Consider the following 62,611-nt stretch of genomic DNA (forward strand, 5'->3'; position numbering starts at 1 on the left):
TGAGAAATATGGGATTCGATGAAAATTTGATTGGGCCTATCATGGTGTGTGTGAAGACTATCATCTACTCTATTCTTGTTAATGGCTAGCCAAAAGGAATGATTCTACCAACAAGGGGGATTAGGCAAGGAGATCCTCTCTCGACTTTTCTCTTTTTGTTATGTACGAAAGGGCAGCATGGGATAATAAACCAAGTTGTGAGAAGGGGAAAGATTACTAGTTTTCTATCTACAAAAGAGGGCCAAAATTAACCCACCTCTTATTTGCAAATGATAGCATGCTATTCTATAAAGCAACATCTGATGAATGTGAGAAGGTAATGAACATCCTTTCTACTTATGAGGAAGCATCAGGCCAAAAAATAAACAAAAACAAGACAGCCTTTTTTTTTTTTTTTCCAGTAAATCAACAAAGGATAAGACAAGAGAGATGATTAAAGGAGTTTTGGGGGTGCAGGAAATTAAACAGTATGACAAATATTCGGGGATACCATCTTTTGTTGGAAGGGAAAAAAAGTAAAGCTTTAGTTATATTAAGGAGAGAGTCTGACGGAAATTACAAGGATAGGAAAGCAAGTTGTTATCACAAGCTGGCAGAGAAGTGTTGCTTAAATTAGTAATCCGAGCAATTCCAAAAGATTTTGAAGGCCTAATCAAAAGATTTTGGTTGGGACAACGTGGTGACCGAAGAAAAATACATTGGGTGAAGTGGGATGATCTAACAAAGGCTAAGGCAATTGGAGAGATGGGCTTTCGTGATCTAGCAATTTTTAATGATTCTCTATTGGCCAAATAGGTTTGGAGGTTTCTGCAAAATAAAAATTCACTCTTCTATCAAGTTTTCAAAGCTAAGTTCTTCCCTGATTGCACAATTATGGAAGCTAAAGATTCAAGATCTGGTTCCTATGCGTGGAGGAGTATACTCAAAGGAAGAGATGTAATTCAGAGGGGCTTAAGGTGGCGGGTTGGAGATGGGAGGAAAATAAAAATCTGGCATTATCATCGGCTACCGATTAAGCACCCACCATTGGCCCCAATTGTTGAGACTATGGAAGATGCTAAAGTGGATGTGCCAATTGATCCACATACTCAGCAGTGGGATGAGTCCATCATTGATGGGATTTTTATCCCACATGAGGCAGAAATAATTATTAAAAAAAAAAAAAAAAAAAAAAAAAACACTCCTTTGGCTCAGATGAGGTCAGATGACGTTCTTTGCTGGCTTTTTTCTCAAGATGGAAATTATAACTACAACTTAGAGTACCAGTTTCAAAAGGAAGAGGAAAATTCTGACTTTAATGTGGATTTTGCAAACCATGACAGAGTTTTGGAAAGGTGTTTCGTCTTTACTTTCTCCAAATAAAGTTAAGAACCAGATGTGGCGAGCTTGCAAATGTAGGAAAAACATAGTTTGTATCTCATACAAAATATATGTAGCGGAAAATTAACGGATCTACTTCATTTGCAATTGATAACATGTACTATGTAAATTTCAGAATTTAAGAACAAGAGAGTGTACCTTGATGCGGTGAAATTCAAAACCAAAGATTAAAAGTACTTGGGAATACTTTTAATCTTCACTCCAATTTCACTTATGCCCAAGAAGTGTGGTCTCTCAATCAGTTTATATGTATGTGTTCAAGGGATAATAAGAGAGTGGCTTACGCTCACATACACACCATTTTCATACATTACTAAATTATGTATGTTTCTTTCCTTATATATAATTGATTATCTAATTAGGCTAGCCTTTTGGGCCATTCCAATTGGGCTTTAGTATGTGGTTTGGAGTGGGACCAAAAGGGACAAATAAAACACTAGCTCCAATGGGTTTTAGGCCTTTCTATCAACTCTTGACAAGTCCAAAATTACCATTAATTATATTTAATACCACTATATAGATATAATTGCACTCTAGGTCTTATTAATAAATTATATCCCAAGACATTATTATACAAACAACTCCTTCATTAAAATATTCTGTAAGGTTGAATTTATTCAACCATCTAATTGGCTTTATTCCGTGCCAAATTTGCTTGTAATTCAGCATTTAGTAACCCTGTATTTAGGTGGGATTGTTGTAAGGGTAGTGAGTGAGATAGTGTGAAGATTGCTCAAAAGTGTGCAAGAAAACAGAGAGTCGCGGCTGGGACTCGCGACTGGACTCGCGGCTTCAACCCGCCAGAATCTGCACACGTGCCAAGCATGCTGGAAGATGAACAGTCATGCTAGCTGGAGCACTACAGGACAAAACAGGACAACTGGCCATACGGTTAACTCGCGACTGGAACTCGCGACTTAGTCAAGCCGCGAGGTCAAGCCGCGAGCCACCCCTGTTTTGGAAAAACCTGACGTTTCGCATTCCACTCCTCTTCAGTATAAATACCCTTTTAACCCACGATTGAAAGAGAGCTTCCAGAGAGAATTTTGAGAGAGAAACCCTAAAGAAAAACCAGATTGTTTTACCCACAATCTCTACCTTAAAGTCTCATCAAAATCCCTCACTCTCTTCCTCTCCATTGTCAAATCCTTGAGAGGCCTTTATACCAAACCTGGTTCTCACCATTATCATCTCTGTGAGACAGTCGTTTGGAGTTCTGGGAAGCAGTTAGGAAGGAGCCAATATTCATTGGTTGATGCTACGGTGTAGTAGCGGAATCCGGAAAGCTAGAAAAGAAAAAGGTTCGGCGCAACCTCGTTGGAGCAAGAAGCTTGGAGGGCTTAGGTGCATTGGGTAGATTAGGCTTGGAGGGTCTATTGCTGTCCTTGTATCCCAACTGTATTTTCTAGTGGATTGATTACCGCTTGGAGGGCGGCGGAGAGGTTTTTCGCCGAGGTCTTCGGTTTCCTCTTCGATAACATATCTGGTGTTATCGCTGTGTTTGCATCTTCCTTCCTCTCTATCTCTGCCTTTACATTATCTGCTGTGGTTTATTTTTGTTGTGGCTTAGATAGTTGTTTAGTCAATACCATGTTATAGCATATGTTAAGTTTCCGCACACTATTGTTTAACATATTACGTGTGTTGATTAAATTGGTTTTTGGGGGTCTAAACGTTCAAAAGTGTTTTTGTACACGTTTTTTGAACTTTCATATTCGTACTAATACAAAATCATGAATGTTGACTGTCACTTTGAAGATTACTACATCTTGATCCTTGAATACTCGATTTAATCCTTCAAGTTATTCATCATATATTTATGAAATTCAATTTCATAAATATATACTTTAGGCCTAACACTCTGAATAACCAAACTCATTAAACTTATCTCAGGGGAATATTTTGAGTGGGTCTTTCATAATCAAAGCATTATTCTTGAGTAAAGCACTTTAGAAAAAGGCAAGCCTTATAGTGTTCTACATATCCATCTATCTTAGTTTTGATCTTGCATTCCACTTGCATCCCTCTACAGATTTGCTAGGAGGTATATCAACCATTTCCTACATATTAAGTCTTATGGAGAGCATCAAGTTCAGTAGTTACTATAGGTGTGAGGCTCACACAGAGTAGCAAATGCAGAAGAATAGTAGTAGTCCTAAAGATGTAGAGAAGGAACTTTCATCCGATTAGAGCAACGAAGTGTAGGGTCAGGTGAAGGCTCTGAAGGAAGGTTCGATGCATGTAAGGATGATGTATATGGTGATGATATGGCTGGATTTAGAACAAATGGACCTGCTTCTTGAGATAAGGCCAAGGGCTAGACATCTGAAAGAGCTAGAGGTCGAATTAGAATCCCTCATTTGGTCAAGATGGAGATCAATAGAAGAACGGCTAAAGATTGGAAGCAGTGAGTAGATATAGAAGAAAACTGCTGAACACTGGAGAATGGACGATGCTCCCAAAATTTCATAAGGTAAGAGATACGCAAACAAGTTGTGGGATTGCAGTAGCCTTTTTAGTTGACATCGTCACCAAGGAAGCAATAGAGTTGAGAGTGAGATTAAAGTTTGGATCGTTAATAAGAAGGAAGGGAAACGAAGCAAGCATAGTGAAAGACGAGACGGAGGAGTAGTCAAAAGGTTGGTCGTGTAATAGCTTAAATGCTGATTTGTTTTGAGTTGCGGTGAGAGAAGAAGATTGGTAATGTAGACAGTAGTGAGTGCAGCTTCACTCCAAAAGTGTTCAAGAATAGATTAGGATATAAGCAGGATAAGGAAGCGTGACCAAGACGATAGCGACTAATTGTACTATACATACACATAAATCAATATGTAAAGTGTATCATTCTATGGAAGACAAGTAATATGCAACAATACAATATGCAACAATACTTTCAAAATCCAACACCTATAGCCAATGTAGGAAATATAAAATCTGAATAGCAGGGGATATATTTTACTTTTAAAAAAATTGAAAAAATGATTAGCTGTACTATTTTATTGTCGAGTAAGCTCCTATCATTAGACAACAGTAAGTAATCACTACTGTCTTTCTAGATCTACTGCACCCACTTCATCTATACAACTCTGAATCCTCGTCGAACTCTGCCTACTAAGCATCCTCTGAAAAGAGCTTAATCGTGTACCAATACCATGTGGCATACTATCTTCTATGGGTGAAACTATGGGTTGAACCCCACTGCATAAATTACCATCCGCTGGCCTGACCCGAGGCTCAGCCAGGGTTCGGCATATGGGGCAAGTTGTGTTTGAGCTAAGCCACATATCAATGCACTCTACATGAAACCTGTGAGTACAATTTGGTAGAAGCTTAACCATGGTCTCTTCCACAATAGTGCTCAAGCAAACTGAGCACTCTGTGACTTCTTCACCATGATCAAGCTCGGCACTTGGATTGTATATGAACTTTGGTAATGAGGCCATGACCAATGGATCGAGACCTGCCATTGGTGACTCAATAGAATGTATTTCATCCAGTGCTTCTTGATTGTTCTCCTATCTAGGGAAGCTTGTTGTCTTAAAAGGTACCTAGGATAGATTTGGAGAATGATGAAGATCATCACAATAGCAAATAGACAATAGAAGAACTATGTGGCAGCAAATAAAGAAGCTGAAGCTATTATTGGTAGACAACTCACATGCTGGCTGTCATTCAAGGAGTATGTCGTTGAATTCTAAAACTTACTAGTGTAAATTTGTATAATATATTATTATGTTAGTCGGTTTAGTAACCGACCTAAGGCCTCTATCTAAGCAATGCATATGTACAAAGACAAAATAAGAGAAGTGAAATGAAATAGATACAGAGCATTAGAAATTTAGAATACTCTGTTAGCTGTGGAAATTTCAAGAAAGGCCATGGCCATAAATTGTCTTAAGTGGTCATGTGCAAGTCTAAGAATATTTGTCTCTTTATGTCTTCAAAACAATGTCCTGATTATTGTTTTATAAAGGCTTGTATCTTATTGGTCTATCCATGCTTACCATAGGTATGCTTGCAAAAGATTATCTTTGATTAATTTTAATTGGTTTGTGATAAACCCTATTTGTTATATTAATAAATATATAAAAGATTTAAAGTTTTTTTTTTTTCTATTCTTTTGCATTCTAGTCTAGAATTATTGCTTAAATTACGTTTTGTGGAAGAATTGTACATGATTACTGTGAGTTACAAATTCTACTTAAGCAAACTTATGCTACATCATATATAAATAAGCTTAATCTTATTCAGCAAGAACGTAAACCATGCTTGAAAGCGTATTCTACTTTGTTAACTAAATTGAACTTATATTCAAAGTAAAATTAATGAAATAATCCTTAACTTTTTTACTCCTTTCAACTCAATTGCAAGTTTACAGCCTTACTACATATGTATATTCATAGTTGGAGATCCATAAAGCACTAGTAAACTCGCTTCTGTATATAATTGATCACTAGATATGTAAAACTTGATAAAAAATAATTATGAAAAAAAATAAAAGCAGTAATTCAGCATGCATCTACATTTCGAAATCAGTGAGACAATTTCATTTTGGTACGAAACTTAACTTCATAATCTGATTGCGGTGAAATCTTTTTAAGAAAGTAAATCTTTTTATTGCAAATTCAATCAATATTTAATGTGTATCACTCTACGGTAGAAAACTAAATGCAACAATACATACTTTCAATGTAATCACTACTGTCTTTCTAGATCTTCTGGACCTCCTTCATCTCCACAACTCTGAATCCCCCTCGACGATCTCTCCCTACTAAGCATCCTCTGAAAAGAGCTTAATCTTGTACCATGTGCCGTACTATCTTCAATAGGTGGATCTAAGGGTTGAACCACAGTGCACAAAGTACTATCCTCTGGCTTGACCATAGGCTCAGCCAGGGTGCGGCATATTGGGCAAGTTGTGTTTGAGTTAAGCCACATATCAATGCACTCCACATGAAACGTGTGTTTACAATTTGGTAGAAGCTTAACCATGGCTTCCTCCACAATGGTGCTCAAGCAAACTGAGCACTCTATGACATCACCATGATCAAGCTGGTCAGTTGGTTTGTACATGAACTTTGGTAATGAGGCCACCACCAATGGATCGAGAGCTTTCATTGGTGTTGGCTCAATGGAAAGTATTTCATCCTCTGCAACTGGAGTTGTTCTCCCATGTGGGGAAGCCTGGCGTCTTCTTTCTTGGTTCCTAAAATGGATTTGGAGAATCGTGAATAGCATCACCAGAGCGATTAGGGAGAACACAGCGACAAGTATGAGATTGCCGACAGAACTCATGGTTACTCCTAAGTTGATCTAGAAAAGGTGCTTCCTTCCTTAATTGACTCTCAAATTCTGAATTTGTACAAGAGAGGTTTTCATTTGATTCACCTTGTTATTTCGTTGAAAAATCTCTGATGGGGTTTGTAATATATTTTCTGGGATTTCCTTGGTGATGGTTTTCATTACCAAATTGAAATTTTACTAATCTCTTGGTGATTTCCTTGTTTTAGGCAGATTGTAGATTGACTTGGCTTTTGAAACATCAACAAATTAAGGATAAAGTTGAAATACTAGTCTCCTTTCTCCACCCTGTCGGCTTTTCTTCAAGAAAGGAAGAAATGATAATGATGTAAAATATTTGTTATTATCATTTTGATAAGTTGAAATGCAAATTAAGGATAAAGCTTTTTTTTGGGATAGGAATTAAGGATAAAGTTGAAATACTAATCTCTAAGTATTTTTATTTGTGATTATCATTTTGAAAAGTTATACTAACATATTGCTAATGGTAAAAAATATTCATCTCGAGACATAAATAAAACGTCTCAAACACGCACCTTCAATAGCTTCCCAAAACAGGTAGTTAGAAAAATTCAGAGCAATTGAAGCTTATTCTTCGTCCTCAAGGGCGGCTTGAAGAATTTGGAGACCTATAGCGAAATTTTTTTTTTTTTTTTAAATAATATTACTTAAACTATGTTATTTTATTTTAGATGCAAAATTACTAATTAATATGAACCCCATAGAATTTTTTTTCGAGAAAGTCTATAGATACTAAAAATTTGACAAAACCTTTCGCACCTATTGATGTGGTATATTGATAGTAACAAGTAAAAAAAAAAAAAAAATGATGTTATTTGTGGACCTAGATAAGAACTAGTAAAAGTTTTCCTACTCAATTGTGAAAAATGTTATGAAATTTTGTATGTATTTCTCTTTCCTTTTTTTTTTTTTTCTTTTTTTAGAAGTCCTACATTCATAACATTTTCACAACAAATCCTAGATGTTAAGTTGATACTGGTTCTAATTTGAACCCACCACTTACATTGCTTTTTTGTCCATCAATAACAGCTAGTAACAACCAATCACTTAAGATTTGTTGTGAAAAATATTGTGGATATAGCATTTTTACTCTTTTTTTTATTGTTTTTCATTTGATAAAAAAAAAAATTACTTCAATTATTAGCTAATATTTGAAGAGGATGAAAGTTGGTCGGCTGACCATCTCTTTCGGCGAGGAAGACTTGGAGGGGACGACCTAACCTCATGATGATGCGTTGGTAGTAACAGCTCAGATAAGCGGGTTCTTGGTGAAAAGAGTGATGATAGACCAAGGAAGCGGAGCTGACATAATGTACTCGGATCTGTTCGAAGGGCTCGAACTGAAGAGTCAGGATTTGGCGAAGTATGATATGCCATTGGTCTCGTTTGACGGAAGAGTCGTGATTCCCGAAGGACAGATTTCTCTCTCGGTGGACATGGAAGGCAAGGAAGTAATAGTGACCTTTATAGTAGTTCGATCATTCTCACCGTACACTGCAATCTTGGGAAGGCCGTGGATTCACGCAATGAAGGCCGTTCCGTCCACCCTGCACGTGAAAGTCAAATTTCCCTCCAAGTATGGAGTCGCCATGGTACGAGGGAACCAATGAGTGGCTAGGCAGTGTCTTGTCACCGCGGTCAGATGGAAGAGCGAACAGATTGGACAAGCGGAGGCCACCGAAAAAGAAACTTTATAGCAATTACAGAAGCCCCGAGGGGAAACGGGGGCGAACGTTGCCGAGGAGGTTTTGAAGGTTAGAATTTTTCTAAACACTGACAGATATTTCCAGATAAGCACAAGCATGAATGACCGAGAAAAGGTAGAGATGTTGTTGTTCCTTTTGCAAAATGTGGATGTTTTTGCCTAGAATCTGTAAGAAGTGCCTGGCGTAGATCCCGAGTTCATTGTCCACAAGCTTAACGTGGACCCATCATTCCCCCCAAAAAAGCAAAAACCGAGAAGAGAATCGAAGGAGCATGTTGACATGGTAAACTTGGAAGTCCAGAGGCTGAAGGAGGCAGGAGTGATAAGAGAAATATTCTTCCCGAAATGGTTAGCAAATACGGTGGTAGTAAAGAAAAAGAATGGTAAATTGAGAGTTTGTGTGGATTTCACAGACTTAAATCGGGCATGTCCCAAGGATCCATTCCCAATGCCCAAGATTGATCAATTAGTAGACGCCATGTATGGGCACCCGAGGATGAGCTTCTTGGTTGCTTTCCAGGGGTATCACTAGATTGCCTTAGCGCCCGAGGACCGAGAAAAGACAGCATTTATCTCCCCGAGTGCAAACTATCACTATGAAGTCATGCGGTTTGGATTGAAAAACGCCGGAGCCACGTACCAGCGGATGATGACAAGGATGTTCCGAGAGAAAATTGAGTGCACGGTGGAAGTATACATTAACGACATGGTGGTAAAGAGCAGAAAGGAGTCGCAACATACGGAAGACCTCCGGGGAGTGTTTGAGATACTCCGGCAGCAAATGTTGTGCCTGAATGCCAAGAAGTGTACTTTCGGTGTGGGGGCTGGCAAGTTCTTGGGTTATCTGATTTCTACTTGGGGGATAGAGGCCAACCCCGACCAGATAGAGGTCGTGAATCGCCTCAGACCACCGAGTAATCCCAAGGAAGTACAAGTGCTAACCGGGATGTTAGCCGCCCTAAACCAATTCATCTCCAAATTTGCTGATCGCTACAGACCGTTTTATCAACTTCTGAAGAAGTGGAAGGAGTTTTAGTGGGACGAGGAATGTGACAAGGCTTTTCGAGATTTGAAGGAATATTTGGCAAAAGCGCCCATGTTAATGGCCCCTGAGTCCGAGGAGGATTTGTTTATGTACCTCTCGGTGTCCGACCACGTCGTGAGTGCTGTGTTACTAAGAGACCAAGGAGTACAGCAGCCAGTGTATTACATAAACAAAACCTTAGTAGATGCCGAGACGAAATACCTGCCCCTGGAGAAGTTAGTATTGGCACTGGTGCACGCCACGAGGAAGTTGCCGCATTACTTTCAGGCTCATACGGTGTTTGTCCTCACCGAGTATCCCCTGCAGTCATTGTTAAAAAGATCGGACTTCACGGGCCGAATAGCCAAGGAGGGAACTCGGTTAGGTTCGTTCGACATAAGGTACCGACCGCGAAGCTCGGTGAAGGGACAGGTTCTTGCTGATTTCATTGCAGAATTTACCCCTAAAAACAACGAGAAGATAATCTGTAATGCAGAAAGTCGTCCATGGAAGGTGTTTGTAGACGGCGCATCAAATGCTATGGGGGCCGGAGCCAGTATTGTCATAATCACCCCAGAGGGCATACGACTAGAACACTCCTTCAAATTAGGATTCAAAGCCTCAAATAATGAAGCCGAATACAAGGCCTTTCTAGCCGGATTGAGGGCCGTATTGCATCTAGGCGTGTATGATGTGGAGATTTATTCGGACTCTCGGCTGGTAGTTTATCAAATCATAGGAAGCTTTAAAGCTCAGGACTCTCGGATGAAAGCCTATCTGAGTACAGCTAAGCAAATCATTAGCCAGTTTGGGACAATGAAGGTGGCCCAGGTAGGTCGGGCACAAAACAGATATGCCGACTCGCTAGCCACGTTGGCCTCATTCGCTACCGAGGATACTCATTGACTCGTCAAAATAGAGCTTATAAGGGAGCCAAGTATCGATGTGAAAAATAATTATGACCCGGCCAGAGTTGAGGTGGCCATGGTATCAGTAGTCAATCCGTGCTGGATGAACCCAATCATAGATTTCTTAGCCGAGGATAAAGTTCCGGACGATGAAAAGGAGGCTAAAAAGATTCGTCGGATGGCTCCCCGGTACTGGCTATCGGTAGATCGCAAATTGTACCAGAGGTCTTTCGTAGGCCCTTACCTTTTATGCCTACATCCCGAGAAAGTAAACGAACTTCTGTCCGAGCTGCATGACGGAGTGTGTGGTGGCCATGTTGGGGAGCGTTCTTTAGCACATAAGGCGATGACCCAGGGGATTTGGTGGCCACAGATGCAGAAGGATGCCGTGGAATATGTCCGGAGGTGTGAACAATGCCAAAAACATGCCCCTCTGATCCACCAGCCAGCAGGTCGTCTAAACCCCGTCAGCAGCCCATGGTCGTTTGCACAATGGGGGCTGGACATCCTCAGCCCTTTTCCCCAAGCAACAGGTAACCGCCGTTTTGTATTGGTGGCAGTTGATTATTTCACGAAGTGGGCGGAAGCCGAGGCCTTGGCCAATATCCGGGATATCAACGTGAAAAAGTTTGTATGGAAAAATATAGTCACAAGGTTTGGGGTGCCGAACTCACTGGTATAAGACAATGGGCTACAGTTCGATAGCAAAGTTTTCCGGGCCTTCTGCAGCGATCTCGGCATTAAGAACAAGTATTCAACTCCGGCATACCCTCAAAGCAACGGCCAAGCTGAGGTAGTGAACAAGACGATTTTGAACGGGTTGAAGAGGAGGCTGGACAGGGCAAAGGGGAGGTGGGTTGAAGAGCTACCTAATGTTTTATGGGCTTACCGTACGACTCCCAGAAGATCCACGAGTGAGACCCCTTTCTCTTTGACATATGGGGTGGAGGCCGTGATACCAACCGAAGTAAGCTTGTGCAGTGCACGGGCCGCAGGATTTGACCTCGTCTAGAACGCCGACCTGATGATGGAGCGCTTAGACTGGTTAGAAGAATGCCGAGAGGCAGCAACCATATGGTTCGTGGAGTATTAGCAGAAACTTGTCCAGAGATACAACCAAGATATAAAGAGTAAGGAATTCAGCGCCAGGGAATTGGTGCTAAGGAAGGTCGTGGGAAACATGCGAGACGCAGCTACAGGGAAGTTTGCTCAAACGTGGGAAGGATCGTACAGAATCACTACCATTGCCGGCACGGGGGCTTACTACCTGGAAGACCTTGACGAGAGGCTGCTCCCCCGGCCATGGAATGTCCACAACCTGAAGAAGTTTTATCCGTGACCATCCATACACTGAAATGTACGTCGAAACTTTGTACTTTGCTAAAATCGAGTTAATGATGAAGTTACTTGTCTACGCTGTTTTTGATTCTATCATTGCACTTTAAGAAAATTGCATGTTTTGTACCCAAAAAAAAAAAAACTCTAAGGACAGAAGCCTCATCCTCGGTTCGATCAAAATCGCTGAGCAGGTGGAAACCTTATCGTTACAAAAAGAAAAAAAACTCTAAGGACAAAAGCCTCATCCTCGGTTCGATCAAAATCGCCGAGCAGGTGGAAACCTTATCGTTACACAAAAAAAAAAAAAAAAAAAAAAAAAAAAAAAAAAAAAAAACTCTAAGGACAGAAGCCTCATCCTCGGTTTGATCAAAATCGCCGAATAAGTGGAAACCTTATCGTTACAAATAAAAATAAAAAAAACCTCTAAGGACAGAAGCCTTATCCTCGGTTCGATTAAAATCGCCGAGCAGGTGGAAACCTTATCGTTACAAAAAAAAAAAAAAAAAAAAAAAAAAAAAAAAAAAAAAAAAAAAAAACTCTAAGGACAGAAGCCTCATCCTCGGTTCGATCAAAATCGCCGAGCAGGTGGAAACCTTAACACCCTTACAAACACTAAGGACTGCAATTTCATTCTCGGATCACCCAAAATCGCCAAGCAAGAGAGAACCGTGCACCAGGTTTCAAGGCATCATGCCTTTTACAATCAGGGAAACTAACCCACCGAGCAGGCAGCTCCCGGCCCAATTTACTAAAGAAGAAGTAACCACAAAAATAGATAAAGAAAGGCGGCATAGAGGGTCAAAATGAAACGCTCGCAGACATAATCCAAGAAAACACGCAACGAACAGAAATTCATTCAAAAAGTTAAAAGCAGAATTGAAAACCAGGATTAATATCTCATCGCCAAAACTCGGCAACCGTTTACGGGTCATCCCCGCGAAATAAGGAAATTGTTCAGCCACCACAACCCGGTGACATAGGCAAATAAACCAATAACAAAATAAAATAAAAAATGTTGTAAAAAGAAGTAAAAGCATGAAATGAGCTGGACGGCAAGTAACTTAATCAAAAGGAGGGCCTATCTGGATCTGTCGCTTCATGCTGCCGCTGGTCGGTCATGGGAAAATGCAGGTCCTCACCGAGTAAGTCTTGTACAGTCGAGATGCTGGTGGCTTCCATCTCATCCGGCTCTGCATGAGCATCAATCTGTTCCACCAACTCCCTCATGCTTGCTGTTTCTTCTTCCTCAGCGGGCACAGTTGGCTCCTACACGACAAAAACGGGGCTCGGAAAGGGAATATAGCTGGGGTCTCTCAAGGGGGAATCCTCGGGAACGCCTAGAGCTTGCAGGGCGGCAAACCACCTAGCCTCAAAACCCAACCTTTGAGCTTGGGCCACCACCGATTCCGCAGATCTCTCGGCATCGGCAAACCCTTCGTTATACCATTTCTGCTCACAGGCCTCCAAAGCTGCCCTTAGGTCAGTGAGTTCCTCGGCTTGGGAGGTTTTCAGGCTAATCACTTCAGCCAGCTTCACATCTGTTTCGTTCTGCTTAGATAAGAGCTCCGAGCACCTCTTCTTCGCCAACACTCTATTCTTTTCCGCGGCAGCAGCCTTCTTCTCGGCAGATTCAGCTACCTTCAGTTTTTCCTTCGCCGTTTTGGCAGCTAACTCTATTCTCCGCCAACACTCTATTCTTTTCCGAACTCCCTCGCCTCTCCGGTCGTGAGCTTCAGCGGCATAAAATTCGCGTACCAAACATCGATGTACGACAAAAGTGGACTGTCAACCAATAGCGCCTGTTTAAAGGACTGCCAGGTGGAATAAACGGGCTCTACTCCGAGAATCAGGTGCAAGGGTCGGAGTTGTCCGTCCCAGTGCACGAATACCTCGGAACGGAGGATAAAGTTTAAGTCCTTGACGTGGACTGTTCTGATGTCCGGAACGAACACTTTGCCGTCTGCAAAAGAACAAATGTTATATCAATATCCGATAACGAAAATCTACTTTAGTAAAGAGGAAATAAAAGGAAAAAGGAAGGCGGGGGAAAATAGTTAAGTCAAGAGATTGGTACGAACCCACTTCATGCTGTGAAAGAGGGCAGGGGACCTCCCCGGCAAACCAGTTGTCGGGCACCCAAACAAACTCCCCAGCCGAGTTCCTATTCGAATCAGGTAGGCATGATATTAGCCGTATCCAATTATCTCTAGTTTTTAGGTAAAAGTTAGAGGCTTTGTTCCCACAGAGACTATACATGTGGTTAATATCATGGTAATCTAACTGTAAATCAAAGGTGTGGTTCAACCTACTAACGCAGCTAACTACCCGGTAAAAGTTGGGGGGGAAGCTGGTCGGGACACAGCCCATAGTACCTCAGTGTGTTTATCAAGGGGGATCCACGGGGAACCTAACCCCGCCCTCTAGAATTGCCATTAAAGGAAAAAAGGTTGTACCATGCCCTCAGTGGAGAGCAATTTCGCTCTCATGGCAGTAAGCCACTTCCACGTCATCGGGAACATTAAACTTTTGCCTAAAGGTGGCCAAGGCAGCTGAGGCCTCCAGGAGATAAGAATAACCCATTTTTGAAACTTAATACTATGAAAGGGAACTCAAAGAAAAAAGCTGAAGGAATAGGAAAGGGAAGAGAACTTACTTTGGGTTCTAAGGGAGAAAGGAACTCTAGGCTGGTGAGTAAGTGCATAAAGAAGTGATCGGCAAAGAGTATGCTCAAGAAATCAGAGGTGAAAAAAGTGAAAGAATGTTCTGAAGAGAGCTATTTATAGGAGCAGAAGAGGGCATGGAAACGTTTAATCAAGCAATAAATGGGCACGATTCACGAAAGACCCTGCGAATGCCAAAGATAATCAACACGCGCGCCGTTTCGGTTCATGAACCGTCAAGCAATAATGACAACTGAACCTAGCGCCCCGGAATAGCGCGTCTTTTGAGAAGAGCATTAATGAGAAGCCATAACTGCATGAGTCCCTAGCCGTAGGACTTTCGAAACCAAAAGGCTCGGTCGGCTCCTTAATTCTTCCCAACAGTCGGGTATGAATCAAGGGAGGCTAATGTACGTCACCGAGGTCCCAAGACCCAGATGGGCCCTGGGCTCAGGCCCAATGGCACGGCCCCATCACTTTAAGTTCTGCTTGAAACTACCTTCACGAAATACGAGTTTTGAGCCTTGGCCCTAACCTATGCTTGGCATAAATTTCCCGAACAATCAATGAAACCTTGTCCGGACGTACCATAGGATGCTCGGCAGTTCGAGAAACATCACTACCGAGCATATTCACCTAAGTTGGAACCAAGTTCCAAAGCCATAATCGCTGCATTCCACTCTCACTTAAACATCCACTTACAACAGATAATATTGGACCTTCAATTGCACTAACAATGGCAGTAATCATGATCTCCCCACTAACTTAGAACTATAAATAGGAGAAGTTGGGGAAGAAAAAGGGGTTCAGAAAAAAGGAAGCAAAAACAGTATGTGAGGAAGGAAGGAGGGATATTACTTTGAGTTTCTGTGCCGAGAACGACCCAAAGTAGGAAATCCTAAAGCCCACCCTATAAATAAGTTGTGAGCCCAAGTGAGGTTAAGCCCAACAGTCTCATTTCCGGCCAGCACATCTATGATATATTCCTTGTTGAATATGCTTGAATAGATGCGAAAGATAGAAGCATAAAATAAGAACACAAGAACACTGGGGTTACGTGATTCAGCCTTATGGTCTACGTTCACAAAGGAAACCCTTAAGAGTTCCATTTTTACTATATAAGAGTGTAGTACAAAACCTGTATTACAATTAATCATAACATGGTTATATATAATAGACTAAACCCTAGACTAATAGACTTTTAGTAAAAGTAGAAGACTTGGTGTTGGTGCAAACACAATAATAATGGAAATAACACACAAAGAGAAACTGAATAGTACTTCTAAATATTATTAATTCAATGAGAAAAATTACACAACACTATTTGGACTGAGGCGCGGCACTCGCTCTCTTTAAGGAGATTCAAGCCCTTGGTGGGGTTGATTCATTTCCATTTTTGATACCTTCACTCTTCACCTCCCCCTTGCGCACGTATCTAGCCCAATATCTGAGACAATTCATGTTAGCCCATTAATCACCACAATAAAAAGAATAAAATAATCTCTCTCCTTTTCAATGTGGGATTAAACATTTTCACAACTCCTCATCTTCCATATTCACTCCCACATTTTACATTTATGTTGTAACATTTATTCATTTTAATTATTTAATATTAAAATGCCCCAACACTTGACTTGCACACAAAGTAGAATTAAACTTGGACTTATACTAATAGACTAATATATCTCTAACAAGTAGAAAGTGGTTCTCAAGGAAAGCTTTTTTGGAGTATTTGTATTGCATCTGTTGCTTCTAACAGGTTTACTTAGTAATTATGCTAAATTTTTTTCCCCGTCTTCTTTTTCGTTTTATTTACCTTTGTTTATTTCTATTATTATCATTATGTTGTTTTTCTTTTTAGCTGCTTATAGGAAGATTATTTGTAGTGAGTAAACTTGATTTTACCATTATGCAACCAAATAAAATAATTTATTTGAGCTATTACTACTTTTTGTTAATGTGTTTTCTACAGCAATTTGAATGGACCCATTTTGATTTTTCTATGGCAGTTTAATGAATTGATTTTATACTACGTTTGTGTTGCGTTTAATAACATTGTGTTTTAACATTTATAAAATTTATATGTGGTTAGTTTGAATTGTTGGCACATTTAATCAGCTATATGATTTTGTGGTTTTAGAATCAATGAGATCGTGTATTCTTAGGTTTATAATTTAACAGATTATATTTTTATGGTTTTCTAAATTAATTATCTCTATTTTTTCCCTTTGTTTTCCCGATTTCCCACAAAGTGTTCAAAGAAATGCTTGAACTAAAAATATTGTTCTCTTTGTGCCGACCATCATTGGCTGCTGCAAGTTTAGAATCAAGTATGTTCTCTTTCCTTCAATTTTTTGCTATAACTAAGTGGAATGAATTGGGAATTAGAAAACTAATATTAAATAAACTTAAATTCTCATCAAGAGGGAATTTTAATTACCATGAGCCGCCAAGTGAAGCTTGGTCTTCCCTAGCAACTATGTAAGGGCAGAGAAGAATTCAGCTATGGCTTATAAAGGCAATAAGCAATCTGTCAAAATGAACAATATGGTAGAAACCAAAGGCAAGGTTTTTATTGAAAAGATTAAATGAATCATAATTACCAGTTACTTTTTTTGTTTAATTTCTTCAGAAAAAGGGAATAGTATAGGTATTCAAAGATATTGGATTGGATGACTGTAAATATTTATGCTTTTGTAGATTTAGTTTTTGTAGATCAGGCGTCAACATCAACAAGAGGCTTGACATTAGAGTTTTGAGACTTGAGATTGATGCTTAAGAGAGAATTTTTATGCTCTCTTGCACTTTAGCTCAATGAAATTTTGCAATATAATGCCAACGGTATTTTGAAATTTATTTATTTATTTTTAAATGAGGTGTAGAATATGGGGATATGATGAACTTGAAACAATGCCAATTTTAGAGTATAAATCTTTTACCTTTTCTGCTACCGATAAGTTGTAATGCTAATTAAATTCTTGTAAATTTAAGCAAAAAGGTACCTTTAGCTTTATAAATTTCACATGGAATATGGATTGAATAAATAAAACATTATTTCTGCTTCGTTTGGCTATAAAAATTTCTATTTAAATATTAATTTGGTACCTTAAATGTTGGAATTCTTTTATATGACTTTTGGAATGCATTAGTCATGTAATTGAAACATGAGCCTATAAAATTTTTCTGTGTATCACACGGGCTAATTACTAGGATGTACAAAAAGTTCATGATTTTCTGTCTTTACATTTATAGCCAGAGAAATAAACATATATAGCGAGAGAAATATTAAGGTGAGTTTTGGAAAAGCAATGTGGCCAAATAGCTAATAATAATGCCAATTATGCTCATTGAGGTCTTGAATCCAATAATATTGTTAATATTGGTATTAAAATAGGTGGGTGGGCTTTTAAGATGGCTCATAATTAATATTGTGAAAGCCACTGTTGGTCAAATTGGTTGGTATATCAAACACGGTTTCTTTAATGAAATAGATGCGTGTGTTGAGGATCCCCCAACAAATTCCTCTTGATGTGTTTTAAGTGGTTAAGCTAGCTGACTTCTTTTTATGGCTAATTAGAAGCATCATGCTAACTTGATTTTTTAATTTAAACTAAAGTTGGTGGGACATCATGGGTCTAATGCACGATGATCTATGAGAGAAGAAGAGCGGTCAGTCATGAAAGGAACACAATTTGGAATCATGTTATACATATGGAAGATAATATCCAACTTTCAAGTATTTTTTTAATGAAATTAAAAAAACCATTGATGCTTTATTTTTTATTTTTCATAAATAATGGTAAAGTTGTAATTTACAACTATTTGTTTTGTTGGCTTTAATTCCGTGCCAAATTTGATTGTAATTTTATTCAATCTTTTATACCCTGTATTTATTGTGGGATTTAATTGTAAGGGTTGTGTGTGAGAGAGAGAAAGAGAGAGTAAATACTCAAGCAAATTGAAGACTAAAGAGTTTTCGCGGGTAGCCCGCGATTAAGCATCCTGCGAAATGATGCATGTGCCCTGCACATGACTAGAATGCGAAGAGTTAGGACAGGATGGAGACAGCTGTGTTTCACAAGTAGCTCGCGGGTAAGGTCTTCCCGCGAGACAATCCACAAATGTTGAGGAGTGCTTCTGAGAGAAAACCCTAGTCACAAACCTTGAGAGTTAGAAATTGTTATGCTCACATATCTCTACACAATTGCTTGTGGATTTTCCTCAACTCCTACCTCTCCATTTCTATACCATTGAGAGGTTGATAAAAATAATAAATAAATAAAACTCGATGTTTATAAGATAGGTGCCTCAGAGCATTCACATCAAAGATCTTAAAATTTTTAACATTTAGCAACTCAAAACACTACTTTACCTATTTAATAACTCACTTTACAATTCATCCAACATTAAATTTTCTTTTTTTTTTTTTTTTGAACACTTCATTTAAATTTTTTTTTTATTCTCTCTCTTCCTATCTATGTCTTTCTCATAGGAAGTAGTCCAAATAGTTCACATTCTTCTCAACCCCATCCAAGCAAACCCACAGCCAACCACCACCACCTAAAAAAAAAAAAAACTGCCACCAACCTCACCACTTCATGAGATAGAAATGGTTCTTTCATATCATTCACTCTTCCATGAAAAGGAACCAAGAAAAGTGAAAATGACCACAAATATTGGTCACCAACTCTTCACACACATTCGTTTGGCCACTCCATTGGATGTTCCAAACATCCACAAGCTCAAATGGGTGATAGTGTACTCTTGATGAGATCTTTACCAGACACTCGAAGATCAAATGGGTACTAGAAAACAAAACCGCACAAACGCAACAATCCCACACCGAAAAAAAACCCCACAAACACAAGAAACACACAATGATCGAAACCAAAAAAAATAAAAAATAAAATAAAAAAACCACCAACACAACAAACCCACACCAATTAAAACGCAACAAACCTACACCGAAAAAACAAAACCCATAAACTGAAACCACCATAACCCACAGCACAATCGAGAGAATGAAAGAATAGAGAAAATTTAAAAATCTAAGAGTGAGAAATGGATTAGATGGTTCACAGAAGCTTGGTTCGGTGGTTCAAGGCAGGGGCAAGATGGCTGGGGTGAGAGGGCTAGTGGCATGGGTGATAGCAGGGGAGAAGCAACAAAAGAGAGAAACAAAGAATACACGCATGAAAAAGAAAGAGAGAAAAAGGAGAGGCACACGTGTGAAAGGGATTAGAAGATAGTATTTTGCTTATAACATTCAGCTACAGTGAACTGCTATGGATGGCAACTCACTCAGGGACAACCCAACATAATTTAGGATCTAAGGCGAAAAATTTATAAGGGTCCTTTAATATGTAAATATTAATTAAACAAAATTATTTACTATTAATCAAATCATGGTTAATTTGATATATTAAATACATAATTTGATAAATAATACCAACTAAACTAATGTTAATTTCATATAGAGAATTGAATATCATAGTTGAATCATAAATATTAATATATAAAAAATAGAAATATATTACGATTAAAAAAGATACTTTATTTTGGATATATGGTAATGCATTGTTAAGTAAAGTTGTAATCTAATTTTTAATTTTATATCTTGTTTTTAAGAGAAAGAGATACATATTATTTGGTGTGTAACTTTGTAGGATATCAATTTACAAAAATTAAAATCTCAAATCATTAGGAGAGATTAATCTTTAATTAATGATTTAATACATTTGCAACCTTTTTTGAAACATTTTAGGGTTTCAATTGGGTTAAGATTTTATTAGTTTCGTACTTTGAGAGTCTTAATAGAAACGAAAAGGAAAAATGCACTAAAAGCATTATAAAATATTCAAAATATAAAGTGATATTGACTCTGTAAGGACCAGATTTGGCTCCCTAACCCAAAAGATGGATGGGCTTAGGCCCAAAAAGCCCAAAACAATGAATTTGTAAAGAGTAGGTTGGAAAACTTGGCTAAAATGAGTTGGACAACAAATAAAGTGGGCTCAAATGATTAGAACATAAAGATAGATTGATTTAATCCAAAGAAAATCGACTTCAGCATAGTCTGAGGAGATCGGTTCTTATATATTCCTACTAAGTTACAATTTGGTTCCTGATTGCTATAGTGTTTCTCTCTTGATTTCTCGATCCCCTATTCCTCAGGGGTCTCTTACATTATATATCTCCCTTTTAATGATCTTGGTCCTCCATTTGTTGATCATCCAGGCCATTACTTAAGTGCTTGTCCTATCGGACACCCCTTCTGACCCTCTGTGAGTTGGGGTAGCCAAAGCAGCACTGTTCAGGGGTTTTCTCCACATAAATACGGCCAAAAAGATAGTTGCAGAGCATTCAATGCGGTGGCAGCAAATTTTCCTTAGATATTGCCTAGCTCCTATTCTTCCAGTACGTTCGTAGCGCATGTCTTTATCAATAGAACCCCTTGGAACGTTGCCCTGGATGATAGGAGGCACATCTTGATCTTCGTTGCGTTTATCCGAGGGGATATTCCTCCTCGAACAACCTCTCTCAGCCATTACGGTCATAATTTGCTCATGAAGTTCGAAGTATTACGTCTCTCTTGCTATCTATCTATTCTCGGACCATTGTGCCTTTTCGGACAAGGCCCAAGGCCGAATATATATATATATATATATATATATATATATATTTGGGCCTGTGTTCCACAATAGCCCCTCAAAACTCCAGTTTTCCCTTCCTATCCGAGGAGAAAAGTGGGGTTTTGATGTTGAAAAAACAAATCTCACATGTTCCCCCGATTTCTGCACGTAAGAGTGCCGTTTCATGTGTCCCATAACTGTTCCTGATGCTTTGGAGCCCGCAATACCTCATTAAATGCTCCAGGCAGCGCTCTGTTCCCCGTATCCTACAGTGAGAAGTAGATCCTACGGCTGACATTTCCCTTAGAATTTTGAGCGGGATAACTCCCACTCAATTTCACCTCCTATATAAGACGCCTGAAGGGCTCATTTTTTTTTTTTTTACTTTACAAAATCTTCAAACTCTCAAGAACTTCCCTCTCTCCCAACTTTCAAGAAGTTCCTGCAATGTCACTTGTTCTCTTTTCTGTAAGTTTTCATTTTTCTGGGTTCTTTTCTTCTCGGCCAGTCTTCTCGGCCCTTTATTCTTCGTTTCCATTTCCTAAAGACTTCTTTCTTTCCCCTTTAGCTTACCTAGATGGGTAGATTTAAGCACCTTATAAACTCTCCCACCGATATGAAGGGCTTCAGGGCTAAGTACCACATTCCACAGGGAGTAGCCTTGCGGTATTTTGCTCTAAACCAAATAGCCACAGATAGAAAGGAAGGGAAGGTCGTTATTCCTATGATCGCTGTCATAGAAGGAGGAATAACACTTCCCATGGGTAGGGTGACCCGTAACTACCTAATTAACCATAAGTTGTGTCCCCACCAGTATGCTCCTAACCTGTTTAGAGTCTTAGGTAGTGTAGACGCTCTCAACGAGCAAATGGGCTTGGGACTTACATGGCACAACGTCGTTCATATGTACAAGTGCCATTCTCTTGCCGACGCGAGATATTACCTTAAGTCCCGGTCTATTGTTGTTAGGCTGGTATCGTGTCTTCCCAAGTCCAACAACGGCATGAAGGACGACTACTTGATCGCCTTCAAGAAGTGGCACGACGGTTTTCACTACCCAATTCGGGAGGGAAAGCCAGGTGGGGTACCCTAGGTTTAGGTCCCTTGGCATAGGGTTTAGTTTTCTTAGATTTGTAATGCCTTCTTTTAGTATTTTGTTTTCCTTTGGTAATGGTTCTTGTTGGTCTAACCATGATTTGCTCCTCAGTTGTTTTTGCAGATAAAAGGTACGTCGCTCCCAGACTTAGCCTTGTCAACATAGTGGGTCTCAACAAGGTGTTGAAGTCCGAGATTTTTATGAGTGAAGATGGGAAACTATGAGCCGTCCACTTAATACTGGACTTCGAGTTCGACATATTCCAAGACATGGGCCAAGCAATAAGGGCAGGTGACCCCAGACTCTGCCGGATAGACATCTCATGGCCCGGTTTCTTGGCTCGAGAGGACTTGCCACCCGTTGAGCTGCCTTTCCATCACTCTCCTCATAAGGTAGCTGTACCGAGAGAAGAAACAGCCTCCTCATGCCTGCCTCTAAAGGCTGAAATTGATCAGTTTCACCTCAAAGAAGAAGAAGATACGTAAGAAAGGCCTGTGGAGCTCTCAAATTCTGAGGGTGAACTTGACAAATCCTCTACGACCCATTCTCCCAAACTTATAATTGCTCAGGTGGATAGTAGCTCCGAGGAGGAGGACATCATGGCCTTGAACCTTAGGAAAGGTCTAAAAGATATCCTCGTAGGGAGGAACAAGGGGTCATCTTCTAAGAATGCTCCAAACACTCAGCTTCCTCCCAATCTTCCCCCTCCCCCTTTTCCTTGCCTGTTTGGCCTTCTCCTCAATCCAAACTTGTAAAGGAAGAAGAGGAAGGAGAAAGACGTCAAGGAAGGGTATATTCCTCCACCGAGGGACCTGAAATAGCAAAAAGTCAACAAAGAGTGCTAGAGTCCTCGATGGAGAGCAGAGAGGCCGAGCACTCGGCTAATATATGCCATCCAATTTAAAACCCTATGTTGGAATTGGATGGCGTGGCATTGCCCTGGAATTCCTCTATTAAGGAATTCCAAAGAGGCCATGCTTATCATGTGGCCGAGACCTTGGAGCACCCCCTCTTGCTGCCTAAGGACATGGAGGCCTTGAAGAAAGTGAGGTAGCCTAAGCTTTTCCTATCCATGAAGAGGGACCTGGCCGTGGTAAGCCCCTAGGCCCACTTCACTTGTTTCTATTCCAACTCTTTTGTTTTGTTTCTAATATGTCCCCTTATTGCTTATGTACAAGCTATCCAAGAAGTGTTCATGGCCGAGGAGTGGGTTAATGACACCTGAAATGAAGCCAGGGTCGAGGCCAACCTCCGTGCCAAGGCTAACAAGGCCTTGGGAGTAGCTGAACAAAAGAATAAGGAGCTTGCCAGCAAGCTCGTTGCTGAGGAAAAGGCTCGTCTAATTGCTCAGGCGAGCTTGAAGAACGCCGAGGACCAAGCCAAGGACCAACATAAGAAGCTTCATCTCACCGAGATAGAGTTGGACACCCAGAGACAACTGGTCCTGGATCTTAAAGCCAAGTTGCAAAAGGCCAAGGATGCAACCCAGGTGGCCAGGGAAGCTTTCGAGGTCGCGGAGATGGCATCCTACGAACGTGGGTGCAGGAAACGTAGATAAGGCTAGCGGACAAGCTGGCGGAGGTGTGCAGGGATTACTGCAAAGAGGTATGGGCCGAAGCGCTCAACCGAGCAGGGGTCCCTACTACCTCCAAGTGGAGGAGCGCTGAGAACATTTTTTATCCAAAGGACATCAGGGAAGTTCCAGCAATGCTCCCTCCTCCTGCTGTACTTCCTCTCCCACCTCCTAAACAGCCCTCCACTATCCAAGCCCCTTCTCTTGATACTGAAGTCTCAATAAGGGCGGACAAGACCAATGACCAAGACCAGGAGACCGAGGCGGCCAAGGGTAAGAAGGTTGTCAAGGATGGTCCCTACCCTGGGGATAAAGGTAGGGGTAAGGAAGTCCAGTCGCTGACCAAGGCCAAGCACTCCGAGAATGCTCTCACGATTCAGGATGTGGTCTCCAAGGCTAAGGATGCTGAGTCCAAGCCCAAAACTGGTAATGCCAAATCTAAGTCAGCTGATCCCAAGGAGGACCCTCCCCAAACTAAGGCGTAGTTATAGGATCTTTTTACTTCCCTTTTTTTTTTTTTTTTTTTGGTTGTTGTGGTAGTTCACCACTGTTTATAATGTACATTCCTTTTGATCAATGAAAAGACTACACTTTTTATTTCACATCTGTTTATAACCTTTGATCTCTGATTCCTGTAGTTATTGTGCTACCTTCTGATAAGACTTAGGATGATTATGCTTGCTAATTCAAATGAATTAAACACCAATAAATAGTAAAGAAAGTGATCATAAATTTGTATTGAGAACTAGGCCCCCAATAGTTAGTAGAAAAAGATCTAAGGGGACAGACATAGTCCTGGTTCTGCCCAACACTTATGCAAATAATCAAGGATACCAATTTGCTCAAAATAGGAGGTCCGAGAGACTAGGCATAATCATAGTTTTTGCTTAATACTTAGAGAAATGAATTGAAGTATTAATTTACCCAAAGTATATGGTCCAAGAGACCAGGCATGACTGAGGTTCTGTTTAACACTTAGAAAAATGAATTGAAGTATTAATTTACCAAAAGTATGTGGTCCAAGAGACCAAGCATGACTGAGGTTCTGTTTAATACTTAGAAAAATGAACAAAAGTATTAATTTACCCAAAGTATGTGGTCCGAGAAACAAGGCATGACTGAGGTTCTGTTTAATACTTAGAGAAATGAACTGAAGTATTAATTTACCCAAAGTATGTGGTTCGAGAGACAAGGCATGACTGAGGTTCTGTTTAGTACTTAGAAAAATGAAATGAAGTATTAATTTACCCAAACTATGTGGTCCGAGAGACCTGGCATGACTGAGATTCTGTTTAATACTTAGAAAAATGAACTGAAGTATGAATTTGCCTAAAGTATGTGGTCCGAGAAACTAGGCATAACTGAGGTTCTATTTAATACTTAGTGAAATAGTTTAAGTATAAATTTGTCCAAGGTATGTGGTTCGGGGAACCAAGCATGACCAAGGTTCTACTTAATATTCAAACGAATAGTAGAATGCACGACATGCAATATCATAAACCCAAATGTGGTAAACAAAAATTTCATTAATAATAATACCTTCTCATGTTGTTTACATTCCAGGGGCGTGGTACAACCATTTCCTCTAGATCTTCAAGATAATATGCACCTATTCCAACCACGAATGTAATGCGATATGGTCCTTCCCAGTTAGGCCCCAACTTTCCCCAAGTTGGGTTCTTAGCAATGCCCAAAACCATTCTTAACACCAAGTCTCCAGGTGCTAATGGTCTTAGCTTCACGTTGGCATCATACCCTTGCTTGAGCTTGTGTTGATAATAGGCCAATTAGAACACGACATTTTCTCTTCGTTCTTCAATTAAGTCTAAGTTTTTCTCCAATAGCCCGTATTTAATGTTCGAAGTGAAAGAACTCATTCTTAGTGTTGGGAATCCAGTCTCCAGAGGGATAGCAGCCTCAGCTCCATAAGTCATTGAAAAGGGTGTCTCTCCTATTGACTTGCAAGGTGTGGTCTGATATGTCCAAAGGACATGTGGTAGCTCTTCCACCCATTTCCCCTTCGCATCATCTAATCTCTTCTTAAGTCCACCCACTATGACCTTATTTATAGCCTCGGCCTGTTCATTCCCCTGTGGGTAAGCTGGGATAGAATACCTATTCGCAATTCCCAGGTCACAACAATACCTCCTGAAGGCTTTGCTATCGAATTGAAATTCATTGTTTGAGATGAGTGTATGAGGGATCCCAAACCAAGTAACAATGTTCTTCCAAACAAATCTCTTTGCATCCATGTCTCTGATATTTGCTAATGGTTCAACTTCAACCCACTTGGTGAAATAATCCGTGCCGACTAGTAAATATCTCTTGTTCCCTACTGTCTTAGGGAAAGGTCCAATAATATCCAAGCCCTATTAAGTAAAGGGCCAAGGGCTGGATAGAGGATTAAGGACCCCTCCTGGTTGATGGATATTTAGGGCGAATCTTTGGCACTGGTCACACTTCTTCACATATTCTTGTGCTTCCTTCTGCATGTTCGGCCATCAGTATCCTTATGTAAGGGCTCTGTGAGATAAGGATCTGTCTCTTGTGTGGCTTCCACAAATCCCTTCATGCAACTCCTCCAGAAGTAGCTCTGATGCCTCAGGGTGTATGCACAGCAGGTATGGCCCAGAAAAAGAGCGTTTGTACAATTTTTTTTCCTCGAACAGCCAAAACTGAGGAGCCTTCCTTCACACCTTGTCAGCTTCTAATTTATCCTCATATAAGATATCTTCCTTAAGGAATAGCACTATAAGGTCCATCAAACTAGGCCCCACCCTGATCTGATGGATATGGACTACCTCATTCTTCATCTCGGTAGGCTTACACAGATCTTTAACAAGGATGACCCGAGGTAGGTTCTGTGCCAAAGAGGTTGCGAGCGTGGCCAGAGAATCGGCATGGGTGTTTCCACTTCTAAGAATGTGCTGTAAATTGAAAGACTCAAAACCAGACTATAAACACCTAACCTGACTTAAGTACTCTTGCATTCTCATGTCCCTAGCCTCCAATTCTCCTTGAACCTGGCCCACAACCAGCCTTGAATCTGAGAATATCTCTACTACCTTTCCACCCATTTTCTAAACCATGGTCATTCCTGCCAGCAGAGTTTTATATTCAGCTTCATTGTTTGTGGCCGAGAAGTCTAATCTCAAGTATTTCTCAATTACGATCCTTTCAGGAGATATCAGAACTAACCCGACTCCAGATCTTCTGTGATTCGTCGCACCATCAACATACACCTTCCAGAACAAAGGTTCATGTAAAGAGATTACACCAATTGATTTTCCATCCATGTTCTGTTTTTCTACTTTCTCTTCTATGGGGATTTCAGCAAACTCGGACACCAGAGCAGCGAGGACCTACCCTTAACAGAGGTGCGAGGCATATACTTGATATCAAAAGCCCCAAGGATCGTACCCCACTTGGCAATCCTTCTTGTGTAATCAGCATTCTGAAATAGAGATCTAAGTGGAAGCTAGGTCAGGACAACAATTGTGTGTGATTGGAAGTAGTGGGAGAGTTTGCGCGTAGCATGCACGACTACCAAAGTGGCTTTCTCCAGTGGTAGGTAACGGATCTCGGCCTCGTGTAGCGACTTGCTCACATAATAAACTGGCCTCTGGACACCATTATCAACTCGAACAAGCACCAGGCTTACTGCATAGGAAGCTACAGCAATATAAGCAAACAAAACCTTATCCATCTCGGGTCTAGACATAATGGGCGGCCGAGATAGGTACTCCTTTAGCTGTTGGAAGGTTAAGACACACTCCTCAGTCCATTCAAATCCCTTCCACTTGTTCAAAAATTGGAAAAAATGTCTACACCTGTCTGCTAACCGAAAGATGAATCGGTTTAAAGTAGTGGTCATCCCTGTTAACTTCTGGACCTCTTTGGGATTCCGTGGTGGTCGTAAATTGTTGATTGCTCTAATCTGGTCAGGATTGACTTCAATTCCATGGTGTGTAACCATGTACCCCTAAAACTTACCCGATCCAACCCCAAAAGAACACTTAGAACTATTGAGTCGCAACTTATGCCTCCTCAAAATCTCAAAGATATTCCCAAGGTCGTTAATGTACTCAGATTCCAACTTACTCTTGACCACCATGTCGTGTATATAAATCTCAATGTTCTTTTCCAACTGTGGTTCAAACATCCTAGTCATCATCATCTGATAGGTAGACCCCACATTTTTTAGACCGAAGAGCATCACCTTGTAGTGGTAATTCCTAATACAAGTGACAAAAGCGGTCTTCTCATGATCACCTAAAGCCAGTGGTATTTGATGGTACCCTTGAAAGGCGTCCAAAAAGCTCATCCGAGGATGGCCTACAGTTGCATCTACTAGCTAGTCTATCCGAGGCATAGGGAAAGGATCTTTTGGACATGTTTTATTTAAATCGGTGAAGTCCATACACACTCGCCACTTCCCATTCTTCTTTTTCACCACTACTGTATTGTCCAACCACTCGGGGTAAAACACCTCTTTGATAGCCCCAGCCTATTTAAGATTCATCACTTCATCTTTGACAACATCAGAATGGTCCTTAGGTGAGTGTCGAGGAGGTTGCTTTTTGGGGGTGACAGATGGATTGACATTCAAATTATGGCAGATGAAGCTCGAATCCACCCCCGGAGCTTCATAAGCGCTCCACGCGAACACATCAATGTTCCTCTTGAGAAATTCTATCAGCTCTTCCTTCTCTTGAGGAGGTAGCTGAGCTCCAACTTGAAAAAACTTATTCAGATCATCTTCCACAACAATTTTCTCCAAATCCTCACATTTCGCCTCCTCAACTGGCCCCTTGACAAGTAGCACAGGAGACTTTGATTGCTATAAGCCCCCCTCAACAAAGACCAACGACTCAGCCACAAGCTGATGCATAATTGCAATCACGAGGCACTACCTAGCCATGGATTGACTCCCCACGAGCTCCTCAATTTGGTCCTCTGATGGATACTTCACTTTCAAATGCAGAGTTGAAGAAACGGCCCTTAGGGCATGAAGCCAGGGTCTAGCAACAATGGTCGTGTAGGGAGAGTATGTATCCACACCAATGAAGTCCACTTCAACCACCTCTGAACCTCTTTGCACATGTAACCTAATCTGACCCCTTGGGATGACGACCTTCTCATCAAAATTCACCAAAGGTGAATCATAGGCTATCAGGTCTTTAGGCTTTAGGTTCAGCCCTCTGTATAAGTCAAGGTATATAATCTCTGCACCACTACCCTTGTCAACCATCACCCTCTTCACATCGTATCCTCCTATTCTAAGGGTGACTACCAAAGTGTCATCGTGTAGCTGGATGGTTCCCATTTTGTCTTCGTTCGAAAAACTCAACATCGGTCGGATCTCCACTCTAGCCCTCTTCGGCTCAAAATTAGAGTTCTTGGCTAATAGCCGAACTACAGACATCACCCTAGAAGGATGAGAACCAATCCTCCCAGGTGCAGTAAAGATGACGTGAATTGTGCCTAACGGAGGCCTTGAAAAAGCATTCCCCTAAGCCCTTGACCTTAATTGGTCTCCTTGTCGGTTGGGCCGATACAAAAACTGTTGTAGCCTTCCCTCTCTAACTAGTTACTCCAGATGGTTCCATAGAGTTCTACAGTCCTCGGTGGTATGCCCCCACTCCTAGTGGTATTGGCAATGGAGGCTCTGGTTGCGCCTCAAGGGATCTCCTCCCATTTTGCTTGGTCATTTGAAGTATGACTCATTCTTGATCTTCTCCAAGACTTGATGCACTAGTTCTCAGAACACAGTGTTAACCACCTAAGGAGTCGTAGATGCAAACTGTCCCGCAAAATCCCTTCGGGGTCTATTATTGTTGCACCTGTCCTACCTGAAATCCCTCCTTTACTGAGGGATAACCTTACCCTTCCCATTGCCTTGCTATTGATCTTCCTCAACCTGCTTATACTCATTAATGCGATCCATAAGCTAACGAACACTCTTTACCGGCTTCTTAGTCAAGGATTTTTCAAATCATGCTTGGTGGACAATCTGACCTTAAAGGTCCTTATGGCCACGTCATCAAAATCCCCATCAATCTCATTAAACATCTCTCAGTACCTGTCCGAGTATGTTTTCAGGGTCTCACTCGCATGGACATGGACAAGAGAAAGTTTAAGGGCCGAAGAACCCTACTACACATAATAAAACGAGACCCAAACACTCGGGTGAGCTTCTTGAAGGAGTCAATAGAACCTGCACCTAGACTATCAAACCACCTCATAGCCACAGGCCCTAAGCTAGATAGAAATACCTTGCACATCAAGGTCTCATTCTTGGAGTGTACAGCCATTCTCTAGTTGAAATGTCTTATGTGCTCCACAGGATCTGTACAACCGTTGTACATGGTGAACGTGGGCTGAGTGAACCATAGAGGAAGTCTCCCTTCCTCAATCTTGCGTGTGAAAGGTGATCTGGAAATTTGTTTGAGCGCTTTACTCATTGCATCATTCCCCAGGCCTTTAGAAGATGAGCTTCTATTTCTATGCTCAGGGTGGTAGTCCTCATCATACAAGAAAGACTTACTGAGAGGAGTCCTTGATCTTTACCTATAACTACCGTCCTCTTTATCGTCATAAGAGAAATCAAAAATGGAGGGAGTTCGCCTTCTCCGTTCATAGCGCAACTTCCTCTTTAAATGATCAATCTCCTACTGCATAGTTCTGGTATTTTTCTCATGAGAGAGGTGGTTACCACTCTTAGAATGGCTCCTACTAGTATGGGTAGTATGCACACTCCCCTCCCGGTCCCTTCTTTGTTCAAGGTTGACAAAATGATCTTCACATTGGGACCCCATAGATTCTACCTGGTGTGGACCTGAACCTACCATAGTTGGACGTCAGACTCACTATAACACCAGAATTTCCCATAGACGACGTCAATTGTAAGGACCAGATTTGGCTCTTTAGCCTAAAAGATGGATGGGTTTAGGCCCAAAAAGCCCAAAACAATGAATTTGTAGAAAGTGAGTTGGAAAACTGGGCTAAAATGAGTTGGACAACAAATAAAATGGGTTCAAATGATAAGAACAGAAATATAGATCGATTTAACTCAAAGAAAATCGTCCTCAGCACAGTTCAAGGAGATCAATTTTTATATATTCCTACTATTGATTACAAATTTGGTTCCTGATTACTACAGTGTTTCTCTCTTAATTTCTCGATCCCCTATTCCTCAGAGGTCTCTTACATTATATATCTCCCTTTTAATGATCTTGACCCTCCATTTGTTGATCATCCATGCCATTACTTGAGTACTTATCACATCGGACACCCCCTCTGACCTTCTGTGAGTGGGGGTAGTCAAGGTAGCACTGTTCAGGGGTCTTCTCCACATAAATGCGGTTAGAAAGTTAGCTGCAGAGCATTCAATTCGGTGGCAGCAATTTTTCCTTAGATATTGCCTAGCTCCCATTAGTACGTTTGTAGCGCATGTCTTTATTAATAAAACCTCCTAGAATGTTGCCCTGGATGACAGGAGGCACATCTTGATCTTCGTTGCGTTTAGCCGAGGGGATATTCCTCCTCGAACAACCTCTCCCAGCCATTACGGTCATAGTTTGCTCATGAAGTTCAAAGTATTACGTCTCTCTTGTTATTGATCTATTCTCGGACCATTGTACCTCCTAGGACGAGGCCTAAGGCTCAATATATATATATATATATATATATATATATATTTGGCTTGCGTTCCCACAAACTCTCATTGATGAACTTCATCAATTTAACTAATGAATGTTTAATTACTTTTTTGTAATTAATAACATGACAATTTATAAACTAATAGTAAAATTTGTAGTATTCTTAATATCACTAATAAAAAAATGCATAACCTTTAATATATATATATATATATATATAATTTTATAAAAATTTGGGACTTTAACTATAGGAAATGTGGCCTTTTTTTTCTAAGGGGATTTTTTTTTTTTTTTTTTGGTGGGGCCTTAGGTCTTGGCCTAACTTGCCTAGGCCTTGGGCCAGCCCTGAGCTAACTATAGCTGAGTGTCAAGTTTTTTTGCGTTTGAGAGCTTTGATGTAAAAGGTTTTCTTGGGGTTTTGGTGCTAAAATAACAATATAACACTTTCACATCTTTGGTTTGAATGCTCTCAACATCTTGTCAGACTAATTCCCTCCCCGTGCATACGATATCTTAGAAATAATATTAGACCGGATTGTGTGATGGACTAAGTTTGAGAGTACATTGCACTCACTATCGAAGGACTATGATTACATAAATTATTTTTTGTTCCATTGCGAAACTCATTTCAATAATTAAAAATTCCCTTTTGAGGAAGATCAGTAGGCCACAGACTAATCCACCACATTCCTTTTAAGAAAGGCAGCCCATAACTATCAAGCATGATCATTTATCACTGTTTATTCATTAAAAAAAAAAACGAAGAAAACATTGTCACTGTTTGTTCCGCTGTCGCTTTAGCCAACCATCTGTTGAATTGTCAAACCTCAAAATAATAAAAGAAAATTAAAAATACAAAATCCAACACCAACTACAGCTCTGACCACACTGCAAAACATTCACATCCACATGAGCTGTGTAGCGTTGGTTGAGCCTTTGATTGAGGACTCAGAGACAGACAGAACAACAAGTGAGAGTGAGAGAGAGAGAGAGAGAGATTTTATCGTTTTATAGACTATGATTTTTTTTTGGGGGGTTGAATATTTATTTCAGGAAAAAAATTGCAGTAGAAGTAAAAATAAAGACAAGAAAAGCTAGTGTTGGGGCCATGGCGAGCCATATTGCACACCCACCTTTCCTTTTATACTTTTGCTCAAGTTTTCCTTCCTCTTTACTACTACTAATACTATTGTCAACACCTTTTTGGCTCCCAAGATCTCTTGAGTGCCCATTTTTCAAAAAGGGTCTGTTTTGGACCCTTTGGAGCCTATTCTCTGGTATGTCATGCTTACCCACCTACTCTTTTGTTTATGTTTGTGCTGTTTTCTTTCATTTCTGGAATTACAAATATAATTTGGGGACACCCAGTTGTTACTTGGGAGGGAATATGTGGGATCTGGAAGCTAATTGTAAGAGAATTACTAGGAATAATGCAGATTCTTTTGGAATCCAGTTGTTTGTTACTTTCTATGATTAGTTGGTTGTAATGTAGTTTCTTGTCTGATATACTATTGAATTTTTGGTGGGTATATAATCAATTGGTGAAAGCTGTCTTGCATATTATTATAAGATTATGATTCCTTCTCTTTGATTCCAATTTAGTTAAGTTTGAAATCTTGTGGAGTTGTTTCATATCATTTTTGTATTTGTTAATTTAGCTGTGATTGTTTTATAACTACTAACAAGATGTGGCAGCCGCAAACGTCCTGTTGATGATTGTCTGGTTGGTTGCTGAGTTGTGAGTAGTAGAGTAAAAGAAAAACTAAATGTTATAAATTATTAAACTTGATGTTGTTTTCTCAATGCTGATTTTGACTAGATCTACATTGGAATTACTTTCAGGAGTATGTTGAGTTAAACACAGATTCTTCATAGCAGGGATGGGTTCTGGACATTGGTTTAAGACGATAATCGGCTCAAAGAAAGGGAAGCGCGGCAGTTCAAAACAAGTAAAGGTATGGAGCCCTTCAATTGCAATAATACTGCTAAATGGGACTATTTGCCCAACAGGCCTCCAATGGACCAAAAACTAAATTGTTATCTTCTTACTAATTTGCAATCCCTTTAGCTGTCACATTGAATTCCTACTAATTATAGGCTTAGAATTGAATTAATGAGCTATTGTTGCTACATTATATATTGTTACTTGAAGACTGAAGAGGAGATTGAGTTTAGGAATAGGAAACCTAAATAGAGTTAGTCAAGGTTTTGGCTTAGAATTGAAATTAATGAGCTATTGTTGCTAAATTATATATCGTTACTTGAAGACTGAATAGGTGATTGAGTTCAGGAATAGGAAACCTAAATAGAGTTTGTCAAGGTTTGGGATTTATAATTTATGTTTTCAATGGGCTTATTGTTATATATCATGCTTGACATGGTAGAAGGTATAACTTTATGTAACATTGTCATGGTATAGGTGAAGAACATTTGATCAACTGGTACTTATCAAAAAAAAAAAAAATAGAACATTTGATCAAATGGTAGCTTTACCATGAACTACATGTGCTTATTATGCAGGACTGAAGTTGGTATAAAGTTGCTGATTCTCATATTTTCTGACACTTTGTTACAGGGATCCTCAGTTTCTGCAAAATCAACAAATCCCTTTAAATCGAAGAATCACTCATGGTTTGCCAATGGCGCTAACAGTAGAAATCATGGGTTACTTGGGATGCCAGTTGAGGATATCGCTGCTACAAAGATTCAGACTGCATTCCGAGCTTACATGGTGTGTTGAGTTACAAATTGTTTTTTTTTTAATATTGGTAAGTTATAGTTACACACACGCCCAAAAGTCACCCTCTGCCATTCTCATGGGAGTAAAAAAATACCACTAGAGCTCATTGGCCATGTCACGTTACAAAATTTACAAACAAGAGTCCTAAATTGAATGGTCTAAGATGAGTTTGTTTATTGCAGTGCCATCCATTATAAGTTTCTTCTTCTTTTTTTCTTTCTTTTTTTTGGTTTGGGACTAAGGCTTTGTTATTTTTATTGTTTTTGTTGTTGTTGTCCTTTTTACTAAAGATTTATTTGCATTTGTCATGAGGAATTGACAGTTGAAAATATACTAAAACATGCATGCTAACAAATTTGTACAATATTATGCAAAAAGGACTTCCATCTGATTATAATATCCATTTAACATCTTGCATTGACAAAAACAATTTTTTATTTGCTCATTGCTGAAGAGCAGTGAAAGATCCAAGTAAATGGAAAGCAATCATTCGAGGGTCTTAAATCTTTAGTAACTCTTTGGTTAGGCAGGCTTGGATTAATTTTGATCAATTTCTTTAGGAAAATTATAAACCAATAGAGTTCTTTGGTCAATGGACTAAACCAAATCTTTTCTGCTTCTTTTCTTTTTCTTTTCTTTTTTTTATTATTTTTTTTTTTTTTTTAAGTAAATGAAATTAATTGAAAAATATCAAAAAGGGGCACAACCTTAGTACACGGGAAGTATACATAGAGCCAAGCAAGAAAAATAAAATCTAAGATTCAGTTGATCAATGAAATCTACGAAAGTGGTCAAGACAAATGAGCTGGACCCTTGTCAGCTTCACCACTGATAGCTCACTGTCTTCAAAAGTGAATGCATTCCTTTCCCTCTAGGTCCACATCAAGTACAAAGGAGCAAACTTCCAAGTTTAGCCCTAATCATGTTTCCAAAGTGTCCATCCCAATAAGCCAATCATAGAACTTGGCGTAACCCAAGCCACCACATACTAACAGAGAACAAAAGACCATAATTCTCAAGGAATCTTGCAGTGAAGAAAAAATATGATCGACCGGCTCTCCATTAGATTTACACATGCAGCACCAATTAGTGATTATAATACTTCTATCATCTCAGATTATCCATCATTAGAGTCTTATCCATGGCAGTTGTCCACCCAAAGAAAGCCACTCGTGGTGGAATTTTACTTGCCATATACTTTGCCATGGAAAATTTCTCTCCTCCATCTTCAATGCCTTAATAATCTCACACTGAAACCCAGCTTTCTGAAAGAGACCAAACCATTTTGTCTTCACCCCGATGAGTGAGTTTAAGAATTAAATAAACAGTTATAAAAAGCAGAGAAGAAGGCCTACTTGATTTTTCTTTATAAAATAATTCACTCTAATTGACTAGGATATCTTTGGCCTTGTCACAAGATTTAAAATATAGGTCATGGAGGAGAGAATGCAAAAATTGGTGCGGACACGAGGTATAAGCCCCCAATTACACGCACGTATAGGAGGAAGAGCAAAAAGAAGACGGCCCAACCTGTGGCCTTATGGATGGAGCATACTAGTTGTGGTTGTCCTACATCAAAAATATTTTGAAAAGTAGGTAAAATGGTAGTCATATAATGACTTCCAAGGTACATGCCTGAACTGGATTATCAGTGTTATGGTATCTATTCAAGCAATTGAAAGATATAAATGTGTTTCTAGTAAGTTGGTAACTATTTTTGAGGTCATTATTAAGTCAGTAAACAGCAGTAAAGTTCTTTCTTTTAGGAAAATTTAAGGGCAGTGCATGTTATAACTGTCATATGCTTCCAACTAAGATTAGCTCGTTGGCATATCTTTGGGATGCATTAAAATAAGAACATATTTTCCCCAATTTTCTGGACATTCTCATAATTATCAATCAGTTTGCAGTATGACTGTCATGTGTTTACTTGGTGTATAGGCATTCCTGCAAGATGGAAGATATTGTATGGAAGTAAATTTCCCCTAGTTTCAGGAAGCCCTTAAGTTCATAGGTTTAGCAACTTTTTGGCCCATAAAGAAGGAACTTGCTCTCAACAGGAACTGTTTGCATTTGATTAGGCTCATTGAAAGTGTCCTTACTTCCTGTTATAAGAGGGAACAGTACTGATCCTGCTTTATAGTTTGATATTTTTGCCCTGTTAATTGTAGTTAGCGTAGGCTATATGAACCTTGAAAATTTTGCTTATTTATCTTCTATTTGCAGAGTGTGTATTTGATCTCTGCTGTATAATTGGTAACAGTTCTATTCTGCTAGGCCTTAGTTCTAAATAATATGGTTAGCAATTGGCCACCAATTTGTGACTGGGAAAATATGAACCTATGTTTCCCTTTGAGTGAATATCAGGTGGCTAGCTTATCAACTTCTTAATAAGTATGTATTAAAACTAGCAGAGGAGCAGTGTAACCTTTCATTGTGAATTTATTGATGTCATGTACAATCATTATCTTTGTTTTGCTGGTTCTTGTGATTCAATGATTTATTTTCACATCCTCTGTCTTGCAGGCTAGGAAAACTTTACGTCGTTTGAAAGGAGCAGTAAGACTACAAATCATAGCCCAAGGTTATTCTGTTAAGAAGCAAGCTACAACAACATTGATCCATCTTCACTCTTGGAGCTATATACAGACCCAGATTAGAGCTCGCAGACTTTGCATGGTAACAGAAGGTCGGCTTAGACAGAAGAAACTTGAGAATCAACTGAAACTTGAGGCAAAACTTCATGGCCTAGAGGTTAGACCACTTTCTCCCCATCCATGGGGAATTGCATGACTTGGAACTTCTTAATAATAGTGACAATAATCTTTAGACTAAATGGCATCTCTTTCCCATGGAAGCTTATGAGAAGTGATGTTTGGGCTCCTTGCTCTGTCAGTTTCTGAAAGTAATATTGCAAAATTGTTAGATGGGGTTGCATCCAGGGAATTTCTCCCTTTAAAACTTTCCTTACCTCAGGATAGCAATTCTTTGTACCTCAGGATAGCAATTCTGAGATTCTTGATTCATCCCTTATGTCATTGGTGCTTCCTCTAAAAAAAAGAAAGGGTTAAATTAATATAAAAAAGATAAGATAAGATTAAAGTGTGATTCATTCTTTAGCAAAGTCTGTCATTTGCTGACAATTTTAAATCAAACCCTGGGGCCTATCATTTCTTTTTCCATTTTTTATTTATTTGAAGATCAGAAACTTGAGTACATCTTTTTTACTGATTACTGCCAGGGCCAGTGTCCTTCAATTAAAATGTTTCATACATGGGCCTTTTTTAACCCAATTACCCCATTTTATCTTCACCGTCTGAGTAGTAGTTCAAATGGATAATAGGTGGAATGGTGTGGTGGCTCTGAAACGATGGAGGAAACTCTTGCAAGGATACATCAGAGAGAAGATGCAGCAGTTAAGCGGGAGCGAACCATGGCATATGCCTTTTCTCATCAGGTATGTTCTCCAAAATGAAAATGTGTGATTCTCATTATTTTGGCTCACTGGATCCAATTGAAATGGACACTATACCATGATTTGCAGTGGAGGGCCAATGCTAGTCAGATCCATGGGCTGGGTAATTATGAACTTAATAAGACTAATTGGGGTTGGAGCTGGTTGGAACGCTGGATTGCTGCCCGCCCATGGGAAAGCCGTGTCCCTGCTAAGTCTATTAGCCCAAAGAAACCCCAGAGTAGGCAGTCTAGCAAGGTTGGTAGGAATGTAATTCCACTGACACCTAAAACATCTGTTTCGGTCAAACTTCCTTTAACCAATGGAAAGGGAACCACAAAGGCCCGGAGATTGTCTTACCCTGCTGGTGGAAAACCACCTGCACAAGAAGAGAGCAACAAAGCTGAAGAGGCAAACAGTAAGAAAGAACAGTTGGTTTCCTAGCATCAAGCTGATAATGGAAATAGAAATTGTCTATTGGATTTTCAAATACTTGAAATGTGGAAATGCGATGGAAAATCCATTTGTTGATTATGTGTCATATTCGATGTTGTGCATCAGGGAGTGAATGGACTACTACGCTTTGGCCAGTGGTAAAGAATAATTGGAAAGACCTGTATATGGGACTGACCTAGTTATCATTTCTTGTTTCTTATTATTTCTTTTCCCCTATATTGTATAGACTAAAAGAAAGACAATCTTATTTATAATGTAGATATATATATATATATATATATATATATATATATATATATATGTTGTTGATGATTTCGTAGAATTTGAAAGCTGTTGTTCTATTGTTTGCACTCTTTATGTTTCTGCCATTATGCTGAGATGGCTTTTGCAGCTGCAAGTCTTAAGATAAATGAACATGGTAATATCCCTTTTCCCAAATTGATAGCACAGGAATGTGTATGAAAAGAATTTATCAAAAAGGGTGTGTTTGAAAATGACCCATTTGGGTTTATGTAATTTGCCCTACTTAAAGCTCAAGTCTGGTGTTGAGTAATGCTAGTACCACCAAAATTGGAACAATTTTGTGCCATAACTCGTCGCAAAACGGGCGGGCGGGCCGGATCAATCTGGTTGTGGGTTAAGTCGGGTCGTGAGTCGGGTCGAGTTGACCCGTATTTTTCAAACAATTTTTTTTTTTTTTTTTTGAAATAGATGCAATCTGTCAATTGTTTATGAGTTCCTTAACTATGATTAGATTCTCACTGGTGATATTGTTACCAATTACCACTAAACACTTGATACCCAAATTTGGTGCAACTCTTGTTCCAGCTTTCTAAAAACTAATCTTGGTATAATCTTCGATCTATTTAAAGTAGGAAGAGAAAATGAAGGTGACAAGTATAAAATGACAAACTATAATGGAGTACATAACATATTAAGTAAAGTAGAATAAGTAAATATTTTATAAAAATTACACCTCAATCTCAATTTACTCAACGTTGGTAGACGTGGCAAAACGGGCGGGACAGGTCGGGTTCAGGTCGGGTCAATTGGGTTGCGGGTTAAAACGGGTCATGGGTCAAAACTGGTCATTTTTAAACGGGTCAAACGGGTTGCGGGTCAAATAGGTCGGGTCAAACGGGTCTGACCCGTTTTGTCATGTCTACTCGTTACGTGGCGAGTTGTAATTGGTGAAGGTGTGTTAGTGGGCTGTGTGAGGACACACATACACCAATCACAACTCGTCATATGGCGAGTTATAGCACAAAATTGTGTCATTTTCAGTGGTAGGTGTTGCATACCCTAAACCAGATGGTATTTGGTAGCACTGAGATCCAGAGCAGCGAAAGATAGGTCATGGTCAAATATCCTTTAGTATTATTTTGGTCCTCTGCAGCTCTGAAGCCAACTCTATGGGATCATAGACACTACTCTATGACTGTCTGTCCATTACACTCTTCAAAGTACAAACCCCAAAACTCAAAAGAAAAGGAAAAAGTTCTTGACCAGTTATAATTATGTACTCGGGAAATGGAAAATACAGTTGGATTGGTGGTTCTTATTATAAGCTTGCTCCAATGGCTTTCATGGGATTAATAATTGTACCTATTGGCTACTGTCACTTCTTTTACAGGACTATTCTATTGGCCCTCACCCACCAATGCCCAACTAAGTTTCCTGTTCCAACTTTCCAATAGCACTACAAGTCTAGAATATCCTAAAGAGTAATGACACTACAAAATGAAGTAACGGACTGGTCAGCAACTAAAAAGGTAACTCACCACTATTGCCCATCAAAACAAGTAAATAACCACTTTCTCAATTTGCTTCCTTGATTTATCAAGGGCTTCTATTATTGAAGTTTACATATTGGGATTGAGATAGCTATTGCACCCTGCAATACATATTCAATGATTCAGATTAAGAGTGAAAATATTATGTGTTGATATCAACCATTGGATTAAGAAAGTTAAAAGGTTTAGAGGGTTCAAATTTTTGAAAAAGTTAAAGTGATGTGAGAGGAATTGTACTGTGCAAAAGCCACCGAATCACTAAAAAGCTATCCCCACCGGAGAAGGATAATTATATTTATAGAAAGGAAAATGTTAAACAATATCTTTAGGGCATTGATTTAGGAATCATTTTTAGAAATCATTTTTAGAAACATTTTATTAAGGGAATAATAAAATAATAAATGTTGTTGACAATTTTTTATATTTCTCATAAAAGTGATGTCAAAATTTTTCTATTATGCTTTATTAACAACTGCCTTAAATACACCAGTTAATATTAACCTTGTCACACACAGATTTTTCTTTCTTTGAAAACAATTATTTGAGGGCGAAGGTTCTGTTCATTGCATCTTTACATGACATGACGTGTCGTGTCCAGTGGACTTTAATGGCTTAATAATACATCAATGTTATCATCTTCTCACCATACATGCTGACATGTTTGTCTGTGCGAGTAGTACTTGCTTGTGGTTGAGCATGTGTGAGATTACGGTGATTACCATTCCATTGATATGATTAGGACATTTATTGTTGTTCCACAATCTGATAACGTCGTTTGAACTTCACAGGTGTGAAGATGTAAAGTACTAACTATTCGTCAATCAAATAAAATCAAGAAACATGAACCATTCAATTAAAAACTAGCATACTTAGCAAAACTTAACTACAATTATTTAATGGTTATAAGTTCTAGTATCAAATAAAAAGTTATAACTATCCTATGAAAAAATTGTGATTGATTTTCTATCACTATCATATAAATCATCACTCATAGTCTATCATGTGAACAGTTACAACAAAAATTATGACTTTTTATGTGGTCTTAGAATTTTTTGTAATTAAATTTAAACATGTAATTACATTGATCAATAAATTTATAATTAAATTTAATTATCTGCGAAACAAGATAATAATGTTCGTGTTAGTATATGTAACTAAGTTTCGATGTTCTTTATTTTATTTTGTCAGTTCTTCACTGAAAAACTAACCAATTCTAGACAGAAAGAAGAAATATGTTCCATGAAAGCTACCACCGGCTTCTTATTTAGAAGCATTTTTCTCAGCAAAAAAAAAAAAAAAAAAAAAAAGAAGAAGAAGAAGCATTTTCAACATGCAAATATCAACAGTGCCATGGAAATCAAAATCCCAATTCTGTCATGTGTTTCTGACTCTGATTTTTCTTTCGTTACATTGATGGGACTCTCAAAATCAATTCAAAACACATACCTTTTTAACAGAGAGAAATTCAACATGCAAATTTAGTAGTTGTTATGGAAAAGCAGTTTGACAATGACTAAAGGAGCACCAACACCAATCCCAAAAAATCATACATCTGAGCATAGCCGGAAACTAGTAACCAAATCTCCTATCCCACTCATACATTCTGAACTCATACTTTGAAGAAGACTTGAGACTCCCTGAAACCAATATAGGAGAAAATGAACGAAATATAACAACTGCTAAGAAACTAAAAATTAGTTGTGTGTAGAGGGAGAGTACCTGGTGGAATGAATATTTTGATAATGCTAGATCAATAGTGACAAGGAGAGCAAGTAGAGGATGACCTCTCAGATGTTGCATTGTACTCTTGCTCTTCAATCTGAAATCTTGGTGAAGTTTGTGAGCTTAGTGCTGACCTATTATGGTGAACAGAATTAATGGAAATTGGTGGGATTGGTGGGTTGGTCCATGCAGAAACTGAAGGCAAATTATTGGACTGAAGGGGTCCCCGGTGAGATAACAACTGGTTTTGTAATGCAGATTGTTGTGGTGGCAAGGAATTAAAGACACAATCTTCCCCTCCTCCATGACAACTTGTGTCAGAATTCCAAGACATCATTGTTCTTTGAAACCAACCAATCTCTATGTCAGTGGCACTGAGATCTGACAAACCAGCTGAGGCAGAATTGGCAGCTTGTTCAGTGAAATTAATTGGACTAACATGGCTGGGATCATTATCAAGAACTGGGTCTTGAAAGGATTGAAGTGAGAGGCAAAGATCTTGTGTGTGGATGATAGTTCTTGAATTTAGTTCAGGTGGGAAATGGTCATGAAATTGAGTTGAAGGTGATGGTTTGTATACATTAGCATTTGCAGCCTCTGAGATAAAGCTCAAACTGTTAATGGAGTTCTCATTGGAATGCTGCTGATTTTGATAACCAAACCCAGAATTCAAACCCATGATTGTTTCTGACTCACTGTGATGCTGCTGGAGATTTAAACAAGCTTGTTCAGCAGAGTTCATGGCACTAGTAGAATTTTGATTTGGAAGTGATGATGAGTTAGCTGTTGCAAGTGCTTCAATAGCTGCTTTTGCCTTCTCCATTAGCCAATCAATGGCTTTACTGGGTCGGTCAAAGCCAAGCCTATCTTGGACATCATAGAATTGTATAGCAGTATGAGCAGCAAGTCTGAGTCTCCTATCTCTTGGACCTTTTGAAGTACTTACCTTGCTGTGACGGTCTTTCCTTCCTATAGCTTGTGCAATGTGGCCTCCATTAACTTCTACAACCTCTCCTCCTTTAGTGCTCTTTGACCTCTCCTTCAGTGCTCTTGCTCGGTGGGTATAACGTGTTCTTCCATGTGGTGCTCTATTGGGTTGTGATTGTTGTTGTACATGCTGATCATAATGGCCTTGCATCCTTTGCTGTGCTTGTCCTTGTTCTTCTTCATCATCTTCTTCACCTTCTTCTTCTTCTATTTCTTGCTCATCTTCTTTTGGTTGAAGATCTTCTTTTTCCTCTTCCTCATCCTTCACTCCTCTTGTTTGTAGTAGGTGAGTCCACAGAGGATCCAGGCTTAGACAATTTTTGCTCTTCTCTTCCAGATTTTGTATCTTTTTCCTCCTCTTTTTTATGACCTTGCGGGTTTGTCTACTTATTCTGCCTTGATATTTAACAGCTCCAAGACTCACTTAGGATTCAGCAAAAAAAAAAAGAAAAGACTCACTTAGGACAACTAATTAGGGCTGAGACAATGTAACCATATGAATTAATAACCCAATGAACTCCATGTTACTACACAGAGAACGTAGTAGTGCAAATATTCTATGGGCAGTGTTTCTTTCACACTATTTTTTACACAATTTTATAAAATGTTAAATGTACTATAATGTTATTATATAAAAATATAAAATATACAAATAGATGTTTTAATAAATGTGATAGGTGTGCTTAAACTTCCTTATAAATGAAAGTTTTGAATTGTTGTTTTGTGATTGGTAACATATCACATCATTGATTACCCAAAAAAAAAAAAAAACACATAACACATCATTTTGTAAGTTTTATGTAGCAAAATTTATAATATCCTTAACATCATTCTATTATTTAAAGCTTTATTAAAATGGGGAGGGAGCCTTTTATAACAAAAAATCTAATACTACAACATTATGTGACACAACTTTGCCACATATGTGGCAATCTGTGTAATGAAGGGAAAAATAGTTAGTTTATGTGAAAGTAATAAATAGTCAGTCACAAATTATATGGTTAGAATAATAAAACAATAAGTGTGCATTTGGATTAGGATTAAAAATTAAAATTATTTCACTACTTTTTTTTTATTCATGGTCATAATGTACTATTTCAACTAACTTTTACATTTATCTACAGTACTTTTAGCAATAATTTTTTAATTTTAGTAAAATAACCGATATCCAAACACACTTCAAATGTTGTTGACAGTTTTTAAATTATTTATGAAAGTATTGTCAAAACTTTTCTATTATAATTTATTAATAATTACCCAAATGATATCCGTTAACATAACCTGTAAGTCTAGGCATTGAACTGCCCCCTCACAAACACGTGTACAAATTGATCATGTGTCTCTATCTTGTCATATACATTGTAAGCTTTCCCTTGTATTATTAGTAGGTGTTGTAGGAGCTACAGTGCATTGATTCAGCAAGATCCTCTGTGATGAGCTAAGTGCAGCACTGCATTCTCATCAGTTACTGTTGCTTCTGTTCTTATTACTTCTTTCTTCCAAAATAGGAAATGGCGACAGCCAACTCAATTACTAGCTCATTCGATGCTATGATTAACTTTCTAGTACTGCTGCAGACTTATTTGGGTTTGACAAAGCTGTTTTTACAAAGTGTGTGACGTTTGATGCAAAGATTCCTCATACGAAAGGTGACCTGTATCATGTCATATCATATTGGTTTCTTTGGATTTTTCTTGGGAGGAGCTCCTTTTCCTAGCTTGCTCATCATGTCAGCTCCTCGCCCTCCCCAACAAAGTAACATATTCACGTTACTTTTAATATCACACTTATTTTGTTATAACTTTTTAAAAAAAAAAAAATTTGGAGTCCACTACAATTGATTGGCTGTCATTACCACGTAATCTTATTATTTTTTATCCATTATTTGTAATATCTTGCTTAGAATAATTATAGCAAAGTATGCTGTACTAATATTACAGCTACCGTTAAAATGGGTATTAGCCTCTCTCTCTCTCTCTCTCTCTCTCTATATATATATATATATATATATATATATATATATCCTTCGCCTTGGGAACTCAGCTGACAGGTGTGCCTGCTTGCATGCCATGATAAAGATGTGGCTACTTCTAAATTCAAAGTACTTTTGTCGTCACCAATTTTAACCTTTACAAAGAAAGTTACGAAAGTAAATTCTATGGTCCAAGGGGAAAGTTGTAAACACTGAACTCAACCGTCCCATTTGGGAATAGCAATCACGTGTATGAATAAATAACATTATTATTTTTAGAGAGTTATAACCTATGACGTTCGTTCTTAATGATACTCTTTATTATTAGATTAAGACACTAATTAATTTTTAGTATAAACGAAAATTGAACCACAAATCTCTTATTCAATCATTAAAGTCTTTACCAATTAAACTAACTTGAACTAACAAATAACACTAATTTTAATATAACATAAAAAGTCACAATATTTATCTTACTATAATTAGCTTCACATCACTTTCACATAAAATTGTAACTTTTTTTTTTCTACTCAGAATCTATCACGTAAATAAGATGAAAGTAGTAGTAGCAGCTGAATAGCGCAGCGCACAATAAAACAATCAAGTGGGTGCTTTGTGCTCTGCTAGCGGAGATTGTTGGTAGCATGTGGGCGGAGCCCACTTGATATGATCAGTATCGGCGTGCCCTCTGAGAGTCCTTTGTGGGTCTTAGCTGTCTTATGATAAGGTATTCAAGCCCCTTTGACCGATGTCATTATTATCTGTTCAAATAATGTTTGGACACTCAATTTTTAGTGTAGTTGGTTTATCCTACCTGCCTAGAGTTCTTTAAAATGTTTAGACATCGTGGCCGAAGAGGCACAAATCATATTATTATACAAGAGGCCCAAACCCAAATGTATTGTAGGCTGTACACGTAGAATAAAGATTAGTTTTGGGTTAAGTTTCTTTAAAAGTATAAACCCAAAATTAGGTTCATTGTAAGATAGAAGTACAATAACAAATAGTAGTCATCAAAGGTTTTATTGCGGTAGATATAGGTTATTAGACCAAACCACTCTATTTTCTCTTTTCTCTTTTCTCAATAACTCAAACACTCAACAATTTTAACAATTATATAAAAAGGCATTTATACTATATTTTAGATTAGGTTTCAAGTTTTTATTTGTCGGTTGAAGTGTTGAATTTATGAGATCATTTAAATTTGAAGACCTTCACCATCTCCATTATTAATTTCTATTATTTTGAGTAGTATTGAAGCATTAAATATATATATATATATATATATATATATATATATATATATATATTGTAATGGCGAAAAATGCAGTTAATCAAACTATGGAAATAAATGAAGATTTTACTGTTTGCTATCGCAATAAATTTGTTTAGAGATGGGAAGTCAAATCTGATTATGATATCCAATGCGCGAACTAAGAAGGTTTACGTCATAGAATTGAATAAGAAAGGATGCCTCTTCTATTAATTCATAGATTAAGAACTAGTTAAGAAAAAATACAAGTAGGTTCTCAGGTCTAGTCCGAGGTTGGGGTTACAGATGGAAGGATTCTTTTCCTTCTTTTTCTTTTTTCTTCCCCCTTGCATCTAGATCTTTCTTTTGATTTTATATCCAGTTACAACTCATCTGAATCTTACACTTGGAGGGCTGAGATCATACTCCTAGAACTTATGTCCCATTGAGAACATACTAGCAAGCTTTACCCTGTAATCTTAACTGTGCCACCGCTATTCATGGTCATTTCCTCATTAATGCGGCCAGAGGAGTGGTTGTCTTGTATTTAATGCAGAGGGGATGGCTTCTATACCCTTCTTTCTTCATCCTTCTCATATTCCGTACCAAGTCTGCTTTCCTTCCTTTTTGATATTTTAACTTTATGCGCCTCATAAAATTATGCTCGTCCCTGAGGTCTGAGGTGCATCCTCAGAAATAACCTTAACTGTCCATTTAAGTTAGATGTGGGATCCTCGTCCCCACAATAGCCCTCCCAGAACCTCATTTTGCATTCCTGGCCTAAAACAGTGAGGTTTTGGCTAATAAAAGTTGTTGATAATAGTCCATTCACAAATAGGTTCCCACGTGTGTACGTCCTTTCAACTGATTGTGACCCGCTCCTGACGCTTCAAAATCCACAGCTCCGTAATAAATGCAACAAGCGGCTTGCTGTTTCCCACATTCTATGGTAAGATCGTGATCAAACGTCTCTAAATTCGTCACTAAAAGGGGCGAGAAGGTTACCGCTCCTTTTTTCCCAGCCTATATATAGAGATATGTGAGGTTCTTATCTCCATTTCGCCTCCCTAGAAGCAAAAAAGATCATAAATACGCTCCTCACACTTGATAACCTCATCTGAGGAGTCCTTCTTCCCCGAATTCCTAAGTGTGCATTTTTGTTAACAAGAGTTCTTCCCTTATTCTTTCATACTAGCAATTTTTTTTTTTTTTCCTTTTTCCCAAATGGATAGATTTTTTAGTTTGGTTAACACTCCTAAACACTGAGAGGAGTTTAAGAGATACTATAGGATTCCTTGCAAAGTGTCAATACAGCATTGCAACTTAGGTGAATGGCACGAGAAGAGGCCTACTGGAGCCTTTGCAATTCCCATGATTACCTTCATTGAAGGGGGTATGAGGATTCTTATGGGTAGAGTCACTAGGGATTTTTTAAATCTTTTTAGATTGTGCCCCACCCAATGTGTTCCAAACATGTTTAGAATATTAGGTAGTGTAAATGCATTGAATGAAAAGTTAGGTATATACCTTACCCATCATGATGTAAACTGGGTATATAATTGTTAGAAAGATGTCAACGGGGGGTATTACCTAAAAACTAGGGTTCCCACCGTTAGACTAATCTCTTGTCTCCCCGAAATGAACAAAGGCATGGACAAGGACTTTCTCATCGTTTCAGGGAAGTGGCATGACGGACTCCATTGTCCTACCCAAGATGGAACTTCAGGTGGGATGACTTAGGGACACTTAAAAAGTCTACGTTAGCTTAGGAAACTCTATAAACAATTTATTTACATATCCACCATTTCATCATTTTATTTTTGTGTGTATATATAAATATATATATATATATATATATATTTTTTTTTTTTACTTACTAAAACTTGAGCTTGTCCGACCTGCAAACTAACATGAATTCTTAATTGCTCTTTCTTAGATAAAAAAAGCCACTGTCAAGAGACGAAGCTTGGTGAAATTCGATCTACTGAACCAAGTTCTGAGGTTCGAGATCTTCCTACACCGGGACGGTCAGCTCCACGCAATTCATGTGATTCTGGGTTTTAAACCCATTTCCAATTGCTTCCAAGTGTCCAAGCACGTAATCAAGGCCCGAGACTCTCATCTTGCCCTAGTTAACATGGTCGTTGAAGGATTTATAAGTAAGCCTCCTCCTGAGGGAACACAATTAGTCGAGCTCCCTACCTTCAAGGATCCTCAACCAATCGTAGAGGAAATTACATCCTCAGACGCAGAAGCTGAGATAGATTTTGAGGATAATACTAAAAATCCCATTCGAGACGAGGATTTTGAGGTCTTTTACCATATAAACGAGACCAAGGAGGAAGGACTCAGCCCACATCCAGCTGCAACCCTAGTTAGTAAGGACCAAGAGACTACTGAAGTGCCTAAAGGGATGGTGATAGAAAAGAGATTGCCAGATTTAGTTTCTCTCCTAGAATCCCATGTCGGGACCACAGCTCCCGAAGTCCCGATAATTCCTAGACCTCCAACTCCAATTCCTCTTGCCTCTGTACAAATCGAACCAGTGGATAAAAAATGAAAAAGGGACAAGAAAGGAGGTAAAGGCCCTATAAAGAGGGTGAAGTCTAGGAGGAAACTCTTCCTAAGCCCACCAAGGTGGCAAAGATGACCTAAGCCCAACAAGAAAGGGAGGAGAAAGCTCGGAAGCTGTCTCTAAGCATCGATCTCGGGTTCTAAATTGGAATCCTATCTTTCAATTGGACGACTCACCTCTCTGTGAAGATTCTTCAATCTGTAACTTCGACAACAGAAGAGCGAGCTATGTGGCCAATGCTATGGAACAGGTGCTTCTTCTCCCCAGGGATATGGATGAATTTCGAAACTTGAAGAAGCACGAACTCTTTCTATCCATAAAGAGGGACCTAGCTCTGGTAAGATTTCCTTACACTCACTTTTCTACTTCTAAAACTTCATTATCATAGTCATGTCCATTCTACGTGTACCTTCTTAATAATTTCTACCTCAACTATTCACGTACAGGCCACCTAAGCAGCACATGTAATGGAAGAGTGGGTTGACCAAGCATTTCGTGACTTGAAGGAAGAGGAGTCCAAACGCTACACCGCGCAGAAGTATGTTACCTCAATAGACAAGAAGTTAACGGAGATTCTCCTTAAGTTAGAAGAATGCGACAAGGCCAGGAAGAGTTCTAAGGCTTCAATAGAGGGCTTAGAGAGGCAAGCCCGAGAGCAGCTCTTACAATTTAGGGAGGCAGAAAGCTAGCCCGCAATTGCTCAGACAACCATTTTCGAGCTAAAGAAAGAGCTAAGCCAGAAAGATGAGGAAATGAACAAGGTCGAGCAAACCGCATATGACCAAGGGCAAAAGGAGACTGAGGCCTACCTTAAATCTCAACTCCCCGTTGTATGCCATAACTCTTTCCTTCAAACCTAGATTGAGACCCTTAATGCTGATGAAGTTGACCCTACTTTTGAGTTAAGGAATCTGGAGAAAGCCTTCTACCCTCCAGCAATTAGAGTCACTTAGCCTCCTATCGGTACTTTTGGCCCAACTTTGACAAGCTCCACTGAGAACCCCCCACCAAAGTCCAGCACTACTACTCTTGCCCAATCCAAACCAGCTAAACACCATTGTCCCTGCTAAAACCAAACAAATCGAGCCACCTATCTCCAAGCCCAGTGCAGCTTCTCCATAAAGCATCGAGGTGGTAGCCAAGGTGCCTTAAACAGCAAGAGACTCCTCCACAACTGTCTCAACAACTAAAGTGGTTCTCCCTGCTCCAAGTCCAACTGCTAAAGCGCAACCTATCATAGGGATAAGGACACAAAAGACTCCCAAGACCTAGGGAATGTAACAGTGGGGCTATTTGCTACTTTTTTTTTCTTTTTCTATTTTTGCAGAAGGCATTTTGTGTTTACTTACCTTCTCTTTTATATGTACCCATTTGAACTTCATTTTATGGAAAACTTTTGTTAAAACCTTGTCTTACTAACCTGCACTTATATTTTCATGATTTACTATTTGTTTACCATGCCCATGTGTAATTAAGTATCTGTACCGAGGTGTTAATTTCTCGAGGTACGTGATATGAGAAATCGAACTTAACCAAGGTAAGATTGAACACAACAAACATATTCTAAGTATTAATTTACCCAAGGCAAGTGACCCAAGGAGTCGAACCTTGCCGAGATTCTTTTTAACATAAAAATAAGCTAAGTGTTAATTTACCCAAGGCAGATGACCCAAGGAGTCGAACTTAGCCGAGGTTCTGTTTAATATAAAAATAATCTAAGTGTTAATTTACCCAAGGCAGGTGACCCGAGAAATCGAACCTAGCCGAGGTTCTTTTTAACATAAAAATAATCTAAGTGTTAATTTACCCAAGGCAGGTGACCCGAGGAGTCAAACCTAGCCGAGGTTCTGTTTAACATAAAAATAATCTAAGTGTTAATTTACCCAAGGTAGGTGACTTAAGGAGTGGAACCTGGCCGAGATTCTGTTTAACATAAAAATAATCTAAGTGTTAATTTACCCAAGGTAGGTGACTTAAGGAGTCGAACCTAGCCAAGGTTCTATTTAACATAAAAAATAATCTAAGTGAGACAACAAGAATCTTAAAAATACATTTGATTGCATATAAAACATAAACCCTTACAATACTGCTAGATTAGAAATAATAATTTTGTAAATTGTTCACATTCCATGGACGAGGTACAACAAGTCCATCCAAATCCTCTAACCTATATGCCCTCATTCCAGCTACTAAAGTTACTTGATATGGCCCCTCCCAATTAGGACCTAATTTTCCCCAAAAAGGGTTTCTTGCACTCCCAACAACCTTTTGCAAGACCAAATCCCTTAGAATAGAAGCTCTAACCTTTACCTTTTTCTCGAACCCTTGCCTAAGCTTTTGTTGATATTGTGCCAACCTAACTACAGCCACCTCCCTTAGTTTCTCAACCAAATCAAGGCTATGAGCAAGGAATTGCACATTGCCATCACTAAGGGGTTGGTTGGACCTCAGAGTTGGGAACCTTGTTTCTGTAGGAATAATTGCCTCAGCTTCATAGGTCATGGAAAAAGGGGTCTCACCCGTGGATCTTCTTAGTGTTATGCGATAGGTTCACAAAACATGAGGTAGCTCATCTACCCATTTTCCCTTTGCATCTTCCAATGTCTTCTTCAAACCGTCCAATATAACCTTATTTGTGGCCTCAGCTTGCCCATTACTCTAAGGATATGACAGAGTAGAGTATCTATTCTTTATTCCTAATTCACAACAGTATTTCCAAAAAGCTTTGCTGTCAAACTGAAGTTCATTATTTGAAACAAGGATGCTCGGGACCCCAAATCTTGTGATGATATTCCGCCATACAAACCTTTTTACATTTTGATCTCGGATATTTGCTAGTGATTCAGCTTCCACCTATTTAGTGAAATAGTCAATAGCTACCACGAGATACCTCCGATTCCCTATGGCTCTAGGGAAGGGTCCTACAATGTCCAATCCCCATTGGGCAAAAGGCCAAGGGCTACTTAGTAGGTTCAGCAATCCTCTTAGCTGATGAATGCTAGGAGCATACCTCTGACACTGATCGCATTTCTTAACATACTCCTACGAGCCTTTTTGCATGCTCAACCACCAATACCCTTGTGTCAAAGCTTTATGAGCAAGTGACCTACCCCCTGTATGGCTATCCCAAATCCCTTCATGTAATTCTTCTAACAACATTTCAACTGCCTCGGGATGAACACATAACAAGTATGGTCCCGAGTATGAGCATTTGTACAGTTTTTGGTCCTCAAAAAGCCAAAAACTTAGCGCCTTTCTACGAACCTTCTCCACCTCAACCCGATCCTCGAGTAAAATTCCATCCTTCAAAAATGCGACCAACGGATCTTGCCAGCTAAGGCCTGCCCTCGTAAAATTAATTTCCACTAAAAGTAGCTCATTATAAGCAGGTGACACATAACTCTCTACGAGCACGATCCGAGGCAAATCCTCCCTACTTACCGTGGCCAAAGTTACAAGTGAATCAGCATGAGAAGTCTTACCTCAAGGAACTTGCTCAAGCGTAAAAGAATGAAAGTCCCTTGACAATCACTTTACTCAACCTAAATACCAAAGCATTCTCGGATCCTTTGCTTCATACTCTCCCAGGACTTGTCCAACCATAAGTCTTGAATCACAATATGCTCTTATAGTCTTGCCACCAAGCTTTTGCATAGCATTCAAACTTGCCAGCAAAGCTTCATACTCTGCTTCATTATTTGTTGCTAAAAACCCGAGCCTAAATGACTTCTCCAAAGTAATACCTTCTGGTGAAACCATCACAATCCCTATTCCTGATCCCTTCTTATTTGCTACACCATCCACGAATAACTTCCAGGTACACTTAGCTACTACCATTTCCACATGCACAAGCCCTTCAAGTCTTTCCCCTACCTCCGAGCTTCCCGATTCCTCAGTAAATTCTGCTATTAAATCTACTAGAACTTGACCCTTCATAGATGTTCGCAGCATGTACTTGACATTGAATGCTCTGAGCATGACCCCCCATTTGGCCACCCTTCCCATATAATCTGATTTTCAGAGCAAGGCCTATAAGGGCAACTAAGTCAAAACAACCACAGTATGTGCCTAAAAATAATGAAGTAGCTTGGTGGCATGAATGATAACAAGAACTACTTTTTCCAAGTGAAGATACCTAACCTCGGCCTCTTGTAGGGATTTACTAACATAATACGTTGGATTCTAAACTCCTTTGTCCACACATATCAAGACCAAACTCACAGCATGCCGAGCTACAACCATATAAGCATATAAAACTTCCTCATTTTCTAGTCTGGACAAGATTGGTGGACGGGCCAGGTACGCCTTCAACTCCGCAAAAGCTCTATCACACTCTTCAGACCATGTAAAATCCTTCCACTTATGCAATAGCTGGAAAAATGGTCTACACCATTCTACAGACTTTGGTATGAATCTATTCAAAGCCGTCGTCATTCTAATTTGGCATTGAACTTCCTTCGAGTTCCGAGGAGGACACAAATCATGGATGGTCTTAACCTGGTTGGGGTTAACCTCAATCCCAAGATGAGTTATCATATATCCCAGAAACTTTAATCCTACTCCAAAGGAACATTTTGAAGCATTCAGGCACAGCTTGTGTTGCCTTAAGATCGCAAAAATATCACCGAGGTTTGACAAATGTTCGGTCTCTTCTTTACTTTTCACCACCGTATCATCAATATAAGCCTCAATGTTTCTTCCCAACCGATTCTCAAACATTCTCGTCACCATTCTCTGATATGTCGACCCAACATTTTTTAGTCCGAATGACATTACTTTATAGTGGAAGTTTCCCATTAGAGTGAGGAAGGCAGTTTTCTCTTGGTCCGACAATGCCAAAGGAATTTGGTGGTAACCTTAGAAAGCGTCTAGGAAGCTCATCCTCGAATGCCCAAATGTTGCATCCACCAATTGAACAATTCTGGGAATCGGAAATGGATATTTTTTGGACAAGCCTTGTTGAGGTTCGTGAAATCTAGACATACTCTCCACTTTCCCGACTTCTTCTTTACTACCACTGTATTGGCCAACCATTCAGGGTAGAAAACCTCTTTAATTGCTCTAACCTGTTTCAACTTACAGACCTCGTCCTTAATGGCTTTGGCATATTCTTTTGAGGACCGCCGAGGTATTTGTTTCTTCGGAGTAACACTAGGGTTAACATTCAAATGATGACAAATAAATTCAGGATCAACCCCAGGTGATTCATATGCATTCCACGCAAAGACGTCAAGATTGTCTTTCAAAAACACCACCAACTGCACTTTATCCTTTGCTAGGAGTAGAGATCCAACATGAAAATATGAATCTACATCTTCCCCAACAGTGAGCTTTTCCAACTCCTCACACGATATTGAATTGTCTGAGGACACAGGTAACCTTATCTATGATTGCTACAACGTCAGGACAACCTCAAAAGAATTCAACTTAGTGACGTGGTGATTAACTGTTGCCACCATGCATTGCCTAGTTATTGACTAACATCCCACCAATTCAACCACCCTTCCATTAATGGGATACTTCACCTTAACATGCAACGAAGATGCAACTGCCCCCATGGCATGCAACCATGGTCTGGCCAAAATGGCAGTGTATGGCGAAAAGACATCTACTACTATAAAATCCATGCTTACCATCCTATCCCCAGTTAAAACAGGTAATCGAATCCTCCCCTTTGGGATAGTGGAACTCCCATTAAACCCTATCAACGGGGAATCATACCGGTCCAAATCCTCAGGTTTGAGCCCCAAACCTTTGAACAAGTCCGGGTACATTATCTCAGCTCCACTGTCTTGGTCAATCATCACCCTCCTGACATCATACCCCGCTATCTGCACGGTCATCACCAAAGCATCGTCATGTGGCTAAATGGTTCCTAACTTGTCATCCTTAGAAAATCCTATGATTGGTTGATCCGAGACCCTAAATCTTTTACTCAAGGCTTCACTTTCAAGGCCTTCCACCTGCGTCGACATCAGCATTACCCCTTTAGCTGGGTAAGGCTCCTCTCTCATAGTTGCAAAAATAACATTTATTGTCCCCAAAGTCACCCGAGGGATGCCATCATTATGTGATCCACTCCCAGTTCGGTTTGCTTGATTATTTGACTGTTGCAGAAATTGTCTCAATTTGCCCGCTTTCACCAATTGGTCCAAAAAGGCCTACAAGGTCCTACAATCCTCAGTCGTATGACCCCAATCTTGGTGATATTGGCAATACAAGCTTTGATTTCTTTTAGTGGGGTCACCCCCCCATCTTATTCGACTATCTAAAATATAGTTTATGTTTGATTTTATCCAGAACTTGATATATCGGTTCCTTAAACACCGAGTTCACCATTTAAGGAGAGACACTTGATTATAATATTCCCTCCTTGGTTGAGAAGACAAAAACCGACCTTCTGAGTTATCCCTCCAATCACTAGTAGAAACCTTATTTTTACTTCTGACGGAACTTTGATAGTCCTCAACCCTTTTATGCTCTTCAATCCAATCCATCAATTGGTGCACATTCCAAGGGGGTTTCATGGTAAGTGACTTCCACAAATCAGAATTTGTGGGAAGACCCACCTTAAAAGTCCATACAGTAACATCCTCGAAATCTCCATCAATTTCATTATAAAGCTCCCAATAACGATCTGAGTAAGTCTTCAATGTTTCTCCCTCTTTCATTGACATTGAGAGTAACAAATCCAAAGGACTAGGAACCCAGCCATAAGTCAAGAATCTTGCACCAAAAGCCCTGGTCAACTCTTCAAAAGAATGTATTGATCCTTCCGCCAGACTATCAAACCACCTCATTACTACCGGTCCGAGGCTTGAGGGGAAGACCTTACACATCAAAGCCTAATTCTTGGAGTGAATAGTCATCCTTTGGTTAAAGTGGCTCACATGTTCAACAGGGTCAGTTCTACCATTATAGATGGTGAAAGCAGGCTGGTTGAAATGACGAGGGAGCTTAGCCTACTCAATACTTTGAGAAAAAGGAGAACGGGATATTTAAAGGAGGGCTTTACCCATGGTTTCATGACCTTGACCCTTCCTTGGTGGGGTAACAGATTTCTTACGATGGTGTTTTCATCTTGAAGTATGCCTGGAAGATGACATAAATGACTCACTGAGTAGAGTCCTACTCCTAGGCCTATAACTTTCATCACTACCAAAACTCGAGTACTGGCCTGAAGAAGGAGTCCTATCATCTCTCCCATGCATCCTGCGTCAAAGACATCTACGTAACCGTTCTAACTTTCTCTCTAAATCACACACTTCATCATCTAGTGATTGATAGTTGGCCTCCTGCTACCCCGTTCGTCTTGTAGAAAAAGATGCTCCCTAACTATGCGTATGAGTCTCGAGGCGATCTTTTCTTCGCTCCAAATTGACAAAGTAGTCCCTACATTAGGAGCCAACAGACTCTTGCGATCCGCTTCACCCATGACTAGCCATAATTATGAAGTTGCACAAGGATATTCAAAGAAATTTCCCACAGACGGTGCCAATTGTAATGACGAAAAATGCAGTTAATCAACTTGTGGAAATAAATGAAGATTCTGCTGTTTACTATCACAATAATTTGTTTAGAGATAGGAAGTCAAATTTGATTATGATATCTAATGCGTAAACTAAGAAGGTTTACGTCAGAGAATTGAATAAGAAAGGATGCCTCTTCTATTAATTCACAGATTAAGAACTAGTTAAGAAAAAATACAAGTGTAGGTTCTCGGGTCTAGTCTGAGGTTGGGGTTACAAATGGATGGATTCTTTTCCTTCTTTTTCTTTTTCCATCCCCCTTGCATCTGGATCTTCCTTTTGCTTTTATATCCAACTACAACTCATCAAATCTTACACTTGGAGGGCTGAGATTGTACTCCTAAAACACCTGTCCCATCCAAAACATACTAGCAAGCTTTACCCTATAATCTTAGCTGTGCTATCGCTGTTCATGGTCATTTTCTCATTAAGGTAATGCGGAGGGGATGGCTTCTATACCCTTCTTTCTTCATCCTTCTCATGTTTCGTACCAAGTCTACTTTCCTTCCTTTTTGATGTTTTAACTTTATGTGCCTTATAAAACTAGTGCTCATCCTCGAGGTCCGAGATGCATCCTCGAAAATAACCTTAACTGCCCATTTAAGTTAGATGTGGGATCCTCGTCCCCACATATATATATATATGTATATATATATATATATATATATATATATATAGAGAGAGAGAGAGAGAGAGAGAGAGAGAGGAAACCATAGATTAAACTCTAAATTTTATTTAAGTCTTGTCCACGAATCAATTTAGCAATCATAGAATAACATAATGTTTTGCTTATATTATGAAAGTTTTGATTAAAAAACAAAATGCTAGCCAAAATATCAAACCCATTTACTATGGTCAACACATAGTTTTATCAACGGTTTTTGTTTTTCTCTTCTTCATTACTACCCATAATATATAATGAAAATGAATAAGGATATAGTCTCTGGCTTCAAATTAAAATGATTTCATAAGTTTAGGACTAAAATTGACAATATTAAAAACCAGATCTAATCTAAAACATGGTATAGCTCTAGCTATTGGAAAATGAGGTTTTGCATCTCATACAAAATACACAACGGAAGCAATAATCACGGATCTACTTCATTCATGAGAGATAACATGTGACCTTGAATTCTAGAACAAAGAATAGAAAGCATACCTTGATGCTATGAAATTCAAAACCAAGACTTGAGAAAACCTCTAATCATCATCTCAATTCTACATAGTGCCCAAGAAATGTGGTCTTTCAATCAGTTTATGCGTATGTCCTTGATGCTATGAAATTCAAAACCAAGACTTGAGAAAACCTCTTATCATCATCTCAATTCTACATAGTGCCCAAGAAGTGTGGTCTCTCAATCAGTTTACGCGTATGTGTTCAAGGGAGAATAAGGGAGTGGCTTACACTCACATACACAACATTTCCATAATCTATGTTCTCAAATTTTGTATATTTCTTTCCTTATACATAACTAATTGGGCTAGCCTTTTGGGCCTGCCCAATTGGGCTTTAGTTTGTGACTTGAGATGGGACCAAAGGAAACAAATAAGACTCTAGCTCCAATAGGCCTTAGGCTTATTTGTCAACTCTTGACAAGTCTAAAATTACCATTAAATATATAAATATAATTGCACTGTAGGCCTTATTAATAAATTATATCCTAAGACTCTAATGATATCAATTGACCCCTCCATGAAATATCCATAATGAACAAAGTTATAATGAACTATCACTTTGTAAACAACTCTTTTATCCTTGAGTACCCATTTTAATCTTTTAATTATTCACATTTATTGAAATCTGATTTCAATAAACATAAGCTTTAGTAACTCCTTACTAAAGTGGGTGTCTTGAATAACCAATTCCCATTAAACTTATCTCAAGAGGATATTTCGTGTCTCTGTAAAAAGATATTATGAATTCCATCTTGAGAATATGTGTTCCCTCAACACTACAGTGGTTACCCAACATACTGAGGTTTTGACCGTGAATATTAGATCTCACTCTTGATATATCAAAGTACCTTATATTTCATGATCGGGTTCACTATCTTTTTAAGATTGAGAGTCTATGAAATTAGAAGTCGTGAGATTAATTATTCAAGTGATAGTTGTTGATTGAATAATTAATCTTACAGTGGTCTAGTTTAATATGTCTTATCTCTTAAGACACATCAACACATTAACTAGAAGTCTCAACTTCAATGATCAAGACAAACCATCTTAATTGATGTGTTATAGTCTTCGCAGATGAAACGCACAATTTCATCACCAACTACAAACTATATTTTGAGTTTACAAGGAACTTGTGATTTATATCTTCTATGAGTAAATCACATACAATGCATCTCAAGGACTATGATAATATCTCATTAATTCATTTATAAATAATCTCATATAATTAAACAGTTTAATTATTTATGACATTAAATTGGATTTTAGGGCATAAACCCCAACACTAGCTTTTTTTTGTTGTTGTAATTTTTACAGGAGTTTGGCTAGAGATTTGTAGCATATTAAAAAGAGATTTTTGATTAGTAGTCAAGAATAAAACCAAGAAAGAGAGCATTTGTGTTGAGTTTTCTCCATTTAGAATTTTAGTTTTTGAATTTCAAGAACTTGGAGAAAGGAAAAAGTTTTCCTTTAACTCAATTAGAATTTTATTTAAAAAGTCATGTAACTAGAAGTACACATGAATAATTGAATTATCTTTTCAACTGCCACATAATGGGTTGGAAGAATTTTTCTCCAAGACATTTTCATGTGATAAAATGGTGTATATATCATTGAAAAATGTTTGAAAAAAATTTTTAGGGCTTGGTTTAACCGTTTAAGTGTCAATTTTATTCCAATGTTTTGTATTTTCAAATGATAAATTCATGACATCCATTTTTTATGAATGTGAAAAATGGTCATTTCTCCCATCTTCCTAATACTACTGAGAAAACAAAAAAATATTTTAAGGTTGTGAAATAGGATGTCTACGTACCATCATTTTTTTTGAGAAGGATACGTCGTCATTTGATTGCCAATGGACGGAAACAAAGGAAAAGAAATGGGAGTAGTTTTATTTAAAATATTGATTTTAATGTTTTATAAGTTAAATTTTGGCGAAACTACAAAATTAGTCCCTCAAGTTTACCCTATGTGCGCAATTGGTCCCTCAAGTTTGAAGCGTGCACAATTGATCCCTCAAGTTTTCAAAATGAGCAATATAAGTCCTTTTAATAACTGTCATTAACGGTGTTACTTATGTGGCTAACGGAACATTGATTTGACATTTTGTTTTAATGATGTGGCATATTTTTAATTAAAAAATTACAAACTAAAATTACACATGAGAAACATTATTTACCAAATTAAAAAAACTATTTTCTACCAATTGTAAACACCCAGCTACGGCTTAAAAAAAAATAATAATAATCTGAGAGATCCAAAAGGTATGCTTTTTTCGTTGCTTCCTGTCCAGTCTCTCATCATGCAACACCCTGTTTTTATTTCGTTCTTTTAAGTTTTGCTGCTTCTCTAAAACATAAAAAAGACGACGACGACGATGTCTCTATAAACTTAAATCTAGAAACACTTCCTTGCTTTCTTTCTGTTCTTTTTTTTTTTTTTGTTTTATTTGAGAGATCTATTGGTGAGTGAGTTTGTGAGTCCCATTTATTTATATATATAAAGGACCTTACCACAAACACACACATCTCTCAATTAGTATTATTAGCTAGGGTCACAACGGATCTAGTTTTGGTTATAAGAAAGCGGTGTTTTGAACCATATTTATCCTCCGGATCTAGAATTGGTCTTTGCTATTCACATTAGATCTGACCTAGATTTCAGATATTAGATTTAGATATGGGCAAAACATACATAATTGAAATTGAAACCAACCAATGTGTTAGATATAGATCTGAAAGAATTGAATTGATTAGTTTTTTCTTAAATAGATCCAGGAATCGCAGTACTAACCATTTTTTTTTAAATTAATTTTGTTTATTTGATTTTAGAACGAACAATGGCATCACATATTGTTGGATACCCTCGCATGGGCCCGAAGAGAGAGCTGAAGTTTGCATTGGAATCGTTCTGGGATGGAAAGAGCAGTGCTAAGGAATTGCAGAAGGTGAGTGCAGATTTAAGGTCATCCATGGGTGTTTACAATTGGTAGAAAATAGTCTTTTAATTTGGTAAATAATGTTTCTCATGTGTAATTTTAGTTTGTAATTTTTAATTAAAAATATGCCACATCATTAAAACAAAATGTCAAGTCATTGTTCCGTTAACCACATAAGTAACACCGTTAATAGTAGTTAGTAAAAGGACTTATATTGCTCATTTTGAAAACCTGAGGGACCAATTGCGCATGCTTCAAACTTGAGGGACCAATTACGCACATAAGGTAAACTTGAGGGACTAATATTGTAGTTTCGCCTTAAATTTTTGTAGATAATGTTTTTATTTTTATTTTTTTGCCAACTAAGAAATTTAATTTTTTTTTTATTGTAACAAATTCTGCGAGCCAGATGAAGAAAAAGGTAATATTGAAATGTATTTGAAAACAGAAAAGGAATGAACCGATAAAAAATTTATTGAGAGCCAAAATAAAACTGAACATAAAAATTGAAGACCAATAGCATATTTAAACCCTACCTGTTTTTCTTTTTTCTTTTTTCTTTTTTCTTCTTTCTCAAAAAAAAAAAAAAAAAACAAAACAAAAAACTATTTAAAAAAAAAAAAAAAAAAAAAAACTGTAGCTCCTGGCCTTTATAACTTGGGTAGTTGATTCTTAGAGCATTAGCATTGAAAAATGCTAATGCTATATCTAAGCCTTTTTTAGCATTTTATGGCTTAAAATGTGCTGCATCAAAGGATGCTAAACACAACTATTGTAAAAAATTTTACAATAGTGCTACAGTACAATTCTATCTTTAGAATTGTACTGTAGCACAATGGTATAAAAAATATATATATTTTAATCCCGTTTGTACTGTAGCCATTTCTCTCTCTTCAGTCTCTCTCTTCAGTCTCTCTTTCTCGTTTGCTCTCTCCGCTCTCTTCACATTCTCTCTGCTCTTTCCTCTTCCACACCCAAACATCATCTGCTCTCTCCACTCTCTTCAATCTCTCTGCTCTTTCCTCTTTCAAACCCAAACATCATCATCTCTTTCTCATCTGCTTTGTGATGTTGGGCTGTGACCGGTGCTTAAAGGAAGTGGTGGGTTTCAAACCCAAACATTTTTTGGCTGTGACCGGTGCTTAAAGGAAGTGGTGGGTATGGCTGAGGTGAGTTGTGGGTCACGGAGATCGGAGTGGGTCATGGCGTGGGTCACGGAGATCGGAGATCGGAGTGGCTGAAGCGGGTCACGGCGCGGGGCATGGGTCGCGGAGTCGGAGATCGGAGTGGGCTGAAGTGGGTTGTGGGTATGGCTAATTGGTCACGGCGTGGGTCGCGGAGATCGGAGTGGAGATCGGAGATTGGAGATCGGGTTCTGTTGTGATGCTGGTTTTTTTTTTTTTTTTTTTTTAATTGGGATTTTTGTTCAGGTGGGATTTTTGTTCCGGTGTGTTTGTTGCTCTGTTTAAGGTTTGATGGTTGTGTTTGTGCGTGATGGTTCTGTTGTGATGCTGGTTTTTTTTTTTTTTTTTTTTTTTTTTTTTTTTTTTTTTTTTTTTTTTTTTTTTTTTTTTTTTTTTTTTTTTTTTTTTCTGGCTATGACCGGTGCTTAAAGGGGTTGTGGGTGGTGGTTGGGTCCGGGGTTTGGGTCGTGTTTGGGTAGTGGTTGGGTTGTGGGTTGATCGGTGGTGGGATTTTTGTTCCGGTGTGTTTGTTGCTCTGTTTAAGGTTTGATGGTTGTGTTTGTGCGTGATGGTTCTGTTGTTTTGGTTTTTTTTTTTTTTTTTTTTTTTTTTTTTTTTTTTTCCTGGCTATGACCGGTGCTTAAAGGGGTTGTGGGTGGTGGTTGGGTCCGGGGTTTGGGTCGTGTTTGGGTAGTGGTTGGGTTGTGGGTTGATCGGTGGTGGGATTTTTGTTCCGGTGTGTTTGTTGCTCTGTTTAAGGTTTGATGGATGTGTTTGTGCGTGATGGTTCTGTTGTTTTTTTTTTTTTTTTTTTTTTTTTTTTTTTTTTTTTTTTTTCTGGCTATGACCGGTGCTTAAAGGGGTTGTGGGTGGTGGTTGGGTCCGGGGTTTGGGTCGTGTTTGGGTAGTGGTTGGGTTGTGGGTTGATCGGTGATGGGTCTGTGTGGTTTTGTGAGAGGAGCTGGTGCTAGAGGTTGAGGGAGGCTGAGGAAAAAAAAAAAGAAACGGTTGGAAAGCCTGGGAAAGTAGGAAAGTAGAACTGAAAAAAAAAAATTGGTTAAAAAGAAATAATAAAAAAAGATTAAAGAATAATATTTTAATAAGAATAGAGTTTTAGGATGTGGGAGGTATTGTAAAATGGGATGGTATAAGTAATAAAGTGACTTTTTGAGATGGTATAATAGTATAGGATAGCATTTTTCAATGCTAGTGCTCTAATACTTGGGCATTTGGGCCCATTTTCCTATCCACACCCTATCTTCAGTTCTCTCCACTTCGGCATTTTTTTTCCTCCACACGAGTGACATGGGCTGGCCATCATATTGTTTTCTCACTCTCATATCTAATATTCGAGGCAAAAATGGCCCATTACCATCAATTTTCAAAATAATTTGCCCAGAAACACTGTTTCCAAACTATATAGGAATATACCACTTTTTTAGGTACTCGAGCTTGCCAAGCTCGAGTACCATGTTTTTTTAATCCACTATCGCTCCATATTCAAGGAGCCCTATAGTGGCGTTTTTAAGCCCTA

The 62,611-nt window shown here is 38.7% G+C and overlaps 4 protein-coding genes across 6 annotated transcripts; 1 reads left to right on the top strand and 3 right to left on the bottom strand.

Moving 5' to 3' along the window:
• Positions 1–4,421: 4,421 nt before the first annotated feature.
• LOC126728263 (RING-H2 finger protein ATL40-like) lies at positions 4,422–4,847 on the bottom strand. The gene has a single exon (XM_050434115.1). It carries the CDS (start codon positions 4,845–4,847, stop codon positions 4,422–4,424), a length of 426 nt encoding a protein of 141 aa, XP_050290072.1.
• A 955-nt stretch (positions 4,848–5,802) lies between these two features.
• Positions 5,803–6,997, bottom strand: LOC126726128 (E3 ubiquitin-protein ligase ATL41-like). The gene has a single exon (XM_050431250.1). It carries the CDS (start codon positions 6,673–6,675, stop codon positions 6,079–6,081), a length of 597 nt encoding a protein of 198 aa, XP_050287207.1. The 5' UTR covers positions 6,676–6,997; the 3' UTR covers positions 5,803–6,078.
• Positions 6,998–32,215: 25,218 nt separating this feature from the next.
• Positions 32,216–38,271, top strand: LOC126726129 (protein IQ-DOMAIN 9). Of its 3 annotated transcripts, none has more exons than XM_050431251.1 (6): positions 32,216–32,576; positions 33,142–33,254; positions 33,875–34,030; positions 36,566–36,793; positions 37,383–37,496; positions 37,584–38,271. In XM_050431251.1, exons 2-6 carry the CDS (start codon positions 33,180–33,182, stop codon positions 37,935–37,937), a joined length of 927 nt encoding a protein of 308 aa, XP_050287208.1. In that variant the 5' UTR covers positions 32,216–32,576; positions 33,142–33,179; the 3' UTR covers positions 37,938–38,271. The 3 variants fall into 3 exon arrangements, with proteins under 3 accessions (XP_050287208.1, XP_050287209.1, XP_050287211.1); XM_050431252.1 differs by lacking the exon at positions 32,216–32,576 and adding an exon at positions 32,685–32,708; XM_050431254.1 differs by lacking the exon at positions 32,216–32,576 and adding an exon at positions 33,014–33,037.
• A 2,824-nt stretch (positions 38,272–41,095) lies between these two features.
• LOC126726130 (transcription factor TCP4-like) lies at positions 41,096–42,974 on the bottom strand. The gene is made up of 2 exons (XM_050431255.1): positions 41,462–42,974; positions 41,096–41,379 (listed from the first exon to the last, which is right to left on the bottom strand). Exon 1 carries the CDS (start codon positions 42,600–42,602, stop codon positions 41,493–41,495), a length of 1,110 nt encoding a protein of 369 aa, XP_050287212.1. The 5' UTR covers positions 42,603–42,974; the 3' UTR covers positions 41,096–41,379; positions 41,462–41,492.
• Between the last annotated feature and the right edge of the window lie 19,637 nt (positions 42,975–62,611).

Source organism: Quercus robur, chromosome 5, assembly GCF_932294415.1.
Source record: "Quercus robur chromosome 5, dhQueRobu3.1, whole genome shotgun sequence".
Taxonomy (NCBI): Eukaryota; Viridiplantae; Streptophyta; class Magnoliopsida; order Fagales; family Fagaceae; genus Quercus; species Quercus robur.

What these genes read in the sequence shown, in the direction of transcription:
- LOC126728263 (XM_050434115.1), bottom strand. Translation starts at nt 4,847, where the DNA reads ATGGCAGGTCTCGATCCATTGGTCATGGCCTCATTACCAAAGTTCATA.
- LOC126726128 (XM_050431250.1), bottom strand. Translation starts at nt 6,675, where the DNA reads ATGAGTTCTGTCGGCAATCTCATACTTGTCGCTGTGTTCTCCCTAATC.
- LOC126726129 (XM_050431251.1), top strand. Translation starts at nt 33,180, where the DNA reads ATGGGTTCTGGACATTGGTTTAAGACGATAATCGGCTCAAAGAAAGGG. An exon ending in GCAGTTCAAAACAAGTAAAG is followed by an intron (nt 33,255 to 33,874) that starts GTATGGAGCCCT and finishes ACTTTGTTACAG; the next exon opens with GGATCCTCAGTTTCTGCAAA. An exon ending in CTGCATTCCGAGCTTACATG is followed by an intron (nt 34,031 to 36,565) that starts GTGTGTTGAGTT and finishes TCTGTCTTGCAG; the next exon opens with GCTAGGAAAACTTTACGTCG.
- LOC126726130 (XM_050431255.1), bottom strand. Translation starts at nt 42,602, where the DNA reads ATGCAAGGCCATTATGATCAGCATGTACAACAACAATCACAACCCAAT.